The sequence below is a fragment of the Saccoglossus kowalevskii genome, chromosome 5 (genome assembly GCF_978046115.1).
Source record: "Saccoglossus kowalevskii chromosome 5, keSacKowa6.1, whole genome shotgun sequence".
Taxonomy (NCBI): Eukaryota; Metazoa; Hemichordata; class Enteropneusta; family Harrimaniidae; genus Saccoglossus; species Saccoglossus kowalevskii.
In genome coordinates, this window is record NC_140645.1 from 30,403,423 (window position 1) to 30,475,511 (window position 72,089).

The 72,089-nt window shown below is 33.7% G+C and overlaps 3 protein-coding genes and 1 pseudogene across 3 annotated transcripts; all 4 read right to left on the reverse strand.

The window, feature by feature from the left end:
- Positions 1 to 16,392: 16,392 nt before the first annotated feature.
- LOC146746022 (uncharacterized) lies at positions 16,393 to 17,757 on the reverse strand. Its single transcript, XM_085499662.1, has 4 exons — positions 17,570 to 17,757; positions 17,346 to 17,432; positions 17,119 to 17,217; positions 16,393 to 16,492 (listed from the first exon to the last, which is right to left on the reverse strand). The coding sequence occupies exons 1-4, from the start codon at positions 17,735 to 17,737 to the stop codon at positions 16,478 to 16,480; spliced, it is 369 nt and encodes a 122-aa protein (XP_085355788.1). The 5' UTR covers positions 17,738 to 17,757; the 3' UTR covers positions 16,393 to 16,477.
- A 196-nt stretch (positions 17,758 to 17,953) lies between these two features.
- Positions 17,954 to 41,475, reverse strand: LOC144346455 (neural cell adhesion molecule 1-like). Its single transcript, XM_085498899.1, has 9 exons — positions 41,409 to 41,475; positions 22,380 to 22,730; positions 21,984 to 22,295; positions 20,865 to 21,191; positions 20,002 to 20,144; positions 19,772 to 19,883; positions 19,264 to 19,530; positions 18,756 to 19,052; positions 17,954 to 18,566 (listed from the first exon to the last, which is right to left on the reverse strand). Exons 1-9 carry the CDS (start codon positions 41,473 to 41,475, stop codon positions 18,199 to 18,201), a joined length of 2,244 nt encoding a protein of 747 aa, XP_085355025.1. The 3' UTR covers positions 17,954 to 18,198.
- Positions 41,476 to 59,759: 18,284 nt separating this feature from the next.
- LOC146746023 (small nucleolar RNA U3) lies at positions 59,760 to 59,858 on the reverse strand (annotated as a pseudogene).
- A 3,024-nt stretch (positions 59,859 to 62,882) lies between these two features.
- Positions 62,883 to 70,366, reverse strand: LOC146746024 (protein turtle-like). Its single transcript, XM_085498900.1, has 10 exons — positions 70,330 to 70,366; positions 69,854 to 69,894; positions 69,057 to 69,386; positions 67,261 to 67,551; positions 66,819 to 67,118; positions 66,178 to 66,501; positions 65,095 to 65,394; positions 64,513 to 64,806; positions 63,562 to 63,719; positions 62,883 to 62,972 (listed from the first exon to the last, which is right to left on the reverse strand). The coding sequence occupies exons 2-10, from the start codon at positions 69,888 to 69,890 to the stop codon at positions 62,883 to 62,885; spliced, it is 2,124 nt and encodes a 707-aa protein (XP_085355026.1). The 5' UTR covers positions 69,891 to 69,894; positions 70,330 to 70,366.
- Positions 70,367 to 72,089: the final 1,723 nt, after the last annotated feature.

Genomic DNA, 72,089 nt, shown 5'->3' on the forward strand with positions numbered 1-72,089 from the left:
ATTTAATGTGTGTAGTGCCGTTACGTGATTGGTGTAGATATGATATTATGTGATGTTGATTACATGCATAGGTATATCAAGTTATGTATGGCATTATGCAATGCAGATAACTAATTAATTGTTGTCTATATGAAGTTACGGTAGATGATGTGATGATTTTTTTTTCATATTTATGTAGTATTGCATTATGTAGATTTATCATTACGTGATGTGAATATAGTACTATGTGATGCAGATATAAGTATATATGATGTGGATTTATGCCATTTTTTGATTTAGACAGTGGATTACATAATGTAGATATGACAGCATGTGATGTATATATATACCGCGAATATTAATATGCACGGCAGAAACTGTACTCTGTATGTTACAATTATTTTGATTCGAAACATATCAAAAGGTGAGCGAAATGACTGTTGTGAATAAATACTCACCCAAACTAAAAATAGTTATGGCCTCGTCGTGCACGATTGAAACACGACCAGAGCGTATGCCGTATGCATCCGAAACTTTATATATCACGGACATCAACTAACATAATATCATTCTACAAGACGCCATAGTATGGCATACAAAGAACAGCAAATCATAACCTCTCGTTTCAAAATTTGAATCCACATTTATTCCACCCAAAATGAGTGAGTGTAATGATTTATTTGTGAAGAGCACTGAAAGTATTTTTCGTACATATGTCAGTATTTTAATAATTTACATTACTCAATCAAGTTAATAATTAATATTTTTTTTATATATTACTGCCGTTCGATACACCTGGACTTATGAATGGTATTCCAATGGCAAGGGTCGTGATACATTTTTGTCAGTATATCTAGTAGACAGCCCCATGACAAAACAGAATCAAACAGTATACAATGGTTTCAAACAGTCATGCAAGGCTAAGATACAAGTTTCAGTTAGTCGAATTTTATATACGGCCATCATAGAGACAACAAGACTTTTAATAATTTGTATTATACACAGAATATGTAGGTTAAAATGACCTGCGGTAAGTGGCGGAAGAACTTAAGCTTCATTGCGACTACTGGTTCATTAATAGCACTGATGATTGATTTAAATTAGCGATTCCTGATTGGTTAAATAGACGGCTTGTCGTATTCCAAATAGACAACAAGCTCTGTAGATTAGAAAACGCGATTTTAGTTTCTGATAAATTCAAGAAAAAACTTTATAACAGATAAATAAATATTATGTTACATATCTATGATTGCTCACTGCTGTGCACATTATTGTAGTTTGCACAATCTGGAAGCACACATGATTAACCAAGCCAAGCGGATAAGATTCAAACCATATTAAGTATGTCATTTAATTTCTAGTCACTAATTGCCAGTCACTAACATTTTCTAACCTGTTTTTAGAATTATTACCATTTAGTCAATACATTCAAATTATCTTGAATACTGTAATGCAATTTCATCAATATAATATTCGTAGCCATTTATGAGAAAATTTACGTTATATTGTAAATTACATAATCAATTATCCACGAATAGCTCAATTTTTGCGATTATTATTTTGGATAACAACCTCAGACGCTAACGTAATCTACGTATATAGTTCTGCGTAAATAAGTATGTTCATTGATATATCCTTATTTTCACCAGTCGGAAGATACATAATGTTTTCTTTGAAGAATAGTTTTGAGTGAAGTTAGTCCGGTCGTTGAGAGTAAATAATATTGTTGAGGTCTTAAATTACAGTGTAGTTTATAGCAGTATACTGCATCGACGTCTATAGTGATTCCTGAAATCGAACAATTATAAATAATATACTTGAAAATGAAAACCAAAACAAAAGACTATGAACGAACATTTGTGTACAATTTGAAAAATGTTAAAGCATGATTTTTCAGATATTGATTCTCTTTCGTTGTTCAATCAAGGTATCATGAAGATGGTATTCGCAGAAACGTTTAGAGTTACAACTAAGATTTGACTGCTGATTGCACTAGACATACATTCAAACATGTATAGTTGTTATTACGTTTCGGTAATTAAATACCGTTCAAATACTTGATATCACAAGGACCACATCCGCCCAAGGATTATGAAGGTATAGTTTCCCTTCAATATAATTACTGTAATCAGCATAAGAACAGGTAATCGTACCAAAACACAACATATTGTATAACTGTTTAGTGTTACGTTATTTATGCAACCATGACATTTTGAAAAATAGAGAATCAATACACTAAATATATACAATGACACTTGAAATTTGCTGCTAATCACCTTTGTTTCCTTTGATCGGGGCATTTCGTAAACTGGTTCAGCTTCTCTCGTCATTGGTGAAAGTGCTGTGTAATTACTGTCTTCTGCATTAGCCTGTACATAGGAAGTCATTGACATACATTTATACTATTGGAGGTTCACAATTCATTGACAGCATCCATGTAATTGACCATGATAGGTGATAATGTAGGGAAAGTAATTAATCAACGTAATTATAATTGTGTATACTCACCTTATATGGCATTGACAATGGCGTTTCATATGTGTGTGTCTGATCCCCTGTCACTTCAGAGAGAGATGTTTTATTTTATGATATACGAGATAGTTGATAAATGCACAATTCTAGGTTTGTAATATTTTAAAACGTCTTACAATCTTGGATATTACCTTTGTTATTCGTTTATACCAGACAAATGCAATAACGCTAGTAGTTACAGCACCGATGACAAGAGACACAATTACTCCTGCAATTACACCAGCACTGCACGAAGTATATTCATGATCTGTAGTTCAAAAGGTACATAGTTGGCAAATACTTGAACAACAACAATTAAATCTGTTTATTTGCTTATTATCATTTTTCTTTTAATTCTTACTAAGCGAAATCAATATTGTAGCAATCACTTGGATTTGCACTATAGAATTATGGGAAATAGTAAACTTGCATGAATGGAATTACTGTCAAACCCGAAATATGTGTTATATTGCATCTGAACATCAAGTAGGAAACATCCCAGACAAATATAAACGTGTTAAAACAATATTGATATCCATATTACACAATGGTTTATACCTGTGACAGGAACCATAACGTGTGCTTCGAATGTACGTTCATCACATTTGTCCATTTCTGTACAATAAGTTATTCTATATTCAGCATAATCGTCATCTATTGTATACGCTAATTTATTTCTGTCAATACACGATTCAAGTACATCTCAGTTATGATCTGCCAATTTCTTTTCTATTTTCACACATTGGTATTTTGTGTCTTCATGACGTGTCCAACTAATTATACCCATATGATGATTTATAGTAAGTAGCGGCAAAGCTGTGGAAATAAACAATTGTAGTTAGTTATGTTCTGTATAAGAGGTTGCTGTTATTATGGAGACACATATTGTATCGTAACAGTTCAGACTATATGCTCATCACTTTCATTTCTTGTGAAAACTTAAATGAGACGTCATACTTTCCATTATTTTGTCAGGGCAACAGAATGATCACCTGGCACAATTCGAATTCATTTCAAGGAATTAAAAAAGAACATATTTTGTTATTTAATTATTCGTATTCCGAAAGACTAAGCCGAGGAGTTTTGTATTGCCTCTGTGTGACACAGAAACATTATACACATACTAGGAGATTACAGAATTGAGTACACTTTGAAAAAGTCGGTTATTATCGAGTGGCCAATAAAAGCAAGAATAGATAACATTATATCTGTATGCAATGCTGCATATCGTCGCAATTATACGTTGTTACAAACGAACGAAGCAAGCGACACAACATATAACATATACTACCATGATATTTATAAAGGAATGTGTTAAAAATCCTCAAATACTACGTTAATTATGTGTAAAATACACCTACTTACAGTAAGTATTGAACACATATATCCTAGACATAACTTTGAATTCATTGTCAGATTTCAACTTTACTCGGAATTCAAAGGTGGTAGATGGTTCTAAGTCATAAACTACAGAGGTTGTATTTGTTGTTCCCCTTCCATGTGATGGCAAATGTAGAAACGATGCGTTCAATTGTGAGCGGTATTCTATATAATATACATTAGATTTGTTGTCCAAAACTCCTTGGTCGAACATTGGCATCAGATTAATTGTTAAGCTATTATATTATATATTATATCAATATTAACCTGTGTCCTTGGTATGTCTGTCAAACAAAAATATGTACATGAAGATAGATTTATCTTTCGATACAAGAAATGTATATACTGTTTTAACTCAGTACATGGTTTACATATGTATGGTGTTCAGACACTGGATATGCCGTATGGGACTACATCGACCATCATTCCATAATAAATATTTCGCACATACTTTGTAGTATCATAATAAAGATAAAACGATCGTGGCATACAAAAGAGTAACGTCACAGGGAACAATGAAAAACTATTATAGACTTTCATAACTAGATTGTGCCAGTTATAGGGTTGATATAACATGAATTTTAAGGGCGTTAGGAGTTAATAGGAAATAAGGACAATTACGCTGATAGCATTTTTGAAAAATGAGCCCATAAATTATGATACTTACTTGTTCCATTGAGTGTAATAAGATGACTATCAGATCCTAATCTATTAACACTTGTACAGTTATACACACCATAGTCATACTCTGGTAATACACTAAATATCCATACTACGTCTAATATTGTGATCTAAGAATTCTGTGATAAGTATTCTATCACTGCTATTGTCCATTTCATATTCATTATTATTATACCATGTTATGTCAGAAATTGCCAAAGCAACAACTTCACACACAATAGTTGCAGTATCACCTTTATTGGCGCCTGATTTACTGATTTCTTTGTTGATTCGTGGAGAAAACACCAATATAATACAAAAATTATACAACTCATAGTTTAAGGAATTGTTTTGTTTGTCAGAACATGTTACATAACAATTGACGCATATTCCATGGAAGGCACTAACGGAAGGAGCCACGACGCTATTTTTTAGCTTTACCCGATGATCGTTTGTCAATGTTTGTTCACAAACATTGGTTCTCGTTATCTCTTAGCACCTTCGTACAATGGGTTACGCTAATCTCGAGCATTCGGTAATATTCGGGGCATGTTTGGAAGCGATATACGATCCTCGCATGAACAATACTGAACATGGCTTCTAGTTTGAATGCTGTTGTTTCCGGAGATTTTGGCGAACTTTAATGAACAATTGGCAGATATAACATCGATTGAAGAAGAACTGATGAACTATCAATAATTGGCTGTGGCAATAACCATTGCATTATTCAATGGAACCATTGTCATTGCGTGGGTTTGACGCCTAAAACTATTGAAATTTTCGACAACCGGGCATCGGCGAACACCACCAGAAAAGATAGTATCAAAAGAAGGGCATGCCTAGACACTTTCTCTGTGATAATATTTTTTAGAAGTCCTTAGGATTTTTGTTGTAGACTCTCAAAATCTTGTTCTCGATACAGTTGCTAATAATTAAAACATGTGAAATACGTGAAGTCAAACGTTCATCTGTTGAATTTCCGGTTGTGAAATATTTTGATATTTCGCACCTAAACAAACCGAGTACGCAAGTGTGAAGACTATAGTTTCATAATGCGCATAAATATTATGGTCACATTTGAAAATCGGCAATGTTATGTCATATTCCGCTAACTCGTTACTTGTGTAAACAATCGCAAACTATCATCGACATCAAAGATGAGCTAGACAATGTCCTCATCAGGATTAACTTGTGTTGAAACAAAAGAAAATAGGCCTGTAAAGAAGCTTAATTGGCCACCTGAGAGGCGTCGTGGCAACTTCCGTTAGTACCTTCCATGCATATTCTAACTAAATGTGAAGATTTTAAAGAAAGAGACAATGTAAACAACATAATGACCTATAAATAGCTTTGCGGATGTATGCATTTTTCGTTTTCTAAATATTCAACTTACCATCATTATTATGTAGTCCACATCTTGATTTTTTCAGCAAAAGATAATGACTATATGTGACATCATAACCGCAAATGTGACATGAAAGAAAATTTGGTGATTATACTCACAATACACAATTATGCTAGTAGTATCTGATGAAATGTCTTCTGTATCACCATAGTATTTAACAGTAGTAGTACATATATAAGTACCAGCATCTGAAGGTTGGATATTATATACCTGTAAAGTATCAGTCACTTCCAATAGTGTTATTGTATTGCCTTGATTATCAATACAATTCCAGGTATATTTAAATGGAGAAGGAACACAAAAATCTGTACAAATTAACTCCAAATCATTACCTTCATCTATATTATTGTCACCAAGTGTTATTTCTATGGTTACTGTGGATTTATCTGGAAAATAATTATATTCGCATTTAGACTTGTCTTACAAGAATAGAAAACATTTCATAATAAACTAAGAACAACATGGCTGTTTCATCGTACGTGTACTGTAGTGTTATTCATTTTTCTCGTAAATACTGAAGAAAAGTACCAAGTGTGTCGTAGATATGAGTACATAACAACATTCATTCAAACAAGCGACCACGTGTCAATATAGATCCCTAAAAAAATTGATAATGTAAAGTATAAATATTGGCATTTGCCATGGTGATTGATTTCCCAAGGCACTTGCAAAATCACTATGAAGATCGTTTACAAGTATATGGTTGATGCCATGGCACTTGCTTTTTTGTCCGCTAGAGGTCTATCTACCTACACAGCAAGTATTAAAGAAGTTGACTTAATAGTTTTCAAGAATCAGAGTTGTTGAGGGACAACTGACGGACGGACGGACAATGGCCAATCACCTGCATTAATACATAATAGCTGGACACTAGTTTTCATTTTGAAACTTATTACAAAACAAAACTAAATATATTTAATTTTCATGTTTGAAAGAAATCCGTCCTCAGAAACGCTCATTTTCATTCCGCCATCTTGAAAAAAATCACAAATCGAAATCACATACTTCAGTATGCAATGACATAAGATGTATATGTGTGAAGTTTATGCGCGATCATTTACAACATGTCACACATATTGCCACGAGTTTGCCATTCTGAATCTGATCTTTAGAAGAGAGGTGTGCATCAATGTATCACAATACCCAAGATGTATCCAATGTACCAAGTTTGAACAATATTCGGCAATGCAGAGATATTGTTCAGTATGAAAGAAATGCACATTTGTAGGTGCCTTCAGTCATCATGAATCAGAGCGTAGAACAAATGCATGTGTGTGTGTGTGTAGAATATCTTCTAAGATGTGTAATGATTTTTTTTTATTCGTAAGGAATTTCAAGAGCATAACTTTTGAGTAGCTTCTAATATATTAAAGATTTCACACACAACTTAAATGTGGAAATTCGCTTTGTAAACGTATCCAGTGTTTTAATTACATTGTATTATTAGTTGAGTTGTTGCAGTTCCCGACCCTCTCTGTAAATTCCAGTATGTGTTCGTTACAGTGCAAGTATATTCTCCAGCCTCATTCTTTGTGACGTCATCAACAGCAAAATGACTATTATCAACAACTACATTAGGTCCACTCCATTGATAATCGTCAGGGGCAGGGTTGCCATCATTTGATATACATTGCATGTTAACATTATCATCCTCTTTCTTTGTAATCATTGATGGCACAGTGACTTCCGGAGGATCTGCCAATGGAAATAGCTGACTTAACTCAGTAATAATAATATATTATTATAAATAAAAAGCGTGTGCTATAAAATGTTATAATTGTACTTAAAACTTACACAGTACATCAACTGTAATTGTATCTGATCCACTACCCAATGTGTTGTCCCAAAAAGTATTTGTTGCTGTACGCGTATAAACACCAGACTGTGTTCTTCTGATTTCACTCACACTTAATGTACCACTATTGTGTATACTTCCAGTGGGAGTTGTCCATTCAATAGAATTACTAGATGGATTTGCCAAAATACTACAGTCTGCGCTATATGTACTGTGTTCTATTACTTTACCGTTATTTGTGTTTTGTAGCGTAACAACAGGTGCATCTGAAAGCAGAAAACTAGGTCTTATTTTAAAATACTATCTACAGTTTACTTAAATATATGTTGAAGAAACGAATCAAATGCTATTACAAATATTTCTAATCATTGATAAAAGAAAATGAAATACGTTGGCAATGCCCATAAGAACCACATTGCTGTCAAACAGTAAAGGTAAATTGTCCGCATTTGCAGATGAAGGAAGATTGATGTTGAACTTTAGTAAAAAAATTATCAGTATAAATGTTTGCATATTTTTTAAACGTGGAAATGCACAAATTATTGATTGTAATCAAATACGACAATAAAAAAAGAATATGTCAATTAAAATGAATCAGGGTAATAGCAGTGATAAAAACAAACTCTGTTTATATCTCTGTTTAATTTATTTAAAAGATTCCTCTCATTAGTAAATAGCGCCCTCACTCAACAATATTTAGAATGAGTGGTTGGTCAAAAGTTTGATGAGCCAGGTGCATCTATTGGCTAAGCTTGTTGTACATAGATGCAAATGAGTATAGGAACCATTAATGATGTAGGGTGTACTGGGTGAGGTGGAGGATTTAATGTTTGTAATAACTGGTTGTAATGCGGTATCTCGTTGTTTTCAAGATGCAGCCTGATATTTGTTGCTTTCATGGTTGTTCAATTGTTCAATTGTGGCTAAAATTTGTGTGGTGGGTGGGAGATGTGTTTATTGTTTGTTGAGTCATTGTTTAGACACCCTGCAGCTTGAAATGGTATGGTCCAAATCCAAATTCGATATGGCGGTGTTGAATATCTGTGCGATATGGCAGTGTCGTCTAAAAACCACGCATCAAAATGATTTATGTTTATTTATTTACTGTTGTAGATCTTGAGAACTAGCCATTGAAGATGATGTCGGGAATAAATGGTTTTCTGAACAAGCTTTATTAATTATTGCTGGCAATATTCCAGTATGAATTGGGAGCAAACTGTGACAACAAATCTAGTCGTTGTATTGTTATGCTTCTAACATATTTTTTTTTAAATAAGATAAATTAAATAGAAATATTATGCGTATTTTTGTATGTGGAAACATGGCTTGCCCACTAAAAATATAAAGAAGTGTGGTCTGCAGTTCTTTTTTTTAAATTATTTTATTTGTGAAAAAAACTTTAGTGTAAACAATAAAACACTCACAGTGCAAAGCTAATTCACCAACATGTCTATTCTCTTGCTTGAGTGTGAAAGTACATGGTTTAGTGACTACCTCTTATATTTTTAAATTTTAGATTTTTTTTATTTGGGAAGGTTCTTCTATAAAAATAGAACAGATGTAATGAATTAGTTTTAATATTTTATTTTAATTTCAGAACTAAAGCAAATTCAATATCTGAGACGTATATCGTACATGTATTCACTACGCCTAGGCTACCAAATCTATAGGAACAAGTTATAAGTCATGCCATAGTATGTTTACAGGTGAGTGAATTGCATACCTTCTCTAATTAAAGCATAACTACTAGATACTCACTGTTTGTAATTGTAATGAATTAATTTTAATATTTTATTTTAATTTCAGAACTAAAGCAAATTCAATATCTGAGACGTATATCGTACATGTATTCACTACGCCTAGGCTACCAAATCTATAGGAACAAGTTATAAGTCATGCCATAGTATGTTTACAGGTGAGTGAATTGTATACCTTCTCTAATTAAAGCATAACTAGATACTCACTGCTTGTAATATTGTAATGAATTAATTTTAATATTTTTGTTTAATTTCAGAACTAAAGCAAATTCAATATCAGAGACGTATATCGTACATGTATTCACTACGCCTAGGCTACAAAATCTATAGGAACAAGTTATAAGTCATGCCATAAAATGAGTGAAATATGCAACAATGCCAATGCAATCTAACCACAACGGATGTAATGGGTTCACAGCTTCTCGCTGAAATAATGGTTTCTATTTTCTGTGGTTGATGTTGTGGGTTCGAAACCTTTCCTTGAGCCTTTGGGCAATCATTTTTTTGGTTTTCTCTCAATAATTGAGGAACTCAATCACCTCCTCAATTCCAGACGTTGCACCTTAACTAAAACTGCTCATTGCTAACTAAGATGTAAAGTCTGATTTACAATACGGGTTTACTAAATATGTTGAAGTTATGTAGCTAAGACAATCCGGGATTACAACATATGTTACAGCAATAGCACTTAGCATATTAATGCAACTGTAGAAATTACACTCTGCATATTAATACAAGGTTGCCTGTTTACAATTTGCATAAAAAGAGTCACGTGTGGATTTACTAAACTAATTAACGAAAATAATGGTTTACATAATCATTTATCTATGGCTATGAGTTACAGGCACAGATACTGTGCTATCATTGCATATGGGGAACAACGACGTTTTACACATATTCATGTCATATATAAATGAGCGTGTCTGTGTTTGTCATTTTTGATTAGAAACGCCAGTCAGACAGCTCAACGCCAGACAGCTCAACAACCATTAAATACCATGGAATACGCTACTCAATACAGGTTAACACAGGGGTCAATTGTGTTTGAAGTAAAGACTGGCAACTTTGGTTCACGTCCTCAATACCTTTGATGTGCAGATTAGATTTCCACAATTCAGACACTAAGTGAGCAAAATTGGCAATACTGCCGCCACAGTGCTCTTGAGTAAATGCTTCATTGCACTTTGACCTCAATTTATAACTTCAGCATCTCATGTTTACCTTGCATACATAATTTCATGTATGTTTCACTCGAGAGTGTGAAACACTTCTTCATTTAAACAAATGTAATTTTCCTAAAATCTGTTTTTTACTGGTGGTTTACAATTAGCTTGAGAACAAACAAATATGTGTAGATTTACAAAATAAATAAATAAACGACCAGAACCGTATATTATGTATTTATGGCTATTCCTATCGTTGTGCATGGTAAATAACGAAATTTCACACAAAATTACGACAAATATAAATGAGTATAAACATTACATGGTTAAAATTGTGTCTGTGTGTCATTCTTTTGAATAGAAACGCTACATCAACCGCTCAAAAATCCATTGAATACCATGGAATGCGGTACACAATACAGGTCAACACAAAGGTCAATCGTCTTTGAAGTAAAGACTGGCAACTTAGGTTGATGTCCTCGATACCTTTGATATGCAGATTAGATTTCTACATTTCAGACACTGTGTGAGCAAAATCGTCACTACTGCCACCACGTTGTAATTTTTGCGTGCATTTTTACCTCAATGCATGGCAACCTTCTTAATCTGATGGTATTTATGGTTGTTTTAAATTCCTGACTTGTTTTTTTTTTTTTCACAACCGTACCACTAAACGTCTATAAATCTAACATGCCGGCATTTCACGTTTAACTTGCGTACATAATTATGCGTAAGTTTCACTACTGTTTTAATTAAACAATGAAGTTTTCTGAATATTAAAACCCGAAAATATGACATACAACACTGATTTGACCAGGTGCTATGTTCAACATATTAAACGCTTATTTGTTGATTATTATTTCCGTCATCAACCGATGATTAATAGAATATTTGTTTGGAAAATAGAAAGATGTACCATGTCTCATCGCTTTCTCGCATAATTCAATTTATTCTAACTGTCCATCAGCATCCATAGTAGTACAAAAATCAGTGATTAAGTTTGATTTATGTAAATGTAATCCGATTCATGATAATCTGAAATGAAATAATAAAATAAATAAACGTAATGTGACGAAAACACATGGATATTTACAGTATGGCACCAACATACGAAGTTTAAGAAAGTGAATCTGGTCAGCTGATGTTTTGAGTTCACGTTTCTGATGACACAAATGTGTATAATCTATAGAATTGAACTTGAAGCTCTTCAACATATTTTAGTCGGCAAACATTGTGACATACAAATAAGATATATATTCATATATCAGGGGCTAATAGTTTATGCAATCGTTGCTGTTCAATGCGTGAACTAATTAATAATAAATCTAAATAATTTTTTGGTAACTACCGATTTTTCACTCAGTTATGATTCGTTTAAATCTACAAAAGTATGGCGTATATCATCGACAATTGTCCTTCTATATGAGATCATCTCAATATGTGACGCGAATACGATAGACGGAAATGAACGGATGACGAAAACGCGATAATTGCACAATGTGAATGCAATAAATGTTTGTGACAGATTGGACGAAAGTTATACTGTATCGGAGGTTCTTAATCCTTTGGTATTTAACCATTATATTATTGGCTTGTTTTGTTTCGGGTTGCCATGCCAACATTGAGTATGTTTCACGTCAACCACATGCCCGCATCTATAAAGTAAAGCCACAAATTAACTGGTAACTCAATAATGGCTTATTTCATTCATTAAAGTGGAAAACTGACCATAAACTAACAATTGAATTGACAATGACCTCGATTTTTTACTCATTGTAATGTTAACAATCGTGATCCCGTCAGACTATACGAGCAATTTCAATATTTATTTTATTAAAATGATGTCAATGTAACAGCATTTTCTTCCATAGTATTATTTTTACGTGCATTTGATCTCTTTACGTGACATTGCGTGATTTGTTTACTCTATATGCATTGAAATATGTATGCAGCATTTGTTCAACCTTTGTACAGCAGTAAATTAGTAACATCATTTCAGCTATGTAGTAATCAGGCGTTGATTTAAAATCAATACGAATAACAAAATAATCTTCTTGATTCGAATGTAGATGATTCTCCTTAAATTGTTAATACATAGTCAAACTCTATAATTATATGTCATTTTTTACTAACTGGGTTCAATGTCAATGGCTTGCCCATAACTCTCTATTCTGACCATAACGTAATTGATAACGTTTGCATACATATACACAATTACAGGATGGCGTATTATGACTAATACAAATGTTTCATTTACGTTGAGATAAAAAATGGAACATAATTTAAGTTCAAATGCATCTGGGTTGATTTATACAACTAAAATCAATTTGACAGTTCTCAATATGACCTGTGATTATATTCGCAGTAAGATAAGTGTATCATTACCATCATATACGCGTACCAAATATTAGTCTTGACTAATTTCACGTAGAAAGTACGCATTTAAAATTCATTTATCACATGCTGTCAACCAATGCATATTGGTATTCTACAAAATCTCAATTGAATCCATATTACTTGCATAATGCATTCATTCAGATTAAATCCACAGTCACAACCAATTGTTCTTCTTATCTACTTTTAAAATCTTCTTCTTTCGAATACAAATTATAATTATACATCTGTCAACGCCACAACGCCAATCTGTTCTAAACGTATTTTTTAAATTTTTAAACGGATTACCTATAACTCTCTACTCTCATCCAAAATGACATTCTCGCGGTTTGATATGTTGGTAGGCTTATGTTACCAATTGGCTAAGAAATAGAAGCTGTTATCGATAATCTTGTACTGATATTCTTCTTCAAGTCATTTCAATAATAAAAAAGTGTCACATGACCTTCCTTGAATTGTTGAGAGTAAAAGGTATCTCCATGAGTGATGTTCAACATCACATTTTTTTAACTTTTTCTGTAACTACCAAATGTTTTTTTTTTATTTCTTGACACACAACATCATCAGAATAGGTTAATCCATACGAGCTGCGTCCTTCACAATCGGGTATCATCGCCATTGCATCTCCGAGCAGAAACAAACGTAAATACAAAAAACGATCGATTGATGTAGCAGCAGACGTGTACACATATGTTAAGCTTTAGATTTCATGTGGATCTATAGAATGTGACATACGTCATGTGCAGGTCTACGACTTGACCTAACTTTCACTACATAATCCTACTAACATATGAAAATGCAGTACTGTGAATTTATTCTGAGGCTTTATGTTGTGGGCCGCCCCTTACTAATGTAATTGTAGTTTTGGGGGAACGACTATATTGTAGACATAGGAGTGAGTCGAATCAAGAGGAATGTTACAGAATGGTACCTCATTGTACTGCTTCATTGTGTAAAGTAATTACATGGTAAATGCATAACTTATTTATCAAAACCGATATCATGCATGTTTGAATGATAAAAAGTAATGACAAAATTAAAATTATAAAAACTATTTTTATCAGTTGTTGTCAGATCTAGTATCGCAAATTGTTACACATTTTATATATTCTTTGTCAAAATGCGAAAATGTGAACCCCCAAAATCAAATATAATTTAGATTGCTGCATTTACTCATGGTCACTTTATTTAATTTTACGAGAGACTTCCAAACTCCTTTTCAGGATTATGTGACATAGGATCCGTACACATCATTTATGATGCGAACAGGGATCAGTGAGGTGATTCCAGTAGATCATGGAAAGTGAGAATGCAACCTAAACTCACAAATGACGATATATGCTCTGTAAAATCCATCAACTCACTATCCTGATAACAGCAATACTACTTCAACCACGAAATTATATGATTATGACTCAAACTGCCCATATTTGTGGCATTTCAAATGGGTTATCAATTACTTAGTCCACGATCAAGTTCTGAACCGACTGGGAATTAGCAAACTATATAAACCTATGATAAACAGTATGCCATTCTATTGTGTTTGCGGTGCACATGTAAGATGCATAGACGTTTTTAAGTTCTCATGTAACTGATTAGCCAAGGTCATGTTTTCATGAAGTAGAGACTGGCAACAAGGATCCATGTCCCTAATGCCTTTGATATATCAATTGAATTTCTCAACGCGTACTCTAGGTGAGCAAAGTGTCCATTGTTTCCAACATCAAATAATTTGTAACACTAACACATTAATTGTGAGCATAAGGCAAGTCGGGTCAAATGTAGTCAGAGTTGTAGATTTGGAATATTTATTTATATTATAATGTATCAAGTAGCATTTTCATGATTAATATTTTATCAATTTACACAGAGTCAAAGTTCAACCACAGTCCCTCTATCCCCGGTCTGGAAATGACTAGCGTTCTTTTGTCTCGAACCGCGGTGCGGTTAAACAAACCGTTCACACCCGGGCCGAGGGAGTCAGGAAGTTAGACAGATCGCAATACCGTCAAAATATTCATTAAAATCGGAAAATTTACCGTCATGCAAGGCGATACCTCATTGTATGACTTCACTTTGACTTCAAATTCGGGCAACCACAACGTAAACAAACATGTGAACAAAATTATTACTATGAAATTTGTTTTTTTTTGAACCCTGATACGCATCACAACCAGCCTACCAACTCATAAACATCCAGTTCCTGCAATGCAAAATATAACATCGGGAATTATGTTCATTTTCTCGTTTAAATAGGGAAGAACATCGCCAACATGCTGAAATCGCTAAACAGATCTTGTCAAAATGGCGTCGTTCATGTTAACGTAGTCGATCGATAAACCTGTGATATTTCTGATTCTTGGAGGGTTCATAATAGTTCAAGTCAACTAAACAACAACTAATGACTTTATTCTATGCAAAAGTATATAACTATGCCTCAATGTTGTATATAAACGATTTTTTAGCACAGAATTGAGTACATTGTCATTTCAAAACGTCGCCATTTGCATTTACGATCTAAAAAGCATCCATAAAAGTCGCTCAATTTAACAATAATAAAAAGCGGTGTGACAATTAACAAATCAGCCCACCAATTTTTAGTGATATGTTTCGATCATAAAATGTCAAAATCGAAGACAAATATTGGTTTCGCGCCGATAAGTATGGTAAATAAAATAGAGTTCATTTCAATCACCCCAAAATCAAAAACGACAAAAATCTGGGTAAAGGTATGAACATTTGTTGCGAAAATGTGTCGCTGCTGGTAAAATAAATGAATTAAAGAATAATCGCCGGCTAAAATATGACCTTATACAGATAACTTGATTAAAAAAATATGCGAAAAAGCACGAATTCTGGAATAAACAACTAAGTTGTAAAAAAGTACAAAACACTGACGATGTCAAAAATAGTGGCCGGGTGCGTACTGATCACGTGACAATGCTTTGCCCATACCGGCAATGCGCCTTTGCCAGGGAAGGAGTCCAATTCACACCTAATACAATGACCGTTTCCAGACCGGGGATAGAGGGACTGTGGTTCAACCATTTTACTTCTACACCACAATATCCACAACTTCTGGTATTCACAATTGTTATAGGTTTCTAAATTATTCCATTTCACTATTATATATTATATAAGAATATAATTAATTACATTGTACATTTACAAGATGTGTATATACATAATTATAATAGGAACAAAAGAGGATAATGATTCAACGAAGTTAAAACATTGATACACATGTTTGCGTAAAAACACTGTCTTTTTATAAGCTTTTTAATTTACATTAGATACATAATTTAATTTCATATCATTGTCTCGACATTATTTTCTCGTAGTGTTGTTAAGGGATGTGATCCTTTGTGCAATATTCTAGTAATCATATTACAATCTTTTCTTTATGGAAACATCAACTTTCTTGTTAATGTTTCTAGTTGTGAATATTCTGAAAAAAAAAATTGTAAGCAAAGAACAAAAATGAGACCAATTATATATACAGAGGTGAAACATAAAAAAACATTTTATATCGAAGTCTGCGAAATCCAAATACACTATTATGTCAAATCAGTGTTTTATTTTGCGATCACTAGTATATGTTAAAATCAACTTAATAACATGAATAAAATAAACTTGTTATTAAGGCCAGACTTTTATTATCCCTTGTTTCGCGAACCCGTCGAATAAACATGAGCCGATAATGAAATAAAAACATTATTTCAGCGTAATTTCTCGCGCCCGCAAACTTGTGAGGGCAAAAATTTGCTAAAAAAATATTATTTTTGTCTTCATTTTTTTACCGCCGCCTCATACCAAATCCAAGTTGCATTTTCGTGGGAGTACCGAATTCTCGCACAGATGAGGAACAAGGTTATACATGGATTCTTTGAGAATCACACAAATCTAATGGAAAAAAAGAATTAATTTTATTTTTTCCGCCTCCTCAAAAAAATTGCCTCGAAAACTCGAGAAAGGAATAAAAAAAGTCTGGCCTAATCTGTGAATATAAATTTTCTAATATATTGATAATAAAACAATATCACATCGTGAATGTAAATTAGTTTCAAAACATACCGTATTGACATCCTTTATATTTGGTAATTCATATTCTGAAGCAGGTTCCATTGTCTCTGGTGAAAGTGTCGTATAAGTATGGTCAACTTCAACACGTGGCTGTGTGATTCAAAAGAAATATATATATATAAAATGGAATACATTGAATATATCTATATTCAATACTATTCGATTCGTGGACAATTACTAGGTTAACACGTGTTTCATTTAATACATTACGTTAGTACCTTAGATGACACTGACATCGGTATTTCATATCCAGTCTCACTTCTAATTTCAGAACTCATGGTGAACTCGCTATCTTCTCTTGGGATCTGAAAGATGGAATAGGATGATAACACATCTTATGCAAATCAAAATATGAAAAGTAATACATATGTTGCAGTTAGAGTTTATACATGGAATAAGAATGTCGATACTGAGTATTGTTAATACAATTAATTTGCTTTACCTGATTTGCCGTTTTCTTCGTAACCCGCTTAATCAGGATAAAGCCGATTAAGAAACCAATTACGCAACCACCAAGTAGAGATACGAGTACACTAATACTAATTGCAGCAGTGTTAGAACATTCTACACAATCTACAATATTGAATTTATGGAATGATAATTGAAACATGGGACACACATAATTTAGGCACGAATGTTTAGAGCTAAACGTTCTTCACACGTTGAAATAGTTAAGCTATTAGCTACTTCCTTAACTAGTACGAATTATAAATATATATATATCAATCCCATTGATTCGACTGAATAATTCCCAATGCATGTCTGAATATATGTCACATTAAGCGAATCCTTGGCATAGGTGATTTATAATGCTAAGCATCTGAAAACAATAAGCTACTTTTGAAGTATATTTGCTGCTTTTTCAAACTACATACAAATACAATTGTTCAACGTGACGAGTTTATAACAAACTACAACAATATTAATCAATACGCTTTAGTTATGGGTAGGTTTTTTCATCGAAGTGAAACAAAATCTGTAACTATACACTTATTACATTACCGTCACACTTACTGCCACATCACATTTTACGCGCCTTTGAGCTGGTTGTGTAGACGTTTTAAACACTAGTCAATCTAGAATAATACGATGATTGTTTAGAAATGATTTCTCAATGACAGTGTCTTTCAATAACAAATAGGATGTAATATGGTCGTGAAACATTGTTTTCGTACCTGCATTTTGATATTCATTGTTTTTGATTGCTTTAAAATGATGACCCTCGCATGTATTATCACGTGTACAATACGTCACTCTATATTCCGCGTTGTTGTCTTTCACTGTATACTCCACCACATCTCTGTCTAAACAATTCTCTTCTATACTCCAATTGTCATCTCTGTTCAATTTTTCTATTTTCACACATTGATATTTCATATCTTCGTGACGTGACCAGTTTATTATACCAGTCTGGTCATTTAAATTAACTATTGGTTCACCTGTGTTAGTTTGAAAATAAAGTAAATATGTCATTATTGTTGAATGAGATTTAAGTATGTATAACGCGGACCCAAATAAATACTTAATATATTTTTTTTGTACAACGCAGAAAGTATTACCACTCCAAATTCAGTGTCATATTTTAAATATACATATTATGAGTGCTCTCATGGCACAATTGTACTTACGATAAGTAACAAATACATATGTAGTAGAAAATTGCCCGATTCCATATATGTTGCCTGTCTTTGCTTTTATTTCATAAGCCGTGGACGGCTGTAACTGCATAATCCATATAGCGGTATTCTGTGTTCCCATTCCGTCAGATGGCCAAGACTGAAATGACGCTTGTAATGCTGAACGATATTCAAAGTAATGTACTATGTCACTACTTTCTCCTCCATCATACCCAGGTGACAGATATATTGATAAACTATCATAAGAACGGTCATTTAAAGTCATGGCTGTAGGTATTTTTGGCACACCTGTCAACAATGATTACAACATGATTACAATACACCTCGGCCAACCAAATCAATGTATGAAATCTGAGAAGTCAAAAAGTATAGAAACTGAGTTTCACTTATCTTGTATAAAATCGTTACATCAGTTGTAAATTATGAAACAATTATTTTTATGTCATAATAATGCTAGGTATATGTATTTTCACAACCAGATATCTAACGTTGCTCTCACCTTCACGATATAATTCTACCTGAAGTGTAACTCTACCAATGTCATTACGTGCAGTAATATTATATAAGCCAAAATGCAGTTCCGTGACTTCGTCGATAAACACCGTACTCGTGGAGATTGTATCTATTTTGTCCGTTAGAACTACGTCATCATTTATCCAATCACCAAACGTCACAGGTAATGGGTTTGCATTTACAGATACATTCATTGATATTGATTCACCAGTTTCACAATAGTATTCTGTAGTACCAGTGATCACAGGTGCGTCTAGAATTAAACAATAGTGATTGCGAAAGCAGCACTGTTTATTAACATTACATTCGTGAATGTAAGAATAAAAGGCTTGGTTACTTTTCTTCTTGTCGTTGCTCTTGGCAACTGTAGCTGATGCACTAACTGGTTGTCCAATACCATTACTAGCATAACATGTATGTATACCATCATCTTCTCTTACAATATGACTAACACTAAATAACTCGTAATACTCTACACATACATCAGTACTTACAATATACAGTAACTGTAGCTGATGCACTATCTGGTTGTCCTACACCATTACTAGCATAACATGTATATATACCATCATCTTCTCTTACAATATTACTAACACTAAATAACTCCTAATACACTACACATACAACAGTACTTACAATATACAGTAACTGTAGCTGATGCACTATCTGGTTGTCCTACACCATTACTAGCATAACATGTATATACACCATCATCTTCTCTTACAATATCATTAATAGTCAATGATCCACCATTCAGACTGTATCTACCACGTATATTTATGTCACTATTGCCTCTTCTCCATGTATACGTAACAATATCTGGTATCCCGGTAGCTTCACAATACAACGTTATTGTACTGGATTGTTCTGTCACGATTGCGTCAGACGGAAATGTGATTATGTAAGCTGAAACTAAGGGTTATTTAACAAGCGTTGGCAGATAAGTACTGTTAGTCGAAAATGAAATGGATCGAGACGACATGTTTCAATAATATGTGCTGATAATTAATTATAAATCATTTATAGCTAGTTTATTGCTAGCTCGTAATGTTTTTACTATAATCAATAGTCGGTACAAACAAGTAATCCCCACCCACCTCATCTACTTATTTATTAATATTAGGAATCAGTTTGTTTGTTTTGTCACATTTAACACAAAATGCAATTTGAAATAGCTTCAACACTCTTTGTTCGACTTTTTTAAATATTACAAATATTAATTACCTTGTTTTTCTTCTCAGAAAATGTTCCATATTTCGTAACAACAGTAAAAAAAAATAACGTAAAACGTACGCAAATTTGAAATTTGAACATACAGACAATTTATTTGAATTTCTGATTGTATCAAAAACTGCCATTCACCAAACAATTAAATTTGGGTTATGTAATGGGACAAATTTAAAATTAAATTAATTTATAATCCGTTAGTTCATTTAAAAAGTGTTTTTCAAAATTTGTGTCTTAGCTGTGAAAATAATTGTAAATAGAATTTGCAATTGTTGAAGAAAAGTTTCTGTTCAGTACATTCAGGACATCAAATTACGTGATAAAGCAATGTAAATTTCCGCATAAGTAAACAATGCTCACCATAGACATCAAGTACAATATAAGATTCTTTATATGGATATGTGACGTCATTGCCAGCTGTACATTTTAACTGCTCATTATGATTGCTCCGTCCAGGTGTAAACGTCAATGACCTTATTGTTGTCTTCAATTTCCCATTGGAGGTTGTAGTGGGTGCGTTCGCATTCATTAGAGTACTCCCTAAATACCATGTTATAGTTGATTCAGGTCTTGATTCACCAGCAGTACATGTAAATGTATAGAATTCGCCAGATGTAACAATAACAGTAGAACCAGTAAGATAGTCATTCGTAGTGTCTGAGATAAGAGGATTGTCCAGCACAGGAACTATAGTGAAATATTTATTTTATGTAAGTATCATATACAGAAAGTTTTATAAATTATTGACAGTCTATTTTGTGAATATCTTTTCACGATATTACAGACCAGTGTAACATATAGAAGAAAATGTTCCACCTTATTACAAAATACAATATCAAGTTTATCGGTTGTGTACATGTTGTTGTTTTTCGAATACATACATCTGTATTAACATAACATCAAAAATATAGAGGCGGTAAATAAATTGAATACTTATTTAGCAATTATTGCTGTATATGTAATCACTTGTGAATATTTATGTATGAAACTATACCTAATAGTTGGTGATAATTATGTTATCATGTAATGGTATAGTGAGATAATGTTTACGTGACATTTCGAGCATTTAGGCAATAGTTGTGGAAAAATGGCATACTACAGATCTTATCTCTACCTAAAATTGTCTTCGCCGCGAGTCAAATTCAGTAAATTGACAGGGATAAAAACAATAATACGGAAACAGCTTATGGTGGTATATAAAGGTATTTAGATATACCTTATTTTATGAAGTTATTTCCTTCAAGAGTATATGTTTGAAGTTGTGATTTGAAGATGACCAGGAAGTGACGTACAATGTTATATCTCGTGCAAACAAACAAACCAATTATAAAAGGTGCGATATCCGATGTCTGGTTTCGAAAATATCGCGTACAATTAGCATAACAAAATGTTATAAAATACAATAGACATATAAACGCTAAAAAATATTCCGATATTAAATTGCGAGTTGTGGTTCAATAAACCTTAGCTTAAAGTTACCTTTTACATATAACTTGACATGTGTCATCACTGGTGACCTTTCATCGGTATTACTAGCTTTACACTGTAGTTGTTTATCATCATCATCGTCCAGGTTTGGTGTAAATGTAAACACACTTGTTGTATCACGTAGTTTACCGTCATTCTGTACACTTAGTGTGCCCTGATATAATTGTGTTCCTATAAACCAGTCTATATCAGCAGATGGTTTGGTACCTATAACTCTACATGTAAATGTAGACTCAGATCCATGTATGATATAAACTGTGGTCCCAGTAGAATATCCATCAATACTCACTGATGTTACTGGCACTGTAATATATACACATATTGATTTGTATTTATGATTTGAGTGAATGAATATTGAATATAAGAATTATTTGATATATTTCTCACCTGTAACTGATAATGTTCCATAGTGGCTTGCTATTGTTCCTGGTGTTTCTGTAGTTAACCCACAATCATAGATTCCATCATCATCAATATTCACATCTGGTATTATCAGGTCATAGTGATTAGTACGTGAATGGTCTATACTCCAATCAGAATGTTTATTTGCATCATAATCAACAGCATGTGTCACTATCCTATTAGGATATACATTAAATATCCTCAGATTAGGACTACCAACTATTGACCAAGATACTGTGTTAGGAGATGAGAGTCCAGTGATAACACATTCCAATGTAGAGTCATTACCTTCTAAGATATCGATATCAGAAGGCCCTGTAATCTGGATGGCAACACCTAGTAATTAGACATAATTGATATTTTAGTATCACAACAGAGTGGTAATTTATTGAAAAATGATTTGTGCGATGAGGTCGAGATTCGCTTATCATTATATTGGATTAATAATTTCGGATTCGTTCCACCGCGCGACCCACCCTCATGCAGGACAAGTTACTTTAATTAGAGAATCAATATTCGAAAACTGTATGTTTCTACAGGCCAAACCAGGCGTGCGCTAAATCCAGTGGACAGCAATTGCAATGCGTTCGTTCATTGATGAATGCTCATGGTGAAGACGATCCCGAGTCTGAGATCGTCATCAAGAAATCGGAGTTGCTGAAAATCAAGAGAGAAAATTCTCAAGCAACAAGGCGAGCTTCGGCAACAAGTTATAGACTTTGGTGGTGACAGCAGACGAAAAAAGAAAACGCCACCCTTGAAAATTAAGGTATGCCAAATGTGTTTGTCACTTGTATGATATACTTGTGGGCTTGCCAAATCGTGGGTTCATTTTAATTATTGCTTCTGGCCATATTTGATTGTTGCTACTGAACAGGGATGGGTTGAATGTTGATTGGATTTCCTCACACCTGTATGGAGTGCCGTTCTTAATGATCTGGCGGGTGAGGTTTTGGATAAAATGATGACGAGTGTGATTATGCAAGTAGTAGGACGATGTCGATAATAAAGTATAAAGTATACATTTAACATGCATATTGCTAAACTGACTGGTTATAGTTATGCTGTTGTTCCTTGTACATTTTCAATGTCCGATGTATCCAAGAGTTACAGCTGAGTAATTACATGGTGAATAGAATTATGTTGAAAAGAAAAGTTAAGATCGTTGCACCAAACTTTACCTGAATAATATCTCCATCAGAAACCATAGATGAGGAAACTATGTATCTGCGATATAATCCCCGTTTACATTTCATGTCAGTCATCCATATGTTGTTGGTGAGTATGTGTTTACTTAATGAGCTTAACTATTTAGAGTATATTCCAATATTTTTCAAAACGTATTTTTGTTGATTCATATTTCGTATTTTTTTCAGTAGATAAATACAATACTCATAGATACAATCTACAAAAGAACCCAACAAAGGTGAGAATGACATCTTCTTAAAACTTCATACAATTATATTTACTATGCTTCTAATAAAATCACCCCGTGTTGTACTTTACTTTCGTAATAGAAAAGACTTTCTATGAGATGGTCGACAAACACTGAAAAAAAGGGAAAGCGACAAAAAGAAAGGTAATTTTTAAAAGTGTTTGTTGCTAATAATATTATTTTCAGTGTCCCTGAAAATGTTATCGTCATTGAAGATGATGTCAATAAGAATGCATGTTCTGGTCAATGTCAATGTGTAACCCATATATAGTCAAACTGTGATGCTTTTACGTAATTTACGTAACGTCGTTTGTTATTTTTATGTCATTGACAATATTTTTCGATGGGTTACATTCGTGATTCTGTGATTTCTTACATTTAGTGTTGTTAAATATAGCTAACTAGTTTCCGGGGAAAAAACATTTGCATAATCGGAAAGAATACATTTCCTAGCTCTTCTATCAATTTGTTTATTCATTATTTAACATTGTATTTATTTCACAAAAGTCGAATTAAATTGTTCGATCTTCAGAAGATGTTCATACCCATACATGTCCCGAGTAAAGCCGGGGGCCATTGGATACGAGCCGTACGTTTCTCGCTCAGGTTTTTAAAATATACTTGCCAATTGTTTTTGAATTCATACACAATGTTTTGTTTAAGAATATTATTACATGTTGTTGGCAAATCTTTAGATCCGGGTTTGTTAAACATATATGATAATATATCATCTTAACGAATAATGGAACTTTAATATTAATAAAGTGTTTTTATTTGAAAATGTGAAAAAATTATTAATAATATGAAAGACTATTCATACAAAACTTTGATAATTTTGAATACACATTTTAGTATAGTCGTGGCTAATTATATTTCAGATTATTTTTTAAATGTAGTCTCTACGTGTATTGTGGTTTGTGCGTGGTTTCGATATTACTTTCATCTGTGTTTTGTGAAAATACGAGTATTACTACATTTTCTAATGGAAGCAGGTGTTATTCCACGCGTGGGTGATAGATTGTTGGCTCACATATCTATTGTTTCCACGCCTATATAAGCAATATTGCAACAAACATGAGAGAGGTTAAGGTAGCGGGACTATTATTTGCATACTTGTTTTCGTCTTCTAATTGGGACCAAACGACTACTAATATTGCTATTGGAAACCAAAACAAAATAAAGAAATGGGATAGCTATAGTTCGATAAAATCGGCAGATGAAAACACTAAAATCAATGATTTTTTTCAGTGGCTGTGTGACCTTGTGTCTGACACATTCATATGCAAATGATAATCTGTGAAATAAACAGGGGCGGAGACAAACCACTCAAATGTTTGGAAACACTCATTGTGTGTTAGATAGCTACTGATAACACATCCTAACATTGCTTTGTCTTGAGTTAATCTTTGAAACTTATAGGCACACAAATTAAACATGTGTTGTTGATTTTAGAAAACACTACTGAAGCTGCCTTGCTTCCCTTCAGAAAATCTACATTTTAACCAACTTACATGACATTTTAGGTTATGTTGATTTGTTCAGATGAAAGTTTATCGTGCATTTCATCAATTAATAAATAAATGTGAAAATCGTAATTTTCAACACAAATAATAGTCTCGCTACCTTAAATGAGTTCTCTTTTAATGTAATACAAGTTGATAAATGTGAGATAAAAATATACGACTCACTGTCTAACTGTTCATATTTCCCGTCAGAGGAAGATACAATAAAGAAAGTTTTTAATAGCGCTAAAATTTTAATTTAGTCTGTTTACTTTGTTTACCGGAATATAATATATGTAAATATCAGATATACATCTATAGTGTTTATAACTAAACATAATACATACATAATTGTTTAGGACTTTTATAGAAGCAGAGTGCGTGCGGTGCGAGGGAGTGTTCGAGAAACGCGCCTGGCAACGAATTTATTCATTATTTAGTTCTGTTTTATTTGTCAGCAGTATATTTGTATAAATTGTTTTATTATTATTCATCTTTATTCCCACATCCACTCAAAAAATGCAAATTATCACGATCCACTAACTTCTTTTTAGCAATTTAGTTTAACACTCAATGTTCTACTTTGCGCAAAATAATTATGTGGGAGCACAACAAGTATTCAGAAAGATCAACTAGTGGCCGTAATTTGCTCATTGCTATCGCTTGTAGGTATTAATCAGCCAATTAACAAGATAATCACTAATGGACTAAGATGCAATTCTAAACAACGCTGTAACGCGTAGAAATCAGTGGAACTGTCAGCGTGGTGAACCAGGCTACAACCAATTGACCGATATTGATTGATTGACGTTTCTTCTGGCAAATCATTTAGTTCCTTACATCTCAAAATAAAGTAATCCGATGTTCTTGTATATTGGGTATGGAATGAACACATGCGGTGACAAATACCATTCCAGTGCAAACTATTCAAATGAGCCCAATACACTCTAATATTGATTTCACAATATAGAGTACCAAGATTGGGGTGTGGTTAATGTCAAGCCAATTATTTTAGCAATTAATTCAAGCTATGTTATCACACAGAAGAAGTCCTGGTGTTTTAATCTATTTCCATTATAAGGTAGTCTGGTCTTTCAGATTGCCCTTCTCAGTGCATTCGAGAATGATCTGCTGAATCGCAACGTTAATACGTAGACGCCACAGAATTCTGTGTCATCACTGATAGGCTGTCTCCATGACTTAAGTAAGCCGTAAGTCGTAAGTAAGGTCCGCTCTCGCCCTGAACAATTTACTAGTCTATTATTATACAATCTAGTTTTATTATAATGTCAATGCCCAGAGAAAAACAAATAAAATGACTCCAATTCATTTCACATGGTATTCATTATTAATCCGGAATCAAACTATGTTTTTGTATTTGTTCACGATTTGTATTGGAAATAATTAATGTTATTTGTGAAATTGTTCAAATATTAATAATTTATATTTGATATTTTTACAAGCAGGGTATAACTCGTCAGAATAATGACACCGACTGTGGTGTGTATCCCTTAAAGGTTTGTATTTAATTTTCACCAAGTCATGATGTCGCTTGTTTTTGTTTTTATTTTGTTTAACAAAATTTGCAATGTACGTGAGATGCCCTGTTAAACCGTACCGTTTGATCTTCCCGTAATTACGTTATGTTCTTGGTTATATCTTTGCATTCAGACGGGCTGACTGATGAAATCATAAATAATGTGTCCAAAGAACAGGTAAACATATATAAATTTTCGTTTCTATTTTAAAAAACGGGGCTGTGATTGTGGGAAAGACATTTTAAAATGGAAGTCATTTGTTCATATATATCATTATTCACAACATTTTAAAATGCATCATTATCTGTTATAATATTATATTCACATATAACTATTAATGCACGTTATATTCCAGTATGATGGCTCAATACCCGACATAGACAAAGTATTGGAATGGAATTGTAATGCACATTTAACTAGGGATATCAAGTATCTAGAAGAATACAAACAGAACTATAACTGTAAAAGAAACAAAATCACAGTAATGTATGGAGTGAAGTATATCTCAAATAAGGTAATTTTTTTCTAATATTATATTAACAGTGTCAAATAATGGCTAGATAGTAGCAAAACTAAATAATATCGCAAAATTTTATCGATTTCATGCGAATTAATACTGTTGTTATTTATTATGATGCACAGAGGTATATCTTAGTGTTGACTTGTGATATTTTGTTTATGTCATGTCCATGACTAGCGTCTGCGTGTGGTAAGAGAGATGTTTATCACAACCAAGTAGACTGAAGGATGTGTTTATAATTAAACACTATATGTCTTTCATTAAAATTGTCAGTGGGCACAAGGTGTAGATACGAGATCACATTGTTACACGTGTTATCACAGTTTATATATGTATGAATTTTCACGATATAAATACCAGGGAAAGATCACGAGTGTCGTTAACACTTGACATACATGTTGCATGCTTTTGTCTGCAATATATTTTAACTGTCAAAGATCAAGGAAACTCTATATATATGTGTGTGTATAAGGCATAAATTGTGGCTCTGACTGTTGTATGAATATTGAAATCTAGCGCAAGTTGATATCTCTAAGTTATGAGAGAGTTTATGACATGGTTAACTTTACAAACTATATTTATTAGTGTATTGAATTTTAACTTGTTTAGCCCAATATGTATTACACAATTAATTGAAACACAGAGATCGTTTCTACTTTAATTATTCCTCTTATGTTTGTTTTACAGAATGTTTGAATGCAGCACATAGGCGCTGTGTACCAGTGAACGAGTACCTGTATTGAAAAATGATACAGGCACAGTATTTTGTAATTTTTGTAGCAATGACTTTTCAGTTTCAGTTTCTCTTTAGTTTTTAGCTTTTGCTTATCAAATACATATGTCAGTTCTTCTATATATATATAGTGACTTATAATCAGATAATTATTTTACTTGCCATTTTGCCATGACTGTGATGCGTAATTTTCAGTATTGAGAACTCTATTATTTGACCGATTATGATCCGTAAAATCACAAATTATTCTTCCATATTTATAATATAGTCATGGTCCTTTATTTTATTTATCACGTAATCGCGGTCCTTCGATCATATTTATAATATAAACGTGTTCCTTCGCTCACATTTACAATATAATAGTGGACATTCGCTCATATTTATAATATAATCGAGGACCTTCACTCATATTTATAATATAATTGAGGACCTTCGTTCATATTTATAATATAATCGTCGTCCTTCGCTCATATTTATCACGTAACCATGGTCCTTTGCTCATATTTATAATATAATCGAGGACCTTCACTCATATTTATATTATAATCGAGGACCTTCGCTCATATTTATAATATAATCGTGGTCCTTCGCTCATATGTATAATATAATCGAGGACCTTCGCTCATATTTATAATATAATCATCGTCCTTCAATCATATTTATCACGTAAACATGGTCCTTCGCTCATATTTATAATATAATCGAGGTCCTTTGCTCATATTTATAATAAAATCGACTACCTTCGCTCATATTTATAATATAATCGTGGTCCTTCACTCATATTTAAAATATAATCGAGGACCTTTGCTCATACTTATAATACAATCGTGGTCTTTTGCTCATACTTGCCACGTAATCATGGTCCTTCTCTCATATTTATAATATAATCGTGGTCCTTCGCTCATATTTATAATATAATCGAGGACCTTCGCTCATATTTATAATATAATCGTGGACCGTCACTCATATTTAAAATATAATCGAGGACCTTGGCTCATACTTATAATACAATCGTGGCCCTTCACTCATATTTATAATATAATCGAGGACCTTCACTCATATTTATAATATAATCGAGGACCTTCGCTCATATTTATAATATAATCGTCGTCCTTCGCTCATATTTATCACGTAAACAGGGTCCTTTGCTCATATTTATAATATAATTGTGATCCTTCGCTCATATTTATCACGCAAACATGGTCCTTCGCTCATATTTATAATATAATCGTGGTCCTTCGCTCATATGTATAATATAATCGAGGACCTTCGCTCATATTTATAATATAATCGTGGTCCTTCGCTCATATGTATAATATAATCGAGGACCTTCACTCATATTTATAATATAATCGAGGTCCTTCGCTGCTAATTATAATATAATCATGGTCCTTCGCTCCTATTTATAATATAATCGTGGTCCTTCGCTCATATTTATAATATAATCGTCGTCCTTCGCTCATATTTATCACGCAAACGTGGTCCTTCGCTCATATTTATAATATAATCGAGGTCCTTCGCTCATATTTATTAAACAATCGTGGTCTTTCGTTCATACTTGCCATGTAATCATAGTCCTTCGCTCGTATTTATAATATAATTGAGGTCCTTCGCTCATATTTATTAAATAATCGAGGTTCTTCACTCATATTTATTAAATAATCGTGGTCTTTCGCTCATACTTGCCACGTAATCATGGTCCTTCGCGCATATTTGTAACATAATCATGGTCCTTCGCTCGTATTTATAATATAATCGAGGTCCTTCACTCATATTTATTAAATAATCGTGGTCTTTCGTTCACACTTGCCACGTAATCATGGTCCTTCGCGCATATTTGTAACATAATCATGGCCCTTCGCTCGTATTTATAATATAATCAAGGTCCTTCACTCATATTTATTAAATAATCGTGGTCTTTCGTTCATACTTGCCACGTAATCATGGTACTTCGCTCATAATTATTAAACAATCGTGGTCTTTCGTTCACACTTGCCACGTAATCATGGTCCTTCGCGCATATTTGTAACATAATCATGGCCCTTCGCTCGTATTTATAATTTAATCGAAGTCCTTCACTCATATTTATTAAATAATCGTGGTCTTTTGTTCATACTTGCAACGTAATCATGGTCCTTTGCGCATATTTGTAACATAATCATGGTCCTTCGCTTGTATTTATAATATAATGGAGGTCCTTCACTCATATTTATTAAATAATCGTGGTCTTTTGCTCATACTTGCCACGTAATCATGGTCATTCGCTCATATTTATAATATTATCGAGGACCTTCACTCATATTTATAATATAATCGAGGACCTTCGCTCATATTTATAATATAATCGTGGTCCTTCGCTCATATTTATAATATAATCGAGGACCTTCGCTCATATTTATAATATAATCGTCGTCCTTCAATCATATTTATCACGTGAACATGGTCCTTCGCTCATATTTATAATATAATCGAGGTCCTTCGCTCATATTTATTAAATAATCGTGGTCTTTTGCTCATACTTGCCACGTAATCCTGGTCCTTCGCTCATATTTATAATATAATCGAGAACCTTCACTCATATTTATAATATAATCGAGGACCTTCGCTCATACTTATAATATAATCGTCGTCCTTCGCTCATATTTATCACGTAAACATGGTCTTTCGCTCATATTTATAATATAATCGTGGTCTTTCGCTCATATTTATAATATAATCGTCGTCCTTCGCTCATATTTATCACGTAAATATGGTCCTTCGCTCATATTTATAATATAATCGAGGTCATTCGCTCCTATTTATAATATAATCATGGTCCTTCGTCCTATTTATAATATAATCGTGGTCCTTCGCTCATATTTATAATATAATCGTGGTCCTTCGCTCATATTTATATTATAATTGAGGACCTTCACTCATACTTATAATATAATCGAGGACCTTCACTCATATTTATAATATAATCAAGGACCTTCGCTCATATTTATAATATAATCGTCGTCCTCCGCTCATATTTATCACGTAAACATGGTCCTTCGCTCATATTTATAATATAATCGAGGTCCTTTGCTCATATTTATAATAAAATCAAGGACCTTCGCTCATATTTATAATATAATCGTGGTCCTTCACTCATATTTAAAATATAATCGAGGACCTTCGCTCATACTTATAATACAATCGTGGTCTTTTGCTCATACTTGCCACGTAATCATGGTCCTTCTCTCATATTTATAATATAATCGTGGTCCTTCGCTCATATTTATAATATAATCGTGGTCCTTCGCTCATATTTATAATATAATCGAGGACCTTCGCTCATATTTATAATATAATCGTCGTCCTTCAATCATATTTATCACGTGAACATGGTCCTTCGCTCATATTTATAATATAATCGTGGTCCTTCGCTCATATTTATTAAATAATCGTGGTCTTTTGCTCATACTTGCCACGTAATCCTGGTCCTTCGCTCATATTTATAATATAATCGAGAACCTTCACTCATATTTATAATATAATCGAGGACCTTCGCTCATACTTATAATATAATCGTCGTCCTTCGCTCATATTTATCACGTAAGCATGGTCTTTCGCTCATATTTATAATATAATCGTGGTCTTTCGCTCATATTTATAATATAATCGTCGTCCTTCGCTCATATTTATCACGTAAATATGGTCCTTCGCTCATATTTATAATATAATCGAGGTCATTCGCTCCTATTTATAATATAATCATGGTCCTTCGTCCTATTTATAATATAATCGTGGTCCTTCGCTCATATTTATAATATAATCGTGGTCCTTCGCTCATATTTATATTATAATTGAGGACCTTCACTCATACTTATAATATAGTCGAGGACCTTCACTCATATTTATAATATAATCAAGGACCTTCGCTCATACTTATAATACAATCGTGGTCTTTTGCTCATACTTGCCACGTAATCATGGTCCTTCTCTCATATTTATAATATAATCGTGGTCCTTCGCTCATATTTATAATATAATCGTCGTCCTTCACTCATATTTAAAATATAATCGAGGACCTTGGCTCATACTTATAATACAATCGTGGCCCTTCACTCATATTTATAATATAATGGAGGTCCTTCACTCATATTTATTAAATAATCGTGGTCTTTTGCTCATACTTGCCACGTAATCATGGTCATTCGCTCATATTTATAATATTATCGAGGACCTTCACTCATATTTATAATATAATCGAGGACCTTCGCTCATATTTATAATATAATCGTGGTCCTTCGCTCATATTTATAATATAATCGAGGACCTTCGCTCATATTTATAATATAATCGTCGTCCTTCAATCATATTTATCACGTGAACATGGTCCTTCGCTCATATTTATAATATAATCGAGGTCCTTCGCTCATATTTATTAAATAATCGTGGTCTTTTGCTCATACTTGCCACGTAATCCTGGTCCTTCGCTCATATTTATAATATAATCGAGAACCTTCACTCATATTTATAATATAATCGAGGACCTTCGCTCATACTTATAATATAATCGTCGTCCTTCGCTCATATTTATCACGTAAACATGGTCTTTCGCTCATATTTATAATATAATCGTGGTCTTTCGCTCATATTTATAATATAATCGTCGTCCTTCGCTCATATTTATCACGTAAATATGGTCCTTCGCTCATATTTATCATATAATCGAGGTCATTCGCTCCTATTTATAATATAATCATGGTCCTTCGTCCTATTTATAATTTAATCGTGGTCCTTCGCTCATATTTATAATATAATCGTGGTCCTTCGCTCATATTTATATTATAATTGAGGACCTTCACTCATACTTATAATATAATCGAGGACCTTCACTCATATTTATAATATAATCAAGGACCTTCGCTCATATTTATAATATAATCGTCGTCCTGCGCTCATATTTATCACGTAAACATGGTCCTTCGCTCATATTTATAATATAATCGAGGTCCTTTGCTCATATTTATAATAAAATCGAGGACCTTCGCTCATATTTATAATATAATCGTGGTCCTTCACTCATATTTAAAATATAATCGAGGACCTTCGCTCATACTTATAATACAATCGTGGTCTTTTGCTCATACTTGCCACGTAATCATGGTCCTTCTCTCATATTTATAATATAATCGTGGTCCTTCGCTCATATTTATAATATAATCGAGTACCTTCGCTCATATTTATAATATAATCGTGGTCCTTCACTCATATTTAAAATATAATCGAGGACCTTGGCTCATACTTATAATACAATCGTGGCCCTTCACTCATATTTATAATATAATCGAGGACCTTCGCTCATATTTATAATATAATCGTCGTCCTTCGCTCATATTTATCACGTAAACATGGTCCTTCGCTCATATTTATAATATAATCGTGGTCCTTCGCTCATATTTAGAATATAATCGAGGTCCTTCGCTGCTAATTATAATATAATCATGGTCCTTCGCTCCTATTTATAATATAATCGTGGTCCTTCGCTCATATTTATAATATAATCGTCGTCCTTCGCTCATATTTATCACGTTAACGTGGTCCTTCGCTCATATTTATAATATAATCGAGGTCCTTCGCTCATATTTATTAAATAATCGTGGTCTTTCGTTCATACTTGCCACGTAATCATGGTCCTTCGCGCATATTTATAACATAATCATGGTCCTTCGCTCGTATTTATGATATAATCGAGGTCCTTCACTCATATTTATTAAATAATCGTGGTCTTTCGCTCATACTTGCCACGTAATCATGGTCCTTCGCTCATATTTATTAAACAATCGTGGTCTTTCGTTCATACTTGCCATGTAATCATAGTCCTTCGCTCATATTTATAATATAATCGTGGTCCTTCGCTCATATTTATAATATAATCGAGGTCCTTCGCTCATATTTATTAAATAACCGTGGTCTTTCGTTCATACTTGCCACGTAATCATGATCCTTCGCGCATATTTATAATATAATCGAGAACCTTCACTCATATTTATAATATAATCGAGGACCTTCGCTCATACTTATAATATAATCGTCGTCATTCGCTCGTATTTATAATATAATTGAGGTCCTTCGCTCATATTTATTAAATAATCGTGACCCTTCGCTCGTATTTATAATATAATCGAGGTCCTTCGCTCGTATTTATAATATAATCGAGGCCCTTCACTCATATTTATTAAATTATCGTGGTCCTTTGCTCATAATTACCATATTTACCACGTAATCATGGTCGTTCGTTTATATATATATATATATAATATAATCGTGGTCCTTCGCTCATATTTATAATATAATCGAGGTTCTTCACTCATATTTATTAAATAATCGTGGTCTTTCGCTCATACTTGCCACGTAATCATGGTCATTCGCGCATATTTGTAACATAATCATGGTCCTTCGCTCGTATTTATAATATAATCGAGGTCCTTCACTCCTATTTATTAAATAATCGTGGTCTTTCGTTCACACTTGCCACGTACTCATGGTCCTTCGCGCATATTTGTAACATAATCATGGTCCTTCGCTCGTATTTATAATATAATCGAGGTCCTTCACTCATATTTATTAAATAATCGTGGTCATTCGTTCATACTTGCCACGTAATCATGGTCCTTTGCGCATATTTGTAACATAATCATGGTCCTTCGCTTGTATTTATAATATAATGGAGGTCCTTCACTCATATTTATTAAATAATCGTGGTCTTTCGCTCATACTTGCCACGTAATCATGGTCCTTCGCTCATATTTATAATATAATCGAGGTCCTTTGCTCATATTTATTAAATAATTGTGGTCTTTTGCTCATACTTGCCACGTAACCATGGTCCTTCGCTCATATTTATAATATAATCGAGGACCTTCACTCATATTTATAATATAATCGAGGACCTTCGCTCATATTTATAATATAATCGAGGACCTTCGCTCATATTTATAATATAATCAAGGACCTTCGCTCATATTTATAATATATTCGAGGTTCTTCACTCATATTTATTAAATAATCGTGGTCTTTCGCTCATACTTGCCACGTAATCATGGTCATTCGCGCATATTTGTAACATAATCATGGTCCTTCGCTCGTATTTATAATATAATCGAGGTCCTTCACTCATATTTATTAAATAATCGTGGTCTTTCGTTCACACTTGCCACGTAATCATGGTCCTTCGCGCATATTTGTAACATAATCATGGTCCTTCGCTCGTATTTATAATATAATCAAGGTCCTTCACTCATATTTATTAAATAATCGTGGTCTTTCGTTCATACTTGCCACGTAATCATGGTCCTTCGCTCATAATAATTAAACAATCGTGGTCTTTCGTTCACACTTGCCACGTAATCATGGTCCTTCGCGCATATTTGTAACATAATCATGGCCCTTCGCTCGTATTTATAATTTAATCGAAGTCCTTCACTCATATTTATTAAATAATCGTGGTCTTTTGTTCATACTTGCAACGTAATCATGGTCCTTTGCGCATATTTGTAACATAATCATGGTCCTTCGCTTGTATTTATAATATAATGGAGGTCCTTCACTCATATTTATTAAATAATCGTGGTCTTTTGCTCATACTTGCCACGTAATCATGGTCATTCGCTCATATTTATAATATTATCGAGGACCTTCACTCATATTTATAATATAATCGAGGACCTTCGCTCATATTTATAATATAATCGTGGTCCTTCGCTCATATTTATAATATAATCGAGGACCTTCGCTCATATTTATAATATAATCGTCGTCCTTCAATCATATTTATCACGTGAACATGGTCCTTCGCTCATATTTATAATATAATCGAGGTCCTTCGCTCATATTTATTAAATAATCGTGGTCTTTTGCTCATACTTGCCACGTAATCCTGGTCCTTCGCTCATATTTATAATATAATCGAGAACCTTCACTCATATTTATAATATAATCGAGGACCTTCGCTCATACTTATAATATAATCGCCGTCCTTCGCTCATATTTATCACGTAAACATGGTCTTTCGCTCATATTTATAATATAATCGTGGTCTTTCGCTCATATTTATAATATAATCGTCGTCCTTCGCTCATATTTATCACGTAAATATGGTCCTTCGCTCATATTTATAATATAATCTAGGTCATTCGCTCCTATTTATAATATAATCATGGTCCTTCGTCCTATTTATAATATAATCGTGGTCCTTCGCTCATATTTATAATATAATCGTGGTCCTTCGCTCATATTTATATTATAATTGAGGACCTTCACTCATACTTATAATATAATCGAGGACCTTCACTCATATTTATAATATAATCAAGGACTTTCGCTCATATTTATAATATAATCGTCGTCCTCCGCTCATATTTATCACGTAAACATGGTCCTTCGCTCATATTTATAATATAATCGAGGTCCTTTGCTCATATTTATAATAAAACCGAGGACCTTCGCTCATATTTATAATATAATCGTGGTCCTTCACTCATATTTAAAATATAATCGAGGACCTTCGCTCATACTTATAATACAATCGTGGTCTTTTGCTCATACTTGCCACGTAATCATGGTCCTTCTCTCATATTTATAATATAATCGTGGTCCTTCGCTCATATTTATAATATAATCGAGTACCTTCGCTCATATTTATAATATAATCGTGGTCCTTCACTCATATTTAAAATATAATCGAGGACCTTGGCTCATACTTATAATACAATCGTGGCCCTTCACTCATATTTATAATATAATCGAGGACCTTCGCTCATATTTATAATATAATCGTCGTCCTTCGCTCATATTTATCACGTAAACATGGTCCTTCGCTCATATTTAGAATATAATCGAGGTCCTTCGCTGCTAATTATAATATAATCATGGTCCTTCGCTCCTATTTATAATATAATCGTGGTCCTTCGCTCATATTTATAATATAATCGTCGTCCTTCGCTCATATTTATCACGTAAACGTGGTCCTTCGCTCATATTTATAATATAATCGAGGTCCTTCGCTCATATTTATTAAACAATCGTGGTCTTTCGTTCATACTTGCCATGTAATCATAGTCCTTCGCTCATATTTATAATATAACCGTGGTCCTTCGCTCATATTTATAATATAATCGAGGTCCTTTGCTCATATTTATTAAATAATCGTGGTCTTTCGTTCATACTTGCCACGTAATCATGGTCCTTCGCGCATATTTATAACATAATCATGGTCCTTCGCTCGTATTTATGATATAATCGAGGTCCTTCACTCATATTTATTAAATAATCGTGGTCTTTCGCTCATACTTGCCACGTAATCATGGTCCTTCGCTCATATTTGTAACATAATCATGGTCCTTCGCTTGTATTTATAATATAATGGAGGTCCTTCACTCATATTTATTAAATAATCGTGGTCTTTCGTTCATACTTGCCATGTAATCATAGTCCTTCGCTCATATTTATAATATAATCGTGGTCCTTCGCTCATATTTATAATATAATCGAGGTCCTTCGCTCATATTTATTAAATAATCGTGGTCTTTCGTTCATACTTGCCACGTAATCATGATCCTTCGCGCATATTTATAACATAATCATTGTCATTCGCTCGTATTTATAATATAATTGAGGTCCTTCGCTCATATTTATTAAATAATCGTGACCCTTCGCTCGTATTTATAATATAATCGAGGTCCTTCGCTCGTATTTATAATATAATCGAGGCCCTTCACTCATATTTATTAAATTATCGTGGTCCTTTGCTCATAATTACCATATTTACCACGTAATCATGGTCGTTCGTTTATATATATATATATATATAATATAATCGTGGTCCTTCGCTCATATTTATAATATAATCGAGGTTCTTCACTCATATTTATTAAATAATCGTGGTCTTTCGCTCATACTTGCCACGTAATCATGGTCATTCGCGCATATTTGTAACATAATCATGGTCCTTCGCTCGTATTTATAATATAATCGAGGTCCTTCACTCATATTTATTAAATAATCGTGGTCTTTCGTTCACACTTGCCACGTAATCATGGTCCTTCGCGCATATTTGTAACATAATCATGGTCCTTCGCTCGTATTTATAATATAATCGAGGTCCTTCACTCATATTTATTAAATAATCGTGGTCTTTCATTCATACTTCCCACGTAATCATGGTCCTTTGCGCATATTTGTAACATAATCATGGTCCTTCGCTTGTATTTATAATATAATGGAGGTCCTTCACTCATATTTATTAAATAATCGTGGTATTTCGCTCATACTTGCCACGTAATCATGGTCCTTCGCTCATATTTATAATATAATCGAGGTCCTTTGCTCATATTTATTAAATAATTGTGGTCTTTTGCTCATACTTGCCACGTAACCATGGTCCTTCGCTCATATTTATAATATAATCGAGGACCTTCACTCATATTTATAATATAATCGAGGACCTTCGCTCATATTTATAATATAATCGAGGACCTTCGCTCATATTTATAATATAATCAAGGACCTTCGCTCATATTTATAATATAATCGAGGTTCTTCACTCATATTTATTAAATAATCGTGGTCTTTCGCTCATATTTATAATATAATCATGGTCCTTCGCTCATATTTATAATATAATCGAGGACCTTCACTCATATTTATAATATAATCGAGGGCCTTCGCTCATATTTATAATATAATCGTGGTCCTTCGCTCATATTTATCACGTAAACATGGTCCTTCGCTCATATTTATAATATAATCGTGGTCCTTCGCTCATATTTATAATATAATCGTCGTCCTTCGCTCATATTTATCACGTAAACATGGTCCTTCGCTCATATTTATAATATAATCGTGGTCCTTCGCTCATATTTATAATATAATCGAGGCCTTTCGCTCCTATTTATAATATAATCATGGTCCTTCGCTCCTGTTTATAATATAATCGTGGTCCTTCGCTCATATGTATTAAATAATCGTGGTCTGTTGCTCATACTTGCCACGTAATCAAGGTCCTTCTCTCATATTTATAATATAATCGAGGACCTTCGCTCATATTTATAATATAATCGTGGTCCTTCACTCATATTTATAATATAATCGAGGACCTTCACTCATATTTAAAATATAATCGAGGACCTTCGCTCATATTTATAATATAATCGAGGTTCTTCGCTCAAATTTATTAAATAATCGTGGTCTTTCGCTCATATTTATAATATAATTGAGGTCCTTCGCTCATATTTATCACGTAATCATGACCCTTCGCTTATATTTATAATATAATCGTGGTCTTTCGCTCATATTTGCCACGTAATCATGGTCCGTTGCTCTTATTTATAAAACAATCGTGGTTCTTCGCTCATATTTATAATATTATCGTGGTTCTCCTATCAGACTATCTCGTCTTTAATTGTGGTTAGGTTGTTGACTAATTTTTAGCTCCGCTGTCGACTTTGTCAAGCGGAGCTTATTATAAGAATGATTGTTCGTCGTCGTCCCTCGTCAGTGTCAATATTTTACTATTTCGACTTCTTCTTGAAAACTACAATTCTTATTGCTTTGATACTTTTTGTATATGTACCTTGGGCAGACTTCTCTTAGATTTGTTCATTTCATAATGATATCTTCAATTCTCTAATTTTTGGTAAAAAGTTATATTTTAGACTTCTTGTTCAAAACCACATGTCCGAATACTTTGATATCATACATATAATAACTACAGGCTAACCTCTCTCAGATTTGTTCATTTCATGATGATATCTTCAATTCTCTAATTGTGATGAATATTTTTGTAATTTTTGTTAAAAAGTGATATTTTCAAGTTCTTGTTAAAAAACGCAAATCTGATTGCTATGATATTGTACCTCAAGCAGATCATTCTCAGATTTGTTCATTTGATGATATCTTCAATTTTTACTGTTAAGCACACCAACTAGTACAAACTGAAAAGTTGCAAAGCTTTGATTTGTTTGGCGTTTGGAAGGTATCGAAGGAGTTGCCGGCATCAGAAAAGCGCATTGGATGATTTGAATATCGATATTTATCAACACAAATGTCGCACATGCGCAGCGCGACGACTAATGTCCTTTAAGATAAATGACAATATTTACATAGCAGTTTGTGCTTTACACATTCAATAAGGGCTGCAAACAAATATCTATCTATTCCCGAATACGAATATCCGTTTTCTCCGCCTAGGACTATCGTCGGTGAAAACAAAGGTAGACAACTTACAGAAAACGGTACTTTGAGCTAGTTAATGAATCTCTCCTGAAGCGTAACAAAAATACCCTAACATATCCAACATATCCAACATTTGGTTGGGATTGCCTCAAAGTTGAGTTCTTTGATCTATGTTCCACGGCAGCTCGCACATGACCATAGAAATGCATAATACAGTGATGCGAGAGCAACATTGAACATTTTTACATACTTAACATTTGACAATGAAAAGTGAATTCAGTATATGTTGGAGCAGTTGGTTGGTTAACAATTGAATAATGTTCGCGAGACGAGAAAATCATCCATAATTGTAGTTTAAATGATAGTTAATAATTAAACAGTTAATGATAATGTATGGGTCTTAGAAAGCTTATAAAAAAATCTACATAATGCGCTACAAAATAACTTTACATATTGTGGGCCTGTCAGCAGACCATGTATTATAAACAACTCACTACATGAGATTGCATTCTGTTTTATAAAGCAACATTGTGATTTATATCAAATAATAATAATCGTAATTTAGTTCATATGGTATAATACGACATAAACATAAACATTGTTTAATGTTCATGCTGCTTGTAGTAATTAATTAATTAACTAATTACAAGTGTTACTCATTGATCTGGACAAAAATGCCACATCCATTAGTTGCTCATTCAATGATAAAATAAGCTTGATATATATAAACCACTTTCTTTAGCACAAGCTAATGAAATATAAAGTAATATAGTGTAATTTTCAATGAACAACTGTTCATAGTTTATCATAGTTTAATTTAGCAACTGTGTAGAATTATACCAACGTTAGTTTGAATAATATATAATCAATGGCTGCTAACAATGTATTCATCAACATGGAAATGTTGACACCCCTATGTCATTGGGACGTATACACGGAAAAAAAAACTGTAAAAAATGCAGCACACTTCCGTCTGCTATAGAAAATCACTTAGAAATTGTATCAATGTTACGGGTACAGAATCAAGAGTTTGGTGTTTAACAGTTTTATTGTATGAGATAACAAATAATATTACCACTTACCTGTTGAAATCAGTGAAATACTCACGACAACACTGAACCAAGACACGTTATGCAAAAGTACAGGCATTTTCGCTAATATTTCCCGGTTCATGACCTTTTGTAGGATCAACTGTACGAACACTTGGTTTGTTCATTGTCTGTCCTAACAATTGTCACAACATATGTATACAGGTGATTAGCATAGCGCCCTCTATATTCTCTATATTCTATGTTGTCGATTCGTTCCAGTTTGTATGTATGGGCTGCGTTGAGTTCAGGCAATGCTTGTCATTTTCGGTAATACGATGACATGCTTGTATTTCAAACTTGGTTTATTAAATTTGATACTGAATTGCCAATCGTTTAACTTATTAAACTTGGAAATCAAGTGAATGCCTCCACTTTCTGAATGGTGGATTAAAGTATTATTACACTATAGTGTCAGTGTAGGATACTTTTTGGTTGTATCGTTTTAAATTTAAGTAATCTAGTAACAATTGGAATATTTCATTTCACTTTGACTTCATGAATGAATGATTTTTCCGGTTTAGAATTTATGACCAGCATTACGTTATTCAGAATTGCATTCTCGTCTTTTTAGATTCAGTTCGCCATATGTAAAGACAACTGTACGGGTTCGACAAAATGTACCATTCTAAATGAAACGTGCATAATTCTCGTACCAAGTTCACCGCGACATAATCGTTTTACGCACAATGGAGGATGTGGATAACCGGATTTGGGCTCCGTTACAAATTTCCCGTTTTCATTAAAAATGTATTCTAATTATGGGCTTGCTAGTATGGCGTGGTGAGGAGAATACATGCATTTGTGCCACCTGGTGAACGGCTAACTTGTCAAATAGAGATAAAATAATCACTAATTAAAATACGCTAAGAGATACTCGAAGGCAAGTAGTAAAAATAAAACAATTTGAGGGAACTCTACTAGCTAATATATGGTGGAATATGTGGCACTAAATGAACGAGAATAATACCATAGGCAAAAACACTGAACATTCATGAGATTGGGCGCTATTATTAGAACTGATACGATAAGTCGTCATGGTAACCAAACCTCAAACACGTGTATTCAGTCACACCTCGCGATTTTGCTTGGAAACAAACTGCTAAATTATAGTAAAACTAGAGTCCTCAGACAAAATAAAATGTCACAACATCAGGGGCTGGACAGAAAGTGCAGGAGGGTGTAGGTCGGCGTTTTTGGGGTGGGTCACTAATTGTCGTGCAAGTGTTAAGGAGAGGGTTACAGTAATCTGTGCAGGCATTCAAGCCTCATGCATATGTAACTTCTTACGCTGTTCTTAGGGCCCCTGGTCACACTAGCTTGTATTTCCATAGTCTATTTGCATTCATGCATACACGTAATTGGTTAGTGCTGTATGGCGCCCTCACTGTTGGTGGTGTCAATTACTTCTATTGGCTCTGTGCCGACCTCTTTGGCGGGAACATTTGTTGTAGTGTAATGCAGTGTGACCTGTACTGCTATGTGCTATACTCTTTTTAGACTTTCATTAGAGATTAAGTGTTGTAACATTTAATGAACATTAATTGTGATGTAGTTCAGCGTATAGCACGGGACTGGGCAGTCGTTTTGGGGGTCTACGGGGCACAGAATGAAATGGCTCTATCTCTCTTCGTTTCTTTGGACCAAACCGTCAACATCGCCCTGTATCTGCGGGAAGCTACAAACTCTTGAAGAGGAAAATAAATCGTAGAGACAGAGTGGGTCAGAATACACTGTTGTTGCGGTGCACCTGTGCACTGCAAGTTCAACCCATGTTGGAATTCCATCGTAATTAGTAGGTGAACTGTTGTTAACGGAAAGGGGCCTCGAATCATCGATGAATGCAATCGAATGTTGAATAACTATCACGTAAACTATTGTTGCATCAGAATTTGTGTCGTTGTAAAAAAAACCTCAAAGGTAAAACAACACAGGATATTGGAAACAGAAATTTTTCCAGGCAAACCAGAAACGTAAAAACAATGAATACAGATTGATCTTGACAAATAATAGTGGCAGAATTGATGTAAGAAATGTACCCGAAGCACCAGCCTTACATATAGAGGGATATGAAGACCTCAACAAGATTGTTTGAATAAACATTATTATTATTATTATTATTATTCCCTGTGTACCTGTAAATATTCCATGACGGACACAGCTGACATTCAACCCACTAAATATAACTGTAAAGAATATTCACTGGGACATTTTTTATGCAGGTAGACACTTAAAAAACAATCCACAATCTTTTTCAGTTTTCCATTTAAATATTAGATCTCATTCCAAACATTTCGACGAATTTATTTCCCCTCTTCAATGTCATTACCCACACTTTCCCCATTATAGCCCTGTCCGAGACCTGGTTACATAATAACTCTAATTGTTCTCTTTATACTGTTCCACCATACCAACTTATCACCCCTAGTCGTCAACATTATCGGAAACACCATCTTCGGGAACTCATTAATAGTTTCGACCAGGTTTTAAATTATTTTTCTACTGCAAATACAAAATGTATCATTCTGGGTGAAACTTTGCATATGTTACACTTACAGATATAATTTTTTCCCAATTGATTAATGCCCCAACCAAATACTAGTACTGTCATTGGTCACGTGATCACCAACATGTTATGTTGAGAGTGGTACTTTGCATGCTGATATTAGTGACCACCTTCCTATATTTGTTAAAATTGTTCCCACAACTTAAGTCAAAACGCAACATTTTTACAAGTGTGATTTCTCTTCATATAATCCAAATCTGTTTATGCGTATAGGTCCCAGGTTCTGTAGGGTACCTCCCGCGTATAGGTCCCAGGATTTGGTGTAACTAAAATCATATACACGATAGGTACCCAAGAGCTCATGCGTACATCAACATACAAAAACATCTTTTTAATAATTTTTATTTGCATAATCAACATATCAAAACATTATTAGAATATATGTTTATAAAATAGTAAATACAATTAATTAAATTTATATTGCCTTGGCCTCGATTTGTATTTTAAATTTATCCTCAGATTCCCATAGGCTCTAGTTTCATTGTCACTTCTCAGTTTCTCGTAATTCCTATGGTTGTTCCGAGTGTTCACGCATCTTCAATTTACGACCCTCATGGACTGAAAAGACAAAATACAAAAGTTTAAGATGTGGTGCAGGAGTCTAAAAAAAAGTACACAATTTTCAAGTGTGTTGCATGTGGTTTTCTCATCGCGGAGACAAGTAAGATTGATGTGATACCACGCATTCATTTGAAATTTTGGAAGAAACCCAAATCTTTTGGTGTCTGACAAAAATTGCATCTCATTTAAACTTCACAACTCCTTTTGGGAGGCCTCAGAAAACATTTCAGTTACAAGTGCTGTGCGGATGGGACATCTAAATGTTCTTACTGTAATTTGTAATAATTAATTTGAAAATTATTGTGTAAGAACATGTAGACAGTAGTAAATTATCATCAAAATTTATGTATCATGAAAGATCCATACATTGAGTGACCTCAGTTAACGTAAGAGACCTCTTGAAAACTGAAACATGTCTCAAGGTAAATTGGAGATGGAACACTGAACTTTCACAACAAATATTCAACTGCAGTTTTCTTTCATTCATTTTATATTTGTGATCTGTGTATTGGCTGAAAAGAAATGGTAAATTTATGTATAACAGAGTATATATATAATACTTACTTAATAAATAATAACAGTACTCTTCCCGTATATATCACTGCATACAGTGAAGTCTCTGCATTCTCAAATCATGGCTCCAGATTCAATTTAATACATCTATATAATCACCAACACACACCTTAAATACAAGTTCAGTTTCACTTGCATCCCAGATAAGTATTATATCAATTTAAACAAAAACAAAAACATGCAAGTAGTGAATATCCCCTCCACTATGTCAGCTTAAAAATTGACAGATTTTTGCCGCTCAATTGTAATTGATATTGTGGAACATTCTATTTTTGGGAAAGGGGTGGTGATATCATAATTTAAAATATGCAGCGTCTTAAGTCATGTCTGGGCAAATGTAAATTGTATAACTATGTAAATTTAGCAAGTACAACATACAAAAGTTAAACATAATAATATGCACTAAATTGTCAAGAATATTAGTTTCCCAGCATTGTTTTATCCCATTGAAAATTAATGGTATCTTTTGAAAGGTTTGACCTTTGTGACAGCTCATGTTTAAGTTATCAGTACAGAAACATAATACTAGACATTTTTACGCGTTATTCTCTAGTGATTTGGTTATTACAAGTTTTTTGATTTGATTGTTTTGACACTGTGTTTATGAGTTACAATGTATTTTTTTTTAAAGAAACAATTACTCAATAATTACAATTGATTAATTATTATTTTATAATTTTGGCTTGTGTCACCATCTATGGTGGTTTATGATGAGTTAAACTATTAGCATATGTGTACTGATAATTATTAAAAGTGTTTGTGTGTAGAGAAGGGTGATGCGCACATAATAGCTTCTAAACTCTTTCTTTTTTAAAAGTTTCCTGGGTATCTGTTGCGTATATATATATATATATATATATATATATATATATATATATATATATAGAAGCTACGTTTCTCGGGTACCTGTTGTGTATATCTATATAGAAGCTAAGGTTATTGGATACCTGTCGTGTATATCTATATAGAGCCTAAGTTTATTGGGTACCTGTTGTGTATATCTATATGGAAGCTAGGTGTATTGGGTACCTGTTGCGTACATCTGTATAGAAGATAAGTTTCTTGGGTACCTGTCACGTATATCTGTATAGAAGTTAAGTTTCTTGGGTACCTGTTGCGTATATCTATATAGAATATAAGTTTCTTGGGTACTTGTCGTGTATAACTGCATAGAATTAAGTGTCTTGAGTACTTTCTGCGCAAAGTACGTGGCTAGTCGCGTATAGATCTTTGGTTCTCGAGTACATGTCGCGTATAGACCTAATACTCTGTGTATACGCAGGAAAGCCACATTTAGCTGAGTTTTCTTGCGTACTGTTGCCGAGTACAAAATGTTTATCGGGTATCTATTGCGTACCTATCGCGTATCTATTGAGTACAGGGACTTTCCATCAAAACATTTCACCCATTACCTTTCCGCTTAGAATATCTGTAATTAACTTTTCTTTCACCCTGTCAATGATATTGACGTGTTAAAACAATTGGAAATCTTGACCCAAACAAAACAATGGGCCCAGATCAAATACATCCAAGGTTAATTGCTAACACAGCCCATATTATTTGTAGTCCTTTAGCTTACATAATAAACTTCTCCTTCACCACAGGCATATTGCAAGATACACTTAAAGTAGCCCAAATTAACCCCAATTTATAAAAAGGGCCCCTTCTTGAAGTCAGTAATCTCACTCTTATCCGCCATTAGCAAAATTATAGAATCCACTGTAAAGTTCAAGCTACTAACATTTCTTGATAAATTTAATTTTCTCTTACCCACACAATATGGTTTTTGTAAGCACCATAGCACTAAACTTGCACTTTTTGATCTTGTTTCAGACATTATGGAAAATATGGACAAAGGCTATGTCAAATTTGGCATTTTCATTGACTTCAAAAAAGCATTTGATACCATAGACCATGCTATTGAACATTATGGGGTTAGGGGTCTCCCACTTCAGTATTTTCAAAGTTATTTAGATAGTCGGTACCAAAAAGTCAATGTAAACGGCAATACGTCATCTCTAAGACAAATTAAGTGTGGTAAAGCAAATAAACTCACAATTAACACTGAGAAAACTAACTACATGATAATAAAACCTGCTCAAAAACACGTCCAAGTTGATGGCTGCCTAGAAATCGACAACTCGCCGATAGATTTCCAATGTAAACTATCTGGGAGTTAACATTAATCCTTCAATGTCATGTAATTCACACATTAACAAAATTACTAACACCGTTAGCTCCAAGGTTGGCATCATCTCACATATCAGACACTATGCCCCAAGGTATATTCTTGTTCTCTTATATAATACTCTAATTCTCCCTAATTTAACATACTGCATTTGTGTAACACTTATTCGACTTTTCTGGAACCACTCTTGCGCCTACAAAAGAAATTAGTACGTCTCATTACTTTTTCAGATTTTTGCGCACACTTTGCCCCATTGTTTCGTTCTCTTAAAATTCTTGAAATCTGCCAACTTTGTAAATTTCATTTTTGTTTGTTCATTTCGACTTTCGACGTTTTGCACACTCTCTTATCAATTACTTAGACAACCCTTCTCACAATTACCCTACTCAACTATCTTCTAGTGGTAATCTATGTCTACTTACAACCAATCTACTATTTCTCAGCATAACCTGAAATTTGCTTCAGTAAAACATTGGAATTCATTAGGTTCACAATTAAAATCATACATTTAAAAGATTTAAACAAAAATTAAAAGAGTTTATTCTTTCAAACTAATTTATTTATATTTCTGATAATATGTGTATGTAATTTAATTGATGTTTTAACCTTTACCATTACACTTTATATAGTTGATACATTGTATTGTGTATATATTTGTTACCTGCATTGATACATATTTCTTTAATATACCTCATTGAAATCATTTGTTTTATCGAGTCACGGTCACAGACTAGACTAGGTCCTCAGAGCTATTTCTGTGACAGACACCAGACAATTTGCTACTTACATTTGTTTCTCTTTACATATGAATAATGTAATTTTATATTGTACAATCTCATGTATGATATATGTTGTAAATAAATAAATACAAATACATATGGTGGGGCCCTACGACAAAACAGCGTGTGATATATCGACAAGTCCAACGGCCTGCATGTTGAGTTACTACATGAGGAATTAGCATGTGCCAGTCATGATCAGTAATACTACCGATGATCTTCAAACCTGGTGCGATCATACTTGAGGCAGGTGCTGTGGTACACATAGAACACCTGAGACGCAATGCGGCCTCTCAAAACACTGGTATGGGAGAAGTTGATGACGTGAGTAGGCAGTTTAATGTGGATGGATTTTCAGATGCAACACGGGTCTTTTCTCCAAACAACGACTTAGGATCTTGCGATCTGGAGAAGCATAGGATGGATTTGGCGGGTGGCGGTCCAATGGGCGAGCGGCTAGGCGTGTACCATCTGGCCTTTATAAAGAACTAAGATGAGTGTTGCAGGGAATGATTGACATTGGTGTTATACGCAAGTCGCATAGTCCCTGGGCGGCTCGGAATTTAATGGTGACTAAGAAAGATGGAAGCACAACGTTGTGCATTGACTATCGAAGTTGAATGCACACAGTATCAGAGGTGTGTATGCTCTACCGTGCATCGAAAAGTGTTTTGATGCTTTGAAGAGGCGATGCTGTTCAGTACGTTAGAAGAAGAAGACGGCATTCAGCACACCAGTTGATCACTTTGAGTGCCTCAGGCTTCCCATGAGACAGGCAACCAGTGCCAGCGAGTTTCAGTGGATTATGGAGAAGGACTAAACTACAAGACCTGTTTGGCCTACCAAGATGACATTGTGGTATACTGTGGTATACTGATTTCATTGAAGAACACTTGCGCAGACTTCAACAGGTGTTCCAACAGCTGGTGAAGACAGGTTGGAAGCTTAAGGCCAAGAAATTCAAAGTTCTTCCAGGAAAAGATCAAGTATCTTGGCCATGTTGTATTGAAGGATGGCATACAGACCGACCTTGAAAAGACAGAAGCCCTGAGGGCCTGGCCTGTGCCTACCAACGCCAACAAAGTGTAGACATTATTTGGGGTAGCGGGATATTATCGCCGCTTCGTTGAAGGCTATTCGAAAAGTGCTAAGCCACTCAATGAGTTAACCACAGGTTTGTAAGAGATAGAAGAAGTGAGATGAGACTGGTGCCAGCGGCCAAGGTTTGAATTGACTCCAGAATGCCAATTAGTGTTTGATACTTTGGTTGAGCGGTTGACGACCCCACAGGCTCTGGCGTATCCTGACCCTTTGAGCTTCACACAGATGCGAATTTGTTGGGTCTGGGTACGGCCTTATATCAGAATGAAGAAGAGCTGATGAGGGTTGTAGCATACACGAGTTGAAGACTGGCCAATCGTGAGAGCAACTACCCACCTCACAAGCTTGTGTTTTTGGCACTGAAGTGGGCTGTCACAGAAAAGTATAGTGACTTCTTGTATGGCACCAAATTTGTTGTGGTGACAGACAACAATCCGCTCAGGTATGTTATGATGAGTGGGAAATTGGATGCGACCTGACACCAATGGCTTGCAGCATTATCGCAGTACCATTTTTGAGCTGCAGTATAGACCTGGTAGACCTGGTAGATAGTGATGCAGAAGGTCTGTCCCATAGGCCACAACATGGGTATACTATGAATGACACTGGTCATGGTGGCTGGTTTGATTGGATCCTGCCTGGTGCAAGGGAGCATGAGACCATGCAGAAGAAGACGGTTGTAGCCGTAAGCAGTGATCAACACACCTCAGAAATGCAAGCTGTGCAACTACTCGGAGTAACTGCAGAAGATGTTGATGGTCAGCTGGAAGAACATGGGGAATGGTTGTGCCTGCTACTGTCACTCTGGATGAAAGCAGGCAGCTACAGTGGAAGGATTCGTTGATTGAGAAAAGAGCAATTTATGATACTGTGTATGCACCACATTAGGGTGATACATAAATAATTTTACTGGCACCTTTATTAGTGTTGTGTGTTTAATCGTATGCATTCTTTAAAACACGAGACGTTACTAATCCTGATCTCTTCTCAATGAGAGCTGGGCAAACTGATTAATGTAGAAATTCGGCAAATTTCATGCAAATGTCTGTGTAGGTTCATATAATTTTAAAATTACGCGACTCTCAAAAAACACCGACCCCCTGTACTTTCTGTCCAGTCCCTTAACGTGCTACGAATGTCCGATTCTGAATTAACAATGAAAGAGTTACACAAGGAAAAACACAGAAAAAGATTTCAATTCAGTTCTTCTCCATGACAGGATACGGTTTGGCATAGACAGCAGCCACCTAAACACAGGAGGGCAACGTCTGTTCCTCCTAGGTTGTCGTAAGCTCTGGCATTGTAGCAACGTCCTTGGTCTATTCTCCTCTGCAGTGATGGAGACGTATTCATGTCACACGCAGACAGACATAAACATCAAGTATTTATTCAAAATCACAACAGCGGGAATGTTCGTCACAGGGCAAACCCTAAAAAGCAGAATGCCGGAATTCCGGCCGGAATTCTGGTCAGAATCTGGAATTGCATTAAATATTTTGAATTACAATCTAGAACTTTAATTCCTTAAAACTATAAACTGTTCATAGATTAGTTTTTAAGAATTGCTGAACCACTCGTACGTACCGTCGTTGCTGTCATGGGACAACATGGTTATCATAACAACCAGTCACATATTTTGGTTGCAAAATAAATTGCGCTTTCCTTTAAATTCTCCAGACTATATTTCAGTCGGGCATGCATGTTTGTTAATATTATACCTATTATGTTTCAAGTAAGACTTAAATGGCGTTGTTCGTCTCGCCAAGCATGCTCGAGATATGAGTCTCATAACTGAGAAGTTACAAAGTTTGTGTTTTATTTTTTATTCAAAGATTTGGTTCACTTCAAATAAGATAAGATTACATTGCATAATGTGTACTCAAAATAAAATTACATGTACAATGTTAACAATGAAACAATTCCCACTTTTTTGCATAGAATGCATCCACAGGATTCGTGTTTAATATTATTTTTTAAGTTTGTTTGTGTCCAAAACATTTGTCTTCACCATGTTAAATGTAGGCAGATTACCCTTTAACTTGCTTTGGTATATCGTATGTTTAATAATTAGTATGATATGATTCAGCAATTTAGAAAATGTATTGTCACCTAAAATTATCTGTTTTGCTGAAATATTTTCTGCAATATTAAGGGAAGGGCCATATTTTCTTAATATAATATTCCATGGCGATTTTATATATCAATTAATCAATCATTTATTTCTCACAATAAAATAGAAAAAAATACAATACTACAGAAAATGTTGTGGCATGTGAAGGAAATTAACTAGAAGCTAAAAGCTTTTATCGTCAACACCTATAATATAATAATAAAAGTATACTGAAACCAATTAAACAATAGTAGCATATATGTTTTGTTCCATATACGAAATATAAAACTTAAAATTACAAATAAAGAGAGCAAATACACAAAAAACATACAAGTAAAATTAACAATATGAAATAAGTAAATATTAATTATTTTAAACATTATATTTTATATCAAAAGCTAGCAGTGAGGAATGTCTTATATTTATATTTAAACAGTTGTAAGTTGTTTAAGTTTCTTAACTCAGTAGGCATGTTATTCCAAAGTTTCATACCATGTCTTTTGATATTAAAGTCAGATTTTTGAGATTTATGATAGAAGGAATGAATTTGATTTTTTTGGCGAGTGTAGTGATTGTGAATTGTTTTATTAGTATGAAGGAAATTTGTGAAAGAAGGTGGGAGAAGATTTTTGCAGTACTGGTACATAAACAGTGCTGTTTGTATTTTATTGATGTCAAAGATAGCCACAGTATTTAATCTCTTAAATATGGGTAGACTACTTTCTTTATAGTGTGATTGTGTAGTCATGATAGATAGTTTATTTGCAGATAACCAGTTTGCTATATCAATTAATTCAAGGTTGATTTGTGTTATTGCATAGTGTAAATCTCTGTTACTATAAAACAGGTTTGTATCATCTGAAAACATAATAGGAGATAACATTTTACAAACCTGATTTGTATCATTCATGTATAATATGAAAAGTAGGGGTCCAAGTATGGAGTTTTGATATGGCAGGCAATACAGATATTGGGCGGTAATTACTAAAATATGATGGTTCATTGGATTTGTAAACAGGAGTAACACAAGGTGTTTTCAATTTATCAGGAACACTTCCTTTTGTTAGTGATAAATTAAATATATTTGTTAGTGGTTCACTTAGGTCTGGCAGTAATTCTCTCAAAATCCCAGGTTTAATGTCATCGTACCCAGTACTTTTCCCATTTTTCAAGATAGTACGTAAATTTATAATCTCTTGTGCAGTCATTGGCCGAAAGAAAATAGACTTGTCCATTCTATTACCTAAATATTTGTGAAAGGATGTCCTTGTTGTCTGATTGAAATTCTATTTGAAATTTCTAACTACTTTTATTTCTACCCAATAATATGTTAATTATTTTCCATGTTTCTTTTGCATTGTTGTTGATTGAATTTATTTTAGTAATATAGTGATTTAATAAATGTTTTTTTATATATTTCATTTGGGTTTTCTTTATATTTTCTGTAGAGTTTGTGTTTTCTTTTACATGAATTTACCAGAGCTGTCGTTATCCAATAGTTTGATTGTTTTATTTTTATTTTCTTCATTGGTATGCATACATCATATAATTTTGTTAATTTACTAATAAATTGGTAATACGATTCATTGGGATCACATAATTCCAATATTTCACTCTAGCTTTCTTTATTCATGCATATTTTTAATTACTGTATATTTTGGTATTTTGCATCACGAGAATATTTATATTTATGTTTTAAAGATGCCAGATAGTCCTGTATATTATTTGCATTCTTATTCAGACTTCTTGAGTTTAAGTGAAATATGGAAAAAAGTGTTTTCACTAGGTTATCACACAAGTTATTGAAATCATCTTCAAATACATATTTTTTTGAAATTATTGTTACAACCAATATTACCATTATTGTTTATATTGGTATTTAATGGATTATATTTTAAAGAGTTTAAATGATCTACATTGATATTTAGGTCAGTTTTAAATGTTAATATGTTTAGAAGAAATTCATCATTATCATTAATGTGGTTAGATGGAAATAATTGTTGAATACATACTTTGCAGTACCAGTGACTATTATCTTCAGATAATTTAAGATAATCAGTATCAGTTATATCGGCACATTTATGGTGAATACATTTGTGGCATATGTCACAAAATAAACCCTTTTGGCTAGGCCTCGCCTGCTTACTACAATTAGAACAAGGATATTTCATAAAACAAACAAACAAACAAACAAACAAACAAACAAAATGAATGAATGAAATAAATAAATAAATTATAGCTGTATTTAAAGCAACTTAAACGAACGATTTTAATTTGTTCCGGGAAATCGTATTTTAATGTACTAAAAGTACGTATTTAGGCTCAGTATTAAATTTCATTTATTTTCACCTATACTAACACCAGAGCAGTTTATATGTAGCGAACATACCTTATGAATTTTTATAATTTTTTGAGGTCCTGCATTGTTGTAACTGTTATTTTCTTCCCATTTTGGAGGAGACATATTATACGATCATCAGAGGTCCATGTAGCCTGCACACCTATCTTTTGTTGTGCTAATGTTAGTAACTGCTGTCTCTTCTTTGTTAAATTTTCTGTTATTGTTATACCAGAACCCTTGAGTTTTCTTTTTTTCCTGTAAGGAGATTCTCTTTGGTTGTATGATGTGAATTTAACAATTCTGGACGGGCGCGTTTGGAAGATTTATATTCTATTCTGTGTGAGCGATCGATTTCTTGATTTTGAAGTGGTATATTTAATTTCTTGTTTAGTATATCAAGAATAACAGAATCTGTGTTTTCATTTTGCTTCTCCGTGATACCATGAATTAACAGACAATTCCGTCTGCTATATTGTTCCAATTCGTCTACCTCATCCTCAAGTTTAATTATTTTTTCTTTCAAGTCAGTATGTTTACGTTGTTAGTCTTCAATTTTATTTGTCTCACTTTTCATGTCAAGATATTTCTTGTTTCAAATTTGAATCGTTAACTATGTTCTTTGACAACTGTTCATTTAAGTCCTTTGATGACGCCATCTGTGTATTTAATGTCACAATGAACGAGTCTGATTTCGCAAGTTCCCTTACAAGGCTATCTGCGATTGATTTCACAATTGTCTGCAGTAATTCTTCATTTCCCTATATAATATCAGTAATTATACCTTCTAGATTATCTGATGACACCGGAAAACCAGAACTTTCTTCGGCCATGTTGACATCGCCATTGTTGCGCTGTTGTTTTGACAAACGCGTGTTGACTGATGGTTTACCCTTGTAGTTTCCTTTTTCCGCACTTATTTTTCTTTTACTCATCCCAAGATTATCACAGTATATTTGCTAATGTATCGGTTACCAACGTATAATGACTGGAGTAGTAGTTGTGGTGAACTAAACAAAAGTTGCGGAGCCTGTTACGTACGTGTGTGTCTATTCAAAAGCCGCCATTTCGGCATATATTCAGTTTGGACAAAAACATGTAAAACTGACTCTTCGGCATTTTTACCAAATTTTACAAAACTTGTAGTTACAAGAGGAGGTCTCATACGGAAAAGGATAAAATTAGAATAAAAAACATGGGAGTGGGAATGAATGGGAGTATACAATTCTCTCCAATCGTTGTCCCCAACATCAAATAAAGGTTGATAATACGTGTGTCCTCTGGGAAGTACAAAATAGGATGCAGACAGCAGTCTGCGTAATTAATGACACCCATAGGAGCAAACTTATTCTCAATAAACATACCAATTGGTAGTTCTGCTCTAACACAAAATGATTTACATGACTTCCATTCTACGACAGAGATGAAATGTTTTTTGTTAATCCTGTGCGTTGAAAAGATGTTGGATACCCGCCAGCATCATACAAGTCAGCAATACAAATAATACCTTTTAAAATGACGTCCAGGTAACACACACTACTGTCATTTATGAGTATTTTCTACTGACTGAGTTTGCGTTAGGAATTTATGAAACTTTGATCAACTGCACAGAAAGCTCTTATAAAATTATGGCAGTGAGGTAGACAGTAGAGAAATTTGATAATTACTTCTCAATATTATGCTACCTCCAAGGGTTCTAAGATAGAAAGAGATATTTTTTTCCAAAGATGGGTAACAGTTGGGTCTAGGAAACGTTGCATTACTAGACCATAAAAGCATGATACAGAGCAAAAATATATAATAAATTAATTCCTCTCTGAGCAATACCACCAAACACAGTATTACTTATCACCCTGTCTGGCCCATTCCAAATAAATTTGAGGATAAATCTGTTTATTGTTTTAATATCGTCCACTTTAACAACTATAAGATTAAATAAATGAAGAAACTTTGGAATTAGCAGTGATTCGACTGTTTTCGAAAAGACCAAAGTTGAAAGCATTTCTTTAGCGAATTCTTTAGTGGTTCTTCAATATTCAATTTATATGCTAGATCTTTACTGTAACAACAATGTATTCCAATATTTTGATTGGTGACATTGGCCAGCGGATACTATAGGGTTTATCCGCACATGACCTCCACGCCCCAAGCCACATGGCTTCGTTTTTTCGTGGTTTACTTGTAATCCTGAAAAAGTGCCGAAAACATCTAACAATCTACAAAGTTTTAATTAGATGGGTTTTTTGGTCATTGGAAGATAACGAAGATTCACTCGCGGTAATTGGTGCAAGTCGCGCCCGGTCAAAACTCGGGCTCATGATTTTATCAGGAGAACGTACTGGATTGCGGTAAAATCAATGTTTATCAACACAAATATCTGACATGCGCAGGGCGACGACCACCATCCTTTAATAATTTACCAATAATTTCGCACGCAATTAATGCTTGAACTGTAACAATTAATCAAGCATAATGTTTTTTCTTATGTGTTCAAGTAAAATGATGTAATCAAATGTGAAATACCGAAGGCATTTAAGGGCCCCTGCTTGAAACGTCTTTGGCATTTCGCAAACGTATACCGGCATTTGGTTAATCGTTTTACTTAAACAAAAAACATTAGACCAGGGGGACTGTCGCTCAAATTACTATCGACATAGAAGAAAGAAGTTCGCCATGTCCATCTTTCCTGGTGGCTAAGACTAACATGACCATAATGTCTGTCAATTACTGCTAAGCGGGTGTTAATCGGGTGGCAATTAACATTAAGAATTTAAGGAACGAAAAGAAACAAGACATTAAATGACTTTTCCTCTGGTTTTGAATTCATATTCAAATTAGTATTAATCGTTTATAATCGCTGCAAATTGCTTGATATTTCGATATACATATACATATATATATATATATATATATATATATATATATATATATATATATATATATATATATATATATATATATATATATATATATATATATTTATTATGTACTTTGGGTATGTTACATGTTATGTAGAAAATTGTATTTGAAACAATAAAGTCCAATAAATTAAAGTTACTACAGTATATCTGTTTGCACAACCAAACAAATAATTGTTTTCTATTTATTCCCTCCAATTAAAACGGCAGTACTATGAATGACTATGGTAACATGTTTTAATGTTACACTTGTCACCATACTAGTAACAATTAATTTGAAAATTGATTTCCACTGCAGTCATATATATATATGTATATACATACCTCACTGAACTCTACTTCACTCTAGTGCAGGTAACAATAATTATATAGTAAGTATCAAACTGTAAAATACCATATAGGAAGGGATCGTTGGGACGCTCTAGTTGACAACATTGTATTGTTGCCTAGTATTCTACCTTCCAATCACCTAAAAAATACGTAATTAAAGCTTGGTAAAGTCTCAGTTGATCTTCGCAACAGTCAAAGTCGCCGTCTTTGTTTATATGAGACTTATATATCCCGCGCATGCATGGCGCGACGACTAACGCCCTTTAAACTCGGAAAGTACCTGCAGTGTCCTTTCCCGGAATCTAGGCCCGGGGGGGGGGGGCTACTTGCATAGAAGTGCAATACGGGTATGTGCCGCCTGACTGGGATGTAATTTCACGTAATTTTGTTTAGAAGGGGGTAGTCATTTATCAATATTTTGGTTTAGAAGTGTGTAGCATTTATTTAATTTTTCACAGGTCCTTATTTTCAACGCCAAATACCGGAAAAGGCTGAATAAAATGCATCGCCCGGATGCGCTCACTGGTTGCGAAAGTTACTTTTGCTGAAAACATTTGTGTTTAGAAGTGGTGTATGATAGAAACAAATGGTTTAGAAGTGAGTATGGTTTACGAGACGTGGGATGCACCTTTACCCACTTAATGTGGAAGTAGCCCCCCCCCCCCGTGGTATCTAGGTAGCTTTCCGGCAAATTGAATGCACACGTCGATGGAATTAGCATGTACACAATCAAATTAAACTCGAGTTGGGTTGTACGTAGTTGCATATAATATAGACTGCGTGCATAATGTGTGATCGGGTATTTGTAATGCATATATACATTTCTACAGATTAGGATTGAGTTGTATCAGTGACGAAATATAGAAACTGAATTACTAATTACTAATTACACAGTGAAGATAACTTAAATGAACATGGACAATATGACGATTGACAGGCCCTTCGAGCAGTAATGGAATGTGTTTATATCACTACTATATTGTGTATAATGTCATGTACTCACTTGTAAGACCAGCCAAAACAACATAAATGGAAATAAACATGGTGGTTCTGTGAGTTAAGTAACTTGAAATATCCGGGTTGATGAACTTTGACATGCACATAGCTATTCATGTCTTCAATGGCAAGTACTTTTGAGTGTATACGTTTTTTATGACCCAAAGTCACACAGAGGAGACGCCCTGTTTATAATACGACGGAGGGGGAAGGCTCGCAATTCATTTGTCATTGCAAATAAATGTAATGGTTTCAGCTAATAATGTTTAATATATTTTGATTTATGCTCATAACGACGTTTTGATATTTGTTAATTTCGCAACTTATTCGAACCACAACCCCAACCAGAACGCATAATCGTCCAAACGTGTTTGGAATTGTAATCCAACATATATATGTATATGTGATTATTAGATAATAAAGATATTTTCTAACGTGATCATCATTTTATAATGACATATCAAAACTCTAACAACTTAACTCTGTGCCGTAATTTCAAATCCAAGACCTGTCAGCGCAGTGTCAAGGTAATTAACTAGTATGGGATTGAAAATGATATAAGGGAAATAAAACATTAATAATTGTCAACTTGAGCTTACTGGAAATAATAATAATTCTACTTACAAACGAATAACTTCCATCAAAAATTATTTCGTGCTAATCATAAGTCATTCATGACATTTGCAAACATTTATAGATGGCATGCCAAATTTATTTGTATTTGATATCCATAAAACGTCATTCAAAGCTAGATTCAATCATAGGTCGTCTAGATCTTTTATCAAAGAATTTTCTGAATTAGTTTGTCTACTATTCAAAAGGGATTACGAATTTACGGCATTGTCATTATTTCTATAAGTTATATATGTGAAATATGGATATTAAATAATGAACGTTTTTAGAACTGAAATAAACACTTTTTTTGTATTTTTAAATATCACATAATAATTTAAAGAAAGATGCGCAGGAAAACCGATTCTTCATCTTTGCTCCTATCACCTGCATGTTGTAAGAATGTATTAAGTATTTAAAGTGGTTAGCAAGTAGTGATCCACGAATGTGCATGTGATGACATAGGTATTTATGGTTCTAGTGAACTAGTGGATAGATTCAAAATTTACCATATTTAAGATAACTTTAAATTGTGCATTGACAGTGTTTGTGTTGATATACAATATGATGGCCCAATATACGATGTTTTATATATGCATTGATTTATATTTTTGTGACTATGAGTTGGATATTTGTTTGCGATACTCTATCGTTGTGAATGACAAATAACGACATTATACACACAATCACACACATATAACTGAACGTATTTATTTTATTTGTGAATAATACATAAACAAAGATTTTTGGAGTATATGTGCTATAATTTTGAATGGAAACGTTAAATATATACTTCAAACGAACCGCTAAACAACCGTCGAATACCATGGAATGCGGTACACAATACCAGTTAACACAAAGGGTCACTTATGTTTGAAGTAACGACTGGCAACTTAGGTTTATGTCCTCAATACCTTACACATTGACCTCAATTCATGTCAAACGTCTCAGCTGCTTGTATTTATGAATGTTTTAAATTCTGACTTGTTGTATAATTTCGTATAAACTTCACTTGTAATAGAAAAACACTGTCTCATTCAAAACAATATATTATCACGTACACTGATTTAACCAGATGATATGTCCAGTTTATTGGAAACAGCTACCAAAAAATATTGAAACAATAAAGCTAACATATATTTGACAGGGAAAAAGCAACATTTCAGCAATATTACTCTGAAAAAAAATTAAAACAGTTCTGCTCAAGACTGAAGGACACACTAATACACCGTCTTCCCTCTCAAAATATCTACTGGTCACCGCCTATTTCCAAATAACTACTACCAATCACAGCGTCATTGCGTTTCTCGTCACTTTTCAGTGATGGAATCGTGATACATACTATAGAAATGATCCCTAAAAGTATGATCAGTTAAAATATTGCAAAGCGTTTTTAGGAGTTAAGTCTTCCACATCCGACGTTGCAGTACTCGGAGAGTGTGGTAGATACCCTATATATAATTATACAGTCAAAAAGTGTATGAATACTGGCTAAGACTAGTAAGCATGCACCCAAATAGAGTTGCTAAGCAAGCTTATAAACTTGCGCTCAATCTTGATGAAAATGGCAGAACGTCATGGGCAACACACATAAAATCTATTCTTTTTGAGTTTGGTTTTGGTGAAGTGTGGTTTTGGCAGGGTCCTGGTGACCCTGAAGCCTTTCTCTGTCAATTTATGTCAAGGGCAAATGATATTTTCAGACAAAATTGGAGAGCGGAGGTGTGTACAAAAGACAAACTACGTACATATTGTAATTTCAAAGTCCTATTCCAAAGGGAAGATTATTTATTATTTATTAGTAATGTTAAATTGAGAAGAACATTATCATGCTTTAGATGTTCCAGTCATGTATTGGCAATAGAGGGCGGCAGGATCATGGGGCTTGACATTGATTTTAGACTTTGTCGAGTCTGTGACATGATGGAAGTAGAGGACGAATATCATTTCATTATGATATGTCCTCTGTACGAGATGCTTAGAAAGCGGCTCATTCCCATTTGGGCTTATACAAATCCATCTGTAAATAAGTTTTATTCTTTAATGTCATGTAATTCATTTGAAATTATTAGTAACTTAGCTGTTTTTATACAAAATGCATTTAAGTTGAGACAAGATGTACTTGACCTTTGACCAAAGATTTGTTGCATCAGTATTGTAATAAGCAAAAGGGACAAGTGGCCTATAAGAGCAAATAAAAAATAAATAAAAATATATATATAATCACAGCGTCATTCACTCGAACGGTCAAATTGGCTTGCATCTACGGTGGATATTCAGTAGTCATATGTAGAGGTATTATCTAGTCTCACAATGCGTTGTACCAGCTGATAGTTTTTAACTATGTTCCTTTTTTTTCAAATTTGGTCTGTATGGGTATATAATATCTCGTTGTCTCCTCAAGATTGACAGTTCAACACTCTGAAAAAGATATATTTATTTACTACACGGTCGGTTCCTATTTTTTTAATACTATTTTCAGACATTTTATTCGATTGTCTCTTGTTTTAATATCATACTTGAATAAGCAATAATGCACTTAAAAATGGAAAAAAATAGTTTTGCGAAAGGTGGGGTGAACGAGAAATCACCACAGACTGGTCTTATTTGCAGCTCATCTGTTGTTATTATTATTATTCATGATATGCAGTGACATCACTGAACATATACAGAAAAAGAGTGGGGGCGTGCGCGCTGTATAATGGAAAAACATTGGAGAGTAACAGTTTTCTGTTAGCTAGAATGGTTTCCGGACTGCTGAATACCCAGTTGAAGCATAATGGTCGAAGTTACCTTGCTGAACGTCGTCTGGTATAGTGTTCGTTTTTGCATGAAAATAACACGTCTTCAGCTCAAGTTTCTGCAGCTTTGATGCTTGCTCTTGCACCACCGCAACCAAAGGAGAGATGACAATTACTATGGTTTTCAAGTTATCTGATTCGACAGTGCCAAACTGTTTTTCATCTAAACAGAACGGAGCAAAGTCGAATGCAATCGATTTGCCGCTTCCGGTGAGAAGGGTAACGAAAAAGTCGTGGCCGTCAGTAAAACCATCTATTATTGTCTTATGTGCAGATCGCGCTTCACTGTAACCCAGACGAGATAAAGCTACACACAGGCTACTTCTCTCCATTAGAATAATTTGTACGGAACGTTATAAATAATAATTCGTTTGTTATGAGTGACGATCGAGAAACTTGAAAAATAGTGAAGTCTTCAGGTACAAAGCTTAACTAGATATAGTTTAAAGGTCAAATTACTCTGATTGGATAACGTTCTTGCATGTCATTCTGATCATTAACATAAAAACTAGTATGAAACCACACTAGTTCTTGCTTTTACCACAGAGGGCGCGGCAAAAACGTCAAGTCAACACCTCCATTTCGCTATATTTTTTATTTAATTTTGAATTTAAAAAGAAATAAATCGCCCAGACTGTGCCAGTCTAACGTCGCTGTTATTACAATGAGTAAATGAAGCGACATTTTAATTCATTTAGTCGTCACAATTCACTCACCCCGATGTGATGGCAGGATGTGCGTCCACAAACTGCATATATTGTTCTTGTGTTGAGCAAACATAGATACTAAAACATAAAGTAGGCCATGCTAAGAGTATGTAGAGAAAGAATGTAAGAGATAAAACTGTCAAAATCATTTCGGGGAAGTAATACGTCACCGTGTCATGGCTGTGTGTATACTAATTCGTGCTATACATATGTTATAGAACAGTTTTTCACTTACTTTATGTATCTACAATGTGGCAATATATAATGATCATAAATTCTGATCAGATCAAACGAGTGTGAATGTATGGTCTTTTCACAAGGTTTACATCTAGAGATTGAAATCATATTTTTATACAAAATTAGCATAATGTGGACTGGGAATCGGCAGAAAATGTTTAGATATCAGTGAAATATGAGAATATATAGTTATACTAGTCAATACGATGCAACATTTATCACTATATTTTTTGTATTTGGTAATATATGTGTTATAAGTTTCTAATTGAATACGACCTTTTATTGTAACTGTAGTTATCTTGTTGAATTTATTTAGATGTATCCATTAATCAATCCAAAAGTGTCCTCTAAAATAACAATTTGGTAGTTCACTCACAAATATAAATAGTGTATAGAGAGAGAGACACTACTTGACATTATCAGTATGAAATATTGTGCTTAATTCATCTATTTATCGTGGTAGTGGCATCTCATATTCAGATTCTTGTTTTCTGGTACCAGTACTGAGTGATATATAACCGCCACCTTTGTCAACATCCTGACAAAATTTACCACTATTTGAATGCAATAAGGTAATAAAATATAATATCTCAGCAATATGAGATAAAGGTGTTCAACTCGTCATGATAGTGGTGGTGGTAGTTATCTAATCTAATTTACTTTCTCTGGTATTTCGTAGATGTGGTCCTTTTCCTTTCCGATGGCTGATAGACCTGTATACTCGCGATCATCCTTAGGAGTCTGAATAAAATAGTATATTGGAATAAATATGGCTTAGTATTAAAGACTGAGGAAAGAGTTATTTTTAGTGTTTTATAATATGCATGTTAATTACACACTGATTAGGGGTTGTGTTTGCTCCATCGACGTTTATGTAATACATAACTAATCACAATAGCAGTTGAAATAGTTACCAGTAAAGTTGTGAGTATCCCAACAATAATACCTACACTACATGAACCATTGATACAACCTGAAATGGCATGGTTATTATAATTACATCCAGTGTTAACTGTAATTACATTTAGTGTTTTTTTATTATTTAAATATTAGTGTTGACATTCGCCATAAATTACCTCGCAACGCAGAGAATAGATGATTAGAATTTTTTTTCAGCTTATGATTATAACAAGTGTGTTATATATGATATTGATAATAATACTTCCAATGTTTCTGTAATTAACAGTCATCAAAGTATGCTGAATGCAGCAATTCAAGTCAGTTTATTACCATTGATTGTACTCATTGGTAATGCAATGAAGGCATAGCTTTCACAACTCCCATCTTTAGTGCAATATGTGATTCTATAATCGCTACTTGTATCATTTACTTTGTACTCCAGTACATCTAGGTTGACACAGTTTGTTACAACGTCCCACGTGATGTTGATGCCACGTGTTTCTATTTTCACACATGTATATTCCTTGTTCTCATGACGTGTCCAGCTCAATTTAACAGTAGCATGATCCAGTTTTACGATTGGTTCATCTAAAAATGGATACAGTAAATTGTGAATTAATTATAACAATTGCGACCATTACTTTATTCAAAACTGCATTAGATCGATGTAATTATACGGTTTGTAATTTCATAATTCAACCCATTCACAATCATAACACTGTTACTCACATTTAAATACTAACACTGCGATAAAGACTTTTCGACATGTGAAATTCTTTCGTTTTTATGCAATAAACTACAGTATTGTTATCGTTATTGTTTTTGAACACACTACATAGTTTATAGTTTCATTCAGATTCCTTCAGTCATAATTCAAATTAAATAAAAGGCAAAAATACATTTCGTTATGAATCATAATATAAATTTCTGAATTATCTTGTCATTTTTTTTCAAAAACGAAAGAATGTCACAATGTCGAACACTGAAAGTCTTTATCGTAGTGTTTTACTGCGTTTATGATTCACAAGTACATTATTCAAAGTTTTAGATTTACTGGCGCATCGTTTTTGATTATGTTAATTTATCTGTGTATAGGAAGGTTTGCTATAGTATATATATCTGTTGATCGATTTTCGGATTACGTCAATTCGCACATAAACGGTGAAAAATTGAGTGCGTAAAATCGTAGTAATAAGCTGTTTTGTAAGTAAAGAAAGAAAACCAATTCACTACCGTTAAACATTTAACACGAATAACTATATCTGCAATACTCTGCTACATGTGCCACACAATGAATTAGATAAAAAAATAAGCAAAGTGGAGTTGGTGCGTCCTTTAGCGCAACAATCTACCAGTATTTTCATTTAATGTTTCAACTTACCTAATGTTCTGATTATAAAACTATTACTGTATGGTCCTATACCAATTGTGTTGGCAGCATAAGCTCTACATTCATAGGGTGTTGACAGTGTTAATTTTAATATTCCTATTGTGGTATTGGTTGTCTCTGAGCTACCAGTGTTCAATTCTACGAACGATTCGTTTATCCATGAACGATATTGTATAAAATAAGTTGTATTTGTATCTCCACCATTGTATCCGGGTATTATAACAACAAACAGACTATCATAGTACCGTGTGATTGGAATAATGGACTTCGGTGCATCTGGAACACCTATGTGTGAATTGTACATTTATTAGGTAATAATAAAAACAAGTTAAGCAGTGGTTACAAAACTATCGCACTATCTAGATTATTATCCAAGATTAATTCAGTAATGTAAGCAGACTCAAACTGTAGTTTATACTTGTTGTATTCCCCAATTTCATGGTGTCACAATCAAATATTCAAAATTTACTTTAATATATTTGCAATGAATTTATTAATCATTGAGTTATAATGATTGCACTTTTTAATTTGCATAGAATAGCAAGTGTAAAAATGAAAAATGACAATACTTACTTTTATCGTTGAACGTGACAATAAATGTTGTGTTGCCAATATCGTTTTCTGCAAAACAGGAATAACTACCATAGTCACTTAGCCTTGTATCATGTATTGTCAATATGCTTTCATGTAAGGTTCCACGTAACACTGTTTTGATACTGACTCTACTGTCATTATTTATTGGTTGATTATTCGGACCATACCATATTACCGATGGAAGTGGGTTGCTTTCAATCTCACATCGTAGTTCTGCTACGCTCCCTTTGCTTGCATACGATCGCTGATTGTGTGATACGTTCACAACAAATGGTTTATCTGAAAAACAGTATAATGTATTGCTGTTTATCAAGTAGGCTGCAAATCACGTTTAAAGCTAAATAAGATCAAAAATAGTTAACGTATTATTATTTAAATAACACCATGTTAATCAAGTAGTACTTCATAAGAATGCATATACAGCATAACCCTTAATGTTATGACATTATGTTCATATTGCAGCGCACAATAACAGTGGCAATTATACAAGCCAAAGTTGGTTTTTAAAACCTAGGAGAAGGAGGAGTGGTTTTCGTTTTGGAAAGCAAATTCAGTTAATTCTATTATACTTTTGTTTAACATCTCTTGAATTTTCATTGATGGCTATTGATAACTGTTGATTGTGTTCATCATGTAAATATTGTAAATGGTATACAAGTCAATTCAGAAAACCGTCGATAGTCAGTCTTTACCGTAAAACGTGATATTGTGTAGACTCATTACACTCATTAATCATTATTAATACGGTTTTAGCGTGATAAAGAAAATTTATGTTCTATTAAATTGTTCCAAAAGAACACACAACAGAATGTTGTTTAACATTACCATGAAAATATAGTGCAGCTTTTGTACATGCAATTAAAGTGGGAGAGTCGTCACCTGCGTATGCGTCAGATGAAAATAGCGTGTCATTGTTTACAAACAAGCGTCTACTCATGAGCCTTTGCGTTTTTAGCGTGTGTTGTTATCGTCGCTTGCGCAGGTGACGACCCTCCCGCTTTAAAGTAACCATGGCCGTGAAATCAACAAATGTGAATTGTAATACATTTCTAAATTACTTACAATATACAGTAAGTTCAATGACAGTAGAGGTCACGTGACCAGTAAAGTCTGGATGACTTGATTGACATTGATATGATTTATTGTTATGTTCTGCTTGTATGGATACTGTCATCTGTTGTTCACTTATTTCACCATTATAATCTCCATCTCTTGTAACATCAGATGTAATAGATTCATATGTATTAGCAGTCCATACATTGTTATCTTTTAACCATGATATCTGAGATGCTGGATTACTGGTTGATGTGGTACAAGTCAGTATTTTAGTTTCACCTTCCTTCACAGGATTGTTTATACCAGATAATGTCACACTCTCTGCTGGAACTGTAAACGAAAATGTTGACCTAATAATTCTAACGATTTTGAAATAAAATTCCATAACTAGGATACATACAGTAGGCATTGAATGGTCAAAGTTGACATGTTAATGGTGTAGTTTGTTGAACATTAGTAGCTTTACATGTATACATTACTTGATTATCATTTCTATTTAGATTCCATATATAAGATATACTTACAGTATACATTGAATGGTCCAAGTTGACATGTTAATGGTGTAGTTTGTACAACATTAGTAGCTTTACATGTATACATTACTTGATTATCATTTCTATATAATAATATATATAATATATACTTACAGTAGACATTGAATGGTCCAAGTTGACATGTTAATGGTGTAATTTGTATAACATTAGTCGCCTCACACCTATACATTTCCCCATTATCATTTCTTATCAGATTCCATGTGTAATCCTGTGAAACTGTGTTACCATTTGTAGATGACGATAAACCTTGAATCTGATTGTTATTATAATACCAATGTAATGTTGCTAATGGATAGCCATCAGTTGATTGACATCTTATTTTCATTTCGTCATCGAGTAGGTAAGATAATGAAGTGGTAGTCTGATAAGTGCAATCTGGATTATCTGGAGCATCTAGTAATCAATACAATCGTGGAGGTAATAATATAATTTAGTACAACTATTTTTCGAGTACCGGTACCATGCAAGAAGTCGTACATTGTTGTTATAATACATGTAACTTGTATATGTTCGCTATCCATGGCTATTTACTTACACCTTATATTAAGTATTATGTGTTCATCCTTATTTCCTTTAACATTAGTCACGTGACATGTAAATGTTTTTCCATTGTCATCTTTGTCACTGGGATTAATAGTAAATGCACTGCCATCACTGCTGAGTTGATATCTAGTTATTGCAGGTAGTGGTTGATTATCTCTTAGCCAGCTGTAACTCGGAGTGGGATTACCAGTAGATGTACATTTTAATCTGATTATATTGCCTGCATTGGATGGATTACTACCAGCTGTAATACTTATTGTAGGCTGAGATGGTGGTGTTGCAGCTATGTAGATATAAGAAAGCATCTATTTATATTTTGTAATAATAATATTAACATTTCTCCCATGTATATATCTTATGTCAATGATACCAGTATTTACTGGAATATAAAAAGTTCTGATCCGACTTTAAAATATTAGTCTCTTCCTTGAAACTGAAATGCAGAATTTATTCCATGTTGCTTTTTGGTTCACCTCCTACATTATAAACATGCATAGTTGTCTATTAAATACTAACTATAAATTTCAGGTAACCACATTAATACTGATATCTGTAATATTGCAAGCACTTCTATAGAGCGGAATACGCAACCAGTGCTATAATGAAAGCGATAGGCAAAAAATATGATTAATAATATGATTATGTGACCTCATTATTATGCATAACTGTAACTAACAACCAGTGTTATTGTCCCGCCCCATCCACTTGTCGCCAGGCAATCAAACACAAATCGGCTATCAACCTATCAACCTATCAACCAATATTTCGGAACCGAAGTTGGCGATGATGGAGCATAACCTGCTCCTTACTTCTTACTTACAGTGCACAGTCACTTGGGGCTGAAAATCAATAAACACTAATTTTTTGGAAAAAAAAATCATCCGCTATACGTATATAAATAAACAAGTTGTGAAACATGGCACCTAGTAAATCGACACCCTGTCGGTTTCAAATTTCGATTTCTTACCTTAAAATGTGAAACACAAATTTTAGACGGGATCAGGTGTTACGTTAATAACCATTGTTTATAATCGCTAACTTGGTTTTATTCAAAACTGCATAAATCCCGCGTTTTCTGATGATATCCGACGATTTGATAAACGAAAATGGCCAGCAGCCAGAATTAAGGGGGATTCGCACAGAGTTCTGGGTAAATCAAGGAAATACTCGCTGTTACGGCACGCCTGATTGGCTGAAAATGAGTATGCGCACTTGATTTACCCAGAACTCTGTGCGAATCTCCCTTGATTCTGGCTGCTGGCCATTTTTGTTTATGAAATCGTTGGATATCATCAGAAAACGCGGGATTTATGCAGTTTTGAATAAAACCAAGTTAGCGATTACAAACAATGGTTATTAACGTAACACCTGATCCCCTCTAAAATTTTTGTTTCACATTTTAAGGTAAGAAATCGAAATTTGAAACCGACAGGGTGTCGATTTACTAGGTGCCATGTTTCACAACTTGCTTATTTATATACGTATAGCAGAGGATTTTTTTTCTTCAAAAAAATAGTTTTTATTGATTTTCAGCCCCCAAGTGACTGTGTTACAGTGCAAAGTAAATGGTCCTCTCGAATCAAATCAAGGGCAATAGTATTGTGTCTAGCCAGCACTACCTCGCATGTACCATATGTCAATAGCCATTAGGTTCGGAACCTGGTCATTTCTATTATGCAACTATGTTGAGAAGTAAATTAACCAGGTGGGCTAAAATGCACCAGACATCTGACTCAGACAATACAATGCGTAAATGAATGTTAGGCTATTTACAAAAAGGATACTTACGTGTTACTGTGAGTGTAATTGATTTTTCATCTCTGGGATCACCTAAACCTTCTACTTGACACCAATACTTGTCAGCATCACTTAACTGTGTATCCGTTATAAGTAGACTAGCTTGGTTTTGAATGTCATGTCTTGTGATTCCAGACTGAGGAAAAACCCCGGAATTGTCTTTTTGTATAATCAGAGAACCTGTACTTGTACTACTCCCTTTATACCATGAAATCAGTGGATTACTGCTAGTTGTAGTAAATGTACATTCCAATACTGTTGATGTGGTCTCAATTGAAGTGACATGTGATTCAGGCACAGTAACAGTGATCGCTGCTGCAACTACGAATGTACAATAAGAATACAATTGTTTCGAGTATATACATGTATACGATCAAACAATTGGACCATTTACAACAATTCTACTTTGTATCTGTTGATTAATTATAAGATCTATAGACAAAGTTTTCATATTAGGTGTTCCAAAAATTGTATAAATCTCGTACATCGTAGTAGTGGTTATCGTGGATGAATTGACGAAAAAACTGTACTTAACAATTATATGTATAATAGAGGTTAAATCGACTAGTAGATATTATGGACCGAATATTTTTGATCCCAGGGTGGTGCATTGAATTGACATTATGTCGTATACTCCTGACATGTAGACACACTCATGGTATTAATATGAAATGATGTTTTCATCATATACATGATCTCTACCGAGTTTTCTCTTATAATACATTTTCATGTGCACCTTTAAGTTCGTATTTGAAACTGACTCTTAAATCGTAAGTACATATACTTACTTGCAAGTGTAGTTAGAAAGACAATGGTTGTCAACATGTTTCTGCAAACAAATGAACTTTGACATGAATACAGTGAAGTGGACCACTTCCATGAAAGTAGCATATATATTTCTCTAGAATGTACATGTAATATTTGTATAACATCTCGATTGTTTATCGCTCAATTGAATGGTGATTTCATAGTCAGAACACGACTTAGTCGCAAATATTCGGCACGGTATTGATCAATGTAAAATACCACAGAGGTAGAGCGCTTTTATTTGACTGTATAGTTTTTAATATTTATTTTCACAATACTTACTAAATATAAATATTATGTATTATCCAAGCGTTACTACAGAAACAAACTTAAATGGATATTTTGCAGTCTATTTTGATATAGCATCACAGACTACAAAATGTAATTACTCCTGGATTTTTTTTCCAGGAAAAATAAGATGTTGAAATATGTGCTTTTCCGACGTGCAAGGGCATACCTTCATTTACAGGAGTGACAATTTCACATGCTCATCGCTTCGCACCTATTGGACAGCCTGGAATGCAATTCATGAATCAGGTCAACACAAATGTCACTTATGGATGAAGTAAGTACTGGCAACCTAGGTTGATGTCATCAACGTACTTGATATGTAAATATCGCCAGTTGGCCACCGATGACACATCGACAGCTGACACCCTTGACACTCATAGTTTGAATTTGACAGCAATATATCATGTATTTGGGTAAAACCCATCTTCCAAAACGATTACCAAGTGTTTTGGTGACAGGGCAAACTAAATCGCGCCAACGCCTTCACTGAAGTGAGCAAATACGCTAGGCAAGTTAATATTGCTCAGATTTAAATATATAAATTTTTATTCACGTTTTTATTTACATACTACCTATGAAGAGGGCATCTGTTTGGCGGTTTCCGTATGTGTGCAATGTTTTCAGACGTATTTAAATGCGATTGATGTCGACGAGATTAGCAAAAACTGACATAGAAATGTTTTGTAATATTTATACGAATAAAATCACACCAACTTACTGGAGACAACAATGGGGAAAGCTACTCCGACTGTAAAAATAGTTAACGTTATTTCACTAGCTGTGTTTCCGGGTTCGCACACTTTGACCTCTCCACTCACTTAACTTTGTGGTAGCGACGGTCAACTTTTTTTAATGAGCTGGCTTTAGCCATTAAATGAAAATTATCATTAACAGTGAGTCTGAGCGACACAAAAAACAACGGTAGGTGCACTATGCTGAACGCAAGAATAATATTATCTGTAACTTCCACTTTTATCGATATACATAGTGCGATATGATGTATTGTGTTGTGTAGGTTTGTTTCCTAATCAATCACACTTCACAAAAATCAGTATTTAAACAAATGCACTTGCCTCGTGTATTGTCAATTTAACAATATTTGTTCATGTGAGTCAACTGTAAATTTGTAGCATTAGTCCAAGTCGAGTGAGATGTAAGAATATAATAACAGTGTCATGTACACTGTTAACGATAATGCAGTATAAAATTATAAAATATAGTGAAAAGAATTATATATGAAGTGAGAAATAGTGTTTGTTGTTATTGCAGTTATCATGAACAGTTGACAGTGGATGAAACCAAAAGTTAATCTACAAGATTATATCAATTTCATTACCAACGTTTTGAAACAAATGAGCGGAAAGCGGTGAACAGTGGAATACCGAGCTTCATCACATCACATGGCCGTTTTGTGCGTGAACTAATCATACACGTGGAGTTATATGATCGTGTTATTTTATTATGTTATTTATGTAGAAAATTCTATTATAGTGTACAGAAACATTCAAGGGTATTATTGGTATACCCTTGACTCAAATAATAGTAAGCGTAGTCAATAATGCAGGTAACAGTGTGTGTAAAGTAATGATATTATTCCCTATAAGAACTGCGCGATGTTTACGATAGTGCAACAAGTTTCACCAAAAAAGAAATCACTGTCTGATCAGACCGTGGTTTTTTCCCAGTGAAAAAGGAGGTAACATATCATGTCATGTGTCACCTAGAGGGGTGGTAAAAGGCGCCGCCGATAAATTCAGGTTTTCTAGGTACAGTGTAAACAAATTTAATACCGTTATGTCAAAGTAATACATGTGCAGCATTAAATATTGACCTGAACACATCACTCCATTGAGTAGTCATAACAAATAAAAAGATTAAATTATAATATATATATATAACTTTCCCCTCTTATCGAAATGCATAATA

Excerpts from the sequence above, each read along its gene's own strand:
- LOC146746024 (XM_085498900.1), bottom strand. The coding sequence starts at position 69,890 with ATGTTGACAACCATTGTCTTTCTAACTACACTTGCAA. Across the intron at positions 69,387-69,853 it reads CTTTCTAACTACACTTGCAA|TTGCAGCAGCGATCACTGTT; the intron begins GTAAGTATATGT and ends GTACATTCGTAG. Across the intron at positions 67,552-69,056 it reads AATTACACTCACAGTAACAC|CTGCAACACCACCATCTCAG; the intron begins GTAAGTATCCTT and ends ATATCTACATAG.
- LOC144346455 (XM_085498899.1), bottom strand. The coding sequence starts at position 41,475 with ATGCCTGTACTTTTGCATAACGTGTCTTGGTTCAGTGTTGTCGTGAGT. Across the intron at positions 22,731-41,408 it reads TATTTCACTGATTTCAACAG|GTGTTGCCATCCAGATTACA; the intron begins GTAAGTGGTAAT and ends TCTAATTACTAG. Across the intron at positions 18,567-18,755 it reads ATATGTATTTGTTACTTATC|GTGAACCAATAGTTAATTTA; the intron begins GTAAGTACAATT and ends AAACTAACACAG.
- LOC146746022 (XM_085499662.1), bottom strand. The coding sequence starts at position 17,737 with ATGTTTCAATTATCATTCCATAAATTCAATATTGTAGATTGTGTAGAA. Across the intron at positions 17,433-17,569 it reads CGAAGAAAACGGCAAATCAG|ATCCCAAGAGAAGATAGCGA; the intron begins GTAAAGCAAATT and ends TCCATCTTTCAG. Across the intron at positions 17,218-17,345 it reads CGATGTCAGTGTCATCTAAG|CCACGTGTTGAAGTTGACCA; the intron begins GTACTAACGTAA and ends TGAATCACACAG.